The following is a 60948-nucleotide window of genomic DNA, read 5'->3' as shown; positions in this document are numbered from 1 at the left end:
TTCAGCCCAGGACCCCGGCCGGTCTCCTGCCGCTCGCTGCGAGATGGCTGCTGGGGACGGAGTGATGTATGGAACACAGATAAAATGTCAGCAGTTCTAAATGGGTCCGGAGAAGCAGCCGTGGGGGGCGCGTGGGACCTCACCCCCTCCTCCCGAGCCCCGCGGCCGGAGCCCAAATGAGGTTTTGAAGAGGAGCCGGCGGGCGGGGCGGCGGCCGGGCGGGGCGGCGGGCGCTGATGTATGGCGGTTTCATAACTTCCTCGGTATTAAAGGCGGGTTCACGCGGAGGGCAGCGCCATCAATCAGCGGCCTCAATGGGCTGGGATCCTCCGCCAGGCGCGCGACTGCGCGGCCCAGCCAGCGCGGGGGTGCGGGGACCCTGCCGCACTCAGGAAGCTGTGCGGGGCTGCTCGCCCGTGCGGGGCGAGGGGCAAGCTTTGAACGTGAAGTTGATCGCATGCAAATCGCATGCAAATATATGCAAGCGATCTCGGGCTGCCGGGCCCACGCCTCCCGCGTCCTCCCTCCTGGGCGAGGCCTGGGGCGGGTTTGCGTCCGGTTCTGCCTGGCGCCTGGGGTGCCTGGGCTCCCCTTCTGCCTTCAAACTGGTCGTAACGGGGTGAGGGTGGGGTGGTTCTCGACGCTACCCTGCCCAAGAGATGTGACCTGAGGGGACAGGAGGAACTGGGTGGTGGGAGAAGCCGCTGAGAGGTTCATGTGGCCTGCGATTCGGGCCTGAAGTACTCCCGGACAGGTGAAGGAGTGTGTGCCCAGAATTCTGACATCACCTCCTCCCCTGAAGGCTGGGGAGCCACAGAGCGCAGGTGGTAGACAGGGCTCCCTCCAGCGCTTTAGTTTTTTGTCACGGTGTCTCCTAAATAACAACTCACTAGGTAGCTGAGGAGGACCTTGAATGCCTGCCCGTCCTGCCTCTACCTCTCAAGTGCTGGATTGCAGGTATGTGCCACCATGACCGACCACTCTGCTATTTACCTCCGTCATCGCTGCAGGTAGAACCAGGGCTCCCCTCTGGCACTGTCCCAGCCTTGCAGATTCACTCAGCATGTATTCGGCAAAATGCCTGGCTGCACCCTGAGAGAAGCAAGTGCCAGTGTTCAGAAACACGCAGGTTGGCAGAGCCATGAGCCCTGAACCACCAGCAGACACACTGAACTATGAGTTCCAAGTGTCACCGGCCTCATACAAGTGAAGATAGTGACCCTTCCAATAGGGAAGAATTGGGGTTTGGGACATGGGGCAAATTCCAGGCCAGCGACAAGAGTGGTGTGGCACTGGGGATGAGAAAGGCAAAGGTGAGTACGGCTCAAGCACTTCCGTGGTATCAGGCGTGGGACAGAATCGGCAGTGATTAGCCGCTGTTACTGGCTTTAACACTGCAGAGTACAGAGGTGAGGTGTGGGAGGGATACGGGTAGGGGTTGGAGGACACCAAATGGGACTGGGTCGACTGGGCAGAAAGGGGAAACCGGCTCAGGGAGGCTGCAGAATAAGGCAGGTGAAGTGTGGCAAGTGTGGCCTTCAAGCAAGTGTGGCCTTCAAGTCTTATTTTGTGGCTGCTGACGCGGGGGCGGGGCAGGGGTGGGGGCTGGGGGTGGTCCTATAAAGCCTAGGTGGCAGGTTGGGTCTCACCTTCCTGCGGGCTTTGTGGCCTTAGTCCTGGTTGATCTTCCTCTTCCCAAGTTGCTCAGCTCAAGGGCAAGAGACATTCTCAGTCTGCAAAATCGAAATCTAACGTCCATTTTTCTCACTCCGAGACCTGGGGGTCAGTCCCCCCACCCCAAACACTGTCTGTCTGTTGTCTGTGTGGTCTCCTCAGGGTAACTGCTCTGGACAACTCTAACACCACTCAGACAGATTACCCAACTTCCTAGCCCTGATGTCTCCCACCACCGCAGCAAGTCAAATTACTCAGCACCCCCTCCTCCCAGCTCGGGGCTCTGATGAAATCCGATTAGTGAGAAGACAGCCTCGGTGAGCTGAAGGCTCTCTGATAATTGCTTCCCAAGCAAGCAATGCGCTGGAGCTGCCTGCCCTGGCTGTGTCCTGTGTTCCCGGGCATCCAGCGCCAGGAGCAGAGATCACCCGAGCTGCCACTTGCCTCCAGTTATGTGGGTTTCAATACAAAATGTTGACCTCTGTGGTCTTGGGTTTGAGGGTCAGAGTAAAGCCTTAGCAGATGGAGGCCCATGTTTCAACCTCCTCACCCCTTGGGGAACTCTACATACCCATTTCCCTGAAGGGTAGAGGAAGGCAGGCATGGAGAACAGAGGCAAGGGAATGGCTGGATATGAACTCATCTCCCTGCTTCCCAGGTTCTGGGAGGTGAGTGGGTGGGAATGGGGCCTGGGGGCCTGCAAGCAGCTTCCTGTACATATTCTCCTCCCCACTAGGCAAGCTAGGGAAGGTTAAATCCCTGCAGCAGATGCCTTCAGAGGCTTCTGAGCCAGGACAGGCTGCTGGGGTGCAGGGGCCCTGACCCTCTTCTCTCGTCCCCACCCTCACATCCCCTTCCCGGGTTCCCTTCCATGTACACAATAGGCCTGCCCTTCTCTTCTCTAAAGCAGGACATCTTGTGGATTGGTGTTTGTGTGACATTTATTTCTGAATGTGTGCTCATGTGCCATCACGCAGGTAGAACTCAAAAGACAGCTTGTGGAAGTCAACCCTCTCCTTCCACCATGTGAATTCTGGGGATTGAATTTAGGACTTTAGATCATCAGCTTTGGTGGCAGGCATCTTTACCTTGCTGAGCCACTATGCACTACACTCTTTTTTTAAAGACAGGGTCTGGCTCTATAGCCCAGTTGGTGCCATACATGTGATCCTCCTGCCTCAGTCTCCTGGATGCTGACATTATAGGTGCATGAAATCATACCCAGAAAAAAAAGCATCTCATGTGCCTGTTAATTTTTCCTTATCCCTCCCCCCACATGTGTACACTGGCATGAAATCCAGGACTTTGTGTGAATCTGCAGTTCACCCCTGAGTTATACCTACCCAGCCCTCCTTTCTTCATTGTTTTTTTTTTTTTTTTTTTTGGTTTTTCGAGACAGGGTTTCTCTGTAGCTTTGGTGCCTGTCCTGGAACTAGCTCTTGTAGACCAAGCTGGCCTCGAACTCCCAGAGATCCACCTACCTCTGCCTCCCGAGTGCTGGGATTAAAGGCATGCACCACCACTGCCTGGCTTCCTTTCTTCATTGTTACCGCAAGCCCTTCCCTACTCTGATCTTTCATCCAGTCCCGGACTCCCAGTCATGAACAGAAGCGTGCAGGCTGTGATCTCTGGCAAACTCTCCAGGGATGAGCTGGTTAGGATTATGCCTTTGTGTCTGGCCAGGAGGTTGTGTGCTCAAGCCCAGCATCTGCCTGTTGCCATAGCGACAGTGACTAACCTTCACGGTCCCCTCTGGGCCAGGCCTTACAACACGCCAGTTAACTTATCACAAAAGAGATAGATGTCAAGGAATGTCCCATTTTACAGTTGGGATAACCAAGGCACGGAGAGGTGAAGTAACCTGCCAAAGTCCTCTTAGTAAGCAGAGAGCATCACCACAGATCTAACCCTGGCTCCAGACTATTAGCTTTCATATTAATGCTCATTCATATGTGACCTGACTGGAAGAGAGGGTGTCAGAGCGTGGACACAAGCACCAGAAAGTCCTTTAGAGTTCCCCAGGGAAGTGACCAGGTGACACCTGGTACCCAGTGAGGCCAAAAAACGAGGCCTGCATTGATCAGATAGGTCATCTTAGTTCTGTGCTGCCGAAGGCCCTCTACAGGGGATTTTCTGTTTGGCCTGAAGGTCTTAGGGAGGCAAAGCTAGCTCAGCCAGCGGCCGATAGATGGAGCTCGTAGCCCAACACAGCCCCTGCAGCCTGCTGAAACCCAAAGGAAACAAGAAAGCTAGTTAACCCTTCCGAACCCAGGCGGGCCGAGTAGCTGCAGCTGGGCCTCAGAGGCCACTCCACAGCCCAGCGCGCACCTGCTGGTTCTTCCTTGGCCACAGTCAGTTTCTGCGGTCGTTCCTACTTCACAAGGCCATCGAGCACTGTCAGTCTGTCCCTTGAAGGCTTCTGTAGGGCAAGGCACCTAGGGAAGGGCTATGCTCGTCTTTCTCCTCTGAATCTCTTTCTAATGTCTTTAGCAGAGATCTGAGCCCACAGTTTATGAAAGAGAGAAGGTGTGTGTGTGTGTGTGTGTGTGTGAAGGGGTGTGGGGGGTGTAATGTTAAAATAAAAAGATGCTGCGGATCCCCCGCGGTGACAGGCAGCAGAAACGCTGCAGGTCCCCAAGTGGTGACCTGCAGGTCCAGGGCAGGGAGACACTTGGTGGCGGGCAAGAGACAGAGACATGGACAGGCATGCCATGCAGAGTAAGGCTGGATATTTATTAAGTGGGTTATGGAGGAGAAGGGAAAAGGGGAGAAGAGGAGAGAGAGAGAGAGACAGACAGACAGACAGACAGAAGGGAGAGACAGAAGGGGAGAAGTGGGGAGAGGCAGAAGCTGCCTCTTGGAGAGGGAGATGGAAAAGAGAGGGTACTCAGGCTGGAAGCTGAAGATCAGCCTGTCTCCGCAGACCAGGAGGGAGTGACTGGGTGAGGCGGAGAGGGTTCATTTGCACCTCTGTTTCTCTTTCCCTAGGGACTCAGAGCTTCCAGGGACAGAGGAGTTACTCAGTTCTATGGAAGTTGACATTAGGTGGTGACCGTCTTTTTTATTTTTATTTTTGTCTTTGTTTTTGAGAAAAGGTCTCACTATGTACTTTGGTGTAATGATATTTCATTTGTATTTTAATAAATAAAGCTTGCCTGAAATTCAAAGAGAGTAAAACAGCTGCACTGATCAGCCTTACAGACCAGGCAGTGGTGACACACACCTTTAATCCCAGCACTAAAAAGGAATATAAATCAGGAGGAGACAGCTCTCAGACACAGTCTCATTGTGAGATTCCTGGAGGCAGGATCGCCATTTCAGACTGAGGTAGAGGTAAGAGCTAGTGACTGGATCTTTTGTTTTTCTGACCTTCAGATTGAACCCCAATATCTGTCTCTGGTTTTTATTAACTGTGCTACACTCTGGGCTAGCCTGGAACTCAGAGCGATGCTGGCATTAAAGGCAAGAGCAATCACACCAGGCAGGTGGGGACGTTTTGGACATTTTGTAGGATCTCTGTTTTCCAGCTACTCACTTTGTCATTGTTGTTTTGCCTGAGGCCAATTTGGGGTTCTGAGGGACAGTAAAGACCAACAAATGGACTGGGGCATGGGGTGGGGGTGGTGGCCCAGAACAGAGTCAGACAGATGAGGTCTACAAATCAGGCCAGCGTGGTCTACACAGTGAATTCCAAGACAGCAAAGATGAGACCCTGTTTCAAAACAACACAGTTCCCTGAAACAGGGACAAAACCCAACTGGAAGAGCTGACAAGACAAACAGTGTTGGGGAGAGGGCTTCCTGAGGAGGGTGGGGGCTGTAATTGGTTCCGTCCATCCTTCCACCAACCCCTTTCCCTTCCTTTTTGGGCAAGATTTCACTTAGCTCAGGCTAGCCTCAGATATTTAGCAGAGGATAACTTTGAACTTCTGATACTTCTGCCTCCCTCATATGGAAACCGCCAAGGGTGAGGCAGTAGGAAGAAGCTCAGGTGGAGTGGGTCACCCTTGGGGATGGATCAGTGGTAGGATCAGGAGCCCACTGGGACTGCCCACTGGGACTGCCCACTGGGACTGCCCACTGGGATGCCCTGGTGGACCTGTGTCTCTGGGCTGGCCAGGTGGGCTGGGTCAGCAGGAGTCACCTTGGGTGGGCACACTTTGGAAGCACAAAGAAGGGTTCTCTCTCCAGGGTCTCACTGGCTTTCAACACATGTCTTTCTGTTTCGGTCACTCAAGTGGTCGGATTACAGGTATGTGCCACCACACCAGCCATACTAGCTTCCAATTTTGCCTCTTTGAAAACTGGACATCCATCTTTCCACCATCATGGAAACTGGTCTGAGGACCTTGGTTTGCTGATCTTTCCATTCTCTGAGGCTTCTGTCAGAAGTTTCTCTGTAGAACCAGGCCAGGCTCAGACTGAACTACAGAGGGCTTTCCTGGCTCTCCAGTGTACAGACTGCAGGTTCCATATGCCTGTGAGCAAATTTCCACAATGCATCTCCTCACAGAGACAGAAGAATGCTTTTGGTGCTGCGTCTATGGAGAACTCCAATCCAGGATACAGGCTGGCAGCTGTTAAGGGAGCCAGGTCAAAATGGTGAAGTTGTGGATTTGGACACTAATGGTAATGGGGATGTTCGTTGTCAGAGTGGGGGATGACAGAAATGCCTCCTTGGATGTTATGCACACAGTAACGACCCACGGAAGGCTGCGGAGGTGAGGTGTCATAACTTGGGGCAGCAGGGGGTGCTGGGAAGGGTCTCTGGTGGGTGAGGGATTAGGCATGGCTGGAGAGTCCAGATTGTTGCGAATGAAGTGACCTTTAACTTCCAAGACATCTTGGATTTAAATCGTACTATTAAACTACAATCCCCAGCGACCTGTGGAACTCACTTATCGAGTTTTCCGGTGATTTGGGCATTTCCGGCGGAAGCGGACGCTGCTGGCCATTCTTCTAATTTAAATGCTGTTGACTACGACTTCCAGTGTCCTTTGCGCCGGGACGAAGAAAGGAAGCGGAAGCTGCATGGGGAGCTGCCGCAGGTGAGGAAGTAGGGGGCTGGATCTCAGCGCAGGGCGGAGGGGCTCGGGGGCTCGGGAGGGGTGGTTGAGCTGCGGCGCCGAGGTCTAAGGGGACCCCTATAAGCCCTGCTGCGCTGTTAATTTTGGTTTAAATCCCGTGGATTCCTGGAGAGCCTATAAGGAGCAGGGGTTAACTAGTGGCTTGGGTTCTTGTTTTTATTTTAGGTTTATTTATTTATATAACTTATACATTTGGGTGTTCTATTTGCATGTACATCTACACACAGAAGAGGGCATTGGATCCTATAGGATTCGGTTAGACTGTTGTGAGCCGCTTTATGGGTGCTGGGAATTGAACTCAAGACCTTTGGAAGAGCTACCAGTGTTCTTAACGGCTGAGCCATCTCTCTAGCCCACTGTGGCTTGGATTTTATTAAACTTCTTGGAGTTAATATCAGATAAACTGGATATGAGTATGAAGTTTATCCTCGACCACATATATCTCAGGGTTGCCAGTTGCTTTTAAATGTAATTTGAAATGGGTGACACGTCTTGAGCATCTGGGCTTTGACTTTTTGAGAAAAAAATTACATGCAGTTCAAACTGTCCACACCCTTGTTACGGGAGGATACTCTCGATCTGATCTTTCTGTCTCTGCTTCCTGAGTGCTGGACCTACAGGGATGTGGCTTCAAACCTTGCTTATGCTGGGGGATTGAACCCCAAGGCTTCGTGTATGTTAGGTGAGCCCTCCACTGACTTGCAGCGTCAGCCCACTGAGCGGATGGTGACTGGGTAGAACTGCTAGGCTTCCTGTTAGCGCTCCGGGAGTGTTTTGTCTGGGATAGGAAAGCTCCGGTTATGTATGTCAGCTTGCTTGTCCATCTTTTTAGTTCATGATTTACCCACAGCCTGTCTTACTTTTTATTCAATTTGGATTTCTTCCGGCAAGAGACTGACACGTAGGAACTCATGCATATCTAAAAGACAAACAGGGTAACAGCTGGTGGTAGGAGATGGAATATAAAGAGCCTAAATGACTTGTACAAGAGAACCTTCTGAGATGGCTCAGCTGGTAGGGCGCTTGCTGTCACACCTGATGACCTGAGTTCGATCCTCAGACCCTTGACTGTAGAAGTAAACCAGCTCTCCAAAGCTGTCTCTGACCACATGTGTGCTGTGGATGCCTGCTCTGCCCAGTAAATAATAAATAAATAAACAAATAAATAAAGTTAAGGGAGAGAACAGCCAGGGCTAGAATTCAAGTTAGCTGACTTAGGCTGTGATAGGACCAGGCTTTGAAAACTGAACAGTGAGAATGAGGTCTTGTCACTTTGTGTTTGCCCATCCATGCTGTCTTCAGCACCTGAGTGCTGCTTTTTCTAATACTGGTTCTACATAGGGAAGTGCAAAGCAAGGTCCCCGAAAGCACAGTTCACGTCACCATTTTCAACTTTCCAGAATGTCCTGGATGCCTTTCTGCACAACTCAGTTCCAGACTTCAGGCCTGGTTGATGGTGACGCACGCAGGTTCTCAGCCCTTAGGAGCTGGAGGCAGGGAGACTCACAGTGTGAGGTTAGTCTGGTCTCCATCTTGAGTTTCAAGACAGTCAAGGCCATTTCCCAAAACTTATAAGGTAAAATTAAAGTAAAGCCGGGCGGTGGCTCACGCCTTTAATCCAGCACTCAGGAAGCAGGGGCAGGTGGGTCTCTGTGAGTTTGGGCCAGCCTGGTGTACAGAGCGAGTTTCAGAGCAGCCAGGATAGTTTACACAGAGAAACCCTGTCTTGAAAAACAACAAACAAAAAATGAACAAGAAGAAGATGGGCTCATGGTGCAGCTTAGGGATCGAGTACCTGCCCAGCCTATTCATAGGCCGGGCTCGTTCTCCCACACTGGGTTTGTGGGGTGGTGAGAGGAGCCCATCGGGAACAGCTCATTGGGGATTGGGGCAGCTCAGTGGTAAAGTGTTTGCTTGGCTCCAGGGCTCCACTCTTAACATGGGAGAAGCAAAAATGCATTGTTGGAAGGTAGCTTTAAACAAGATAGACAGAGTGGAAGTGGGTAGAGCCGGACTGGGGCTACTGAATACCTGAGATCCAGAACCTTTTAGGTATGGCAAGGAATTGAATAGAGCCAGGCTCCTGGTCTCCCGTACTCTGGCTGGGGTGGCCAACGGCTCTCAACCTTCACCAGGGCATCTGAATTGCTTGTGTGTGGTATGCCAGGCAGTTCATGGCTGTGATGGATACCTGAGAAGAACAGCACAAGAGAGCAAATGGTAGATTTTCGCTCACAATGCAGAGGCTCCATTCTCTGGCTGTTTGGCCTCTCTCTCATGGCTCCAGGTCTGTGCTGAGGTGGGCATCATGGGGGAAAGGTAGGTGTAGGGCAAATGTGCTCATTTTATGTCAGCCAGGAAGGGGGGGCAGGAGGGAGGGAGAGAGACAGGATAGACCCTCCAGAGACAACCCCCCCCAGGTCCTGCTTCCTCCATTAGATTAGCTTCCTCGTTTACTCAGCTGTCTCAATAGTGCCATTGGCTGGGGACCAAACCTTCATCATTTTATAATCCTAGCTGGTAGACTGGGGCCGCGCTCTGAGAATGTCTCCGCACTCTGAGAATGTCTCCGTGCACTGAGGGAGTGGTTTGAGCTGAAGAAAAGTTTGAACTGGATATGGGTCACCTTCTTGACTGCTGGCTGATGTCCTGGCTAACTCAGTCATAATTGGTTGGGTTTCTAAAAATGACCTGTGCAGTTTTGGGTTGGGGTGGGAGAAGCATTTTGAAAGTGAGTGAAATGGCCAGGTACAAGCATTGGTTGTGCGTAGAAGTGAGGACAGGGTTGTAGTTTAGAAGGCTGCTGCATTTCTTTCTCTCTTCCCGTTCATACAACTTTATGAAGTGGGTGTTATTATCCTTAACATTCAGATGTGAAAACCGGAGGTTCTGGCCGTGGCTGCATGGCTTCGAAGAGTCTGTTCAGAGTCTGGTAATCATCCTGTTCACCTCTGAGGATTCTGGAGTGTGGGAAAGAAGCTGGGCTGCCGTTAGGGGCTTGTAGAATTAGTGGGGTGGCTGATCAAACCGTCTAAGGCAAGATGGTGTGGGTGGTTAAGAGCGTAGCTTTGCGTCAGACAGTGTGGGTTCAAATCCCAACTCCATTACCGGGTAACTGCATGGCCCTCAGCAACCTGCTGGGTCTTGTTAAGCCTCAGTCTCCTGGCTTGCAACATGGGAGCAATATTACCCACCTCATGGGGTTGTTATGAAGATCAATGGGGCGTACCTGGTGGAGAGCAATTGCTTACCACCTGGAAGCTGCTGTAATTAGCCCTCCCAAGTCTCTGGGCTGTGACCATGCACCTGCATCTCATTCGTCAGTGCAACATTTCCAGGACATGCTCATCCTGGACGGACTGGCTTGTTACAGATGTCATTGGAGAGAAAGGATGCCAGGAGATGTGTCCTGACAGTGTAGCTGGGCCTGGTTCAGGCTCTAATCCCAACGCCTAAGAAATGGAGGTGAGCCAGCGAAATGGCTCAGGAGGTAAAGGTGCCTGTCACCAAGCCTCTGAGTTCAGTCCCTGGGATCCACATGGTGGACAGTGACAACAGGCTTCTGTGAATTGTCTTCCATAGATGTGTTACAACTCATGTATCCTAAACACATGAATAAAAATATAGTTTTATATGTTTGCCAGAACCGGGCAGTGGTGGTGCATGTCTTTAATCCCAGTACTCAGGAGGCAGGGGCAGGCAGATCTCTGTGATTTTGAGGCCAACCTGATCTACAGAGTGAGTTCCAGGACAACCAGGGCTACACAGAGAAACCCTTTCTCTAAAAAATAAGACTAAAGCCAAATAAGCAAACAAAAAAAGAAGTGGAGGCAGGAGGATCAGGAGTTTATGACCTTTATCAGCTACGTAGCAAGTTTGAGACTAATCTGGGTTACATGTGACCCTATCTCAATAAATAATAAGGAAAAGGCCAGAGATTTGACCTTGTGGTTAAGAGCACATATTGCTTTTGCAGAGAACCAGTCTAGTGCCCAGTACCCACCTAAGCGCACAGCTTTCTGTAACCCCAGTTCCAGGAGATCCAGTGCTGCCTCTGGCTTCCTTGACCACCACACATATGTGGCATGCATTTATACATACACACACACACACACACATGAAGATAAATTTTTTTCTTCTCTGGGGGTTGGTGGTTGATTTTTTTTTTTTTCTGAGACAGTTTCTCTGTGTAGCTTTGACTGTCCTGGAACTCGCTCTGTAGACCAGGCTGGCCTCAGACTCAGAGATCCACTTGTCTCTGCCTCCTGAGTGTTGGGATTAAAGGTGTATGGTTGGCGCTCTCTCTCTCTCTCTCTCTCTCTCTCTCTCTCTCTCTCTCTCTCTCTCTCTCCTCCCTCCCTCCCTCCCTCCCTCCCTCCCTCTCTCCCTCTCCCCCTCTCTTTAGACAGTCTACATAGCACTAGCTATGTAGACAAGGCTGGCCTCAAACTCACAGAGATGTGCTAGGATTGTAGGCATTAACACCATGCTTGGAACAAAAAAAAATTTTATTTAAAGAAAAGAAATGTACCTAAGCCCCTAAAAAGAGAGAGAAGAAATCTATTAAGTAGCCGTGCCTGTTTTTTTGTGGGCTGAGTTCCTTATTCTTATTCCAGAGGCTGAGGCAACAGGGTCACAAGTTCAGGGCCAACCTAGACTACAGCTTGAGTAACTTAGTGAGATGTATCACTCACCATCTAAATGAAAAAGGGTTTAGGATTGTAGATTAGTGGTAAAGTGCTTGCCTAGCACGGCAAGAACTCAGGTTTAACCCTTGGGAGAGAGGCAGAAAGGAGAAATGGAGAAAGAAACGTGCTGTGTTCAGCATGGCCCGAGAGCTGGTGGCTCAGGCCTCATCTGATGAAAGGTTTGAGATGGGGTGCTATTATGGCATTACCAACTTGACAGGGTTGGGATCGCTTTAAAGATGAATCTCTGGGCATGGCTGAAGGGTTTCTAACTAGATTAACTGAGGTGAGAGGACCTAAGCTTAGAGTGTGGTACCATTCCATGGGGCCGTGGGCTGTTCTAACCTTTCTGTTGCTGGGATAAAACACCATTACCAAAAGCCAGTAGGGGAAGAAAGGGTTTAACTTGGTGTTTCACATTATCAAAGGAGATCAGAACAGGAACTCAGTGTAGGAACCCAGAGGCAGGAACTGAAGCAGGAACTACGGAGGGGTGATCCTTACTGGGTTGTTCCTGTGGCTTGCCCAGTCTGCTTGCTTCCTTCCTTTTTTTTTTTTTTAAGATTTATTTATTTATTATGTATACAACATTCCTTTCATGTATGCCTGCATGCCAGAAGAGGGCACCAGATCTCATTATAGATGTCTGTGAGCCACCATGTGGTTGCTGGGAATTGAACTCAGGACCTCTGAGCCATCTCTCCAGCCCTCTTTCTTTCTTTTATATGTACACTGTACCATAGATACATGTTCAGGATTTCTTTTTTTCAAAGATGAATTTTTTTTATTTACTTATTTTTATTTTGTGTACGATGGTGTTTTGCCTGCATGTGTGAGGGTGTTAGATCCTGGAGTCTCAGCCAGTTGTGAGCTGCCATGTGTGTGCTGGGAATTGAACTTGGGTCCTCTAGAAGAGCAGTCTAGAAGAGCAGCTCTTAAGCGCTGAGCCATCTCTCCAGCCCATTCATCTGCGCGCTCTCTCTCTCTTCTTTGGTTTTTCCAGACAGGGTTTCTCTGTGGCTTTGGAGCCTGTCCCAGAACTAGCTCTGTAGACCAGGCTGCCTCCTGCCTCTGCCTCCTGGAGTGCTGGGATTAAAAGCACACACCACCACCACCTGGCTCGGTCTGCTTGCTTATAGCTTTTGGGATCAACAGCCCAGAGGTGGCACTGCCTGTAGTGAGCTGTGCCCTCCCACATCAGTCATCAATTAAGAAAATGCACCACAGGCTTGCCCACAGGTCGGTCTGGTGGGGCATTTTCTCAAACTGAGGATCCATCTTCAGCATGACTTTATTTTTTTATTTTTTTTAAATATTTATTTATTTATTTATTTATTTATTTATTTATTTATTATGTATACAATATTCTGTCTGTGTGTACGCCTGCAGGTCAGGAGAGGGCACCAGACCTCATTACAGATGGTTGTGAGCCACCATGTGGTTGCTGGGAATTGAACTCAGGACCTTTGGAAGAGCAAGCAGTGCTCTTAACCTCTGAGCCATCTCTCCAGCCCCCAGCATGACTTTAACTTGTATCAAGCTGACATAAGAACAAACCAGCATAACATAAAAAGGAGAGTTCTAGCCAGGTGTGGTAACAGGACACCTTTAGTCACAGGTAGAATCGCCTTTAGTCACAGGTAGAATCGGGAGGAACTCTGAGTTCAGGGCCAGCCTGGTCAGCGCATCAAGAGGGAGAGAGAGAGAGAGAGAGAGAGAGAGAGAGAGAGAGAGAGAGAGAGATCTAGTTGGATATAGGGATTCATCACTTTCTGAGTTTTGACTATGACTGCAGTGTGATCAACCACTTTATGCTCTTTCAGCCACGACAGACTGTTTTTCTTCCTTCCTTCCTTCCTTCCTTCCTTCCTTCCTTCCTTCCTTCCTTCCTTCCTTCTTTCTTTCTTTTCCGAAACAGGGTTTCTCTGTAGCTTTGGAGCCTGTCCTGGAACTCCCTTTGTAGACCAGGCTGGCCTCGAACTCACAGAGATCCGAACTCACAGAGATCCGCCTTCCTCTGCCTCCCGAGTGCTATTATGTATACAGTGTTCTGTCTGTGTGTATGCCTGCAGGCCAGAAGAGGGCACCAAACCTCATTGCAGATGGTTGTGAGCCACCATGTGGTTGCTGGGAATTGAACTCAGGACCTTTGGAAGAGCAAGCAATGCTCTTAACCGTTGAGCCATCTCTCCAGCCCCTGACTGTACTTTCTAAGAGCTGAAATGAACCCTCCCTTCCTTCAGTGGCTATTGCAGCTACTTTGTTGCAGTGAGACAAGTAACTAGTGTAGGATGCTTGTTGTATCAGAAAAAGGGAGGACTTTGGAAGCGGGAGCAGAGGTCCCTTCATTCCCAGGAACCTGAGTGAGCTTGTAGTAACTGACAGAGCTTCCAAGGGTCTCTTCTGAGCCAGGAAACGACAGTGAGAACCGCTAGCTAGTACAGATGCTAATACTGGGGTGAGCCTGAAGGAAACTCTGTCCACTTCTTTTCCAGGTAACAGTGGCATGGCTGTGTCCCCGACTTTCCTGCCCGGGCCTACCCATGAAGCTGCAGGTGCTTTGATGGAGCTCCTGCCTTGCGCTCCAAGCTTGGCTGAGGGCTTCTTGGAGGAGGAGCTTCAGCTTAATGCCGAGCTTCACCAGCTGCAGTTTCCAGAGCCCGTGGGTGTCATTTATAACCCAGTGGATTATGCTTGGGAGCCGCACCGCAACTACGTGACCCGCTACTGCCAAGGTCCCAAGGAAGTGCTCTTCCTGGGCATGAACCCAGGGCCGTTTGGCATGGCCCAGACTGGGGTAAAGGCCTGTCTTCCTCTGGTGGGTGGTTCAGAGGTGGATGTTTGCCTGGGCCTGTTGTAGAGGAAGGAACCTAGAATTGGCTGGGAGGTGGGTGGGCCACCCACTCCATCCCCTGCAGAGCATATATCGGCTCCTGTGGTCTCAAGCACTCCCCTTGCTTCTCTGTTCATAGTTAACCAAGCACATTAATGGCAGTCCCATTTCCCCTGTGAGCACTCCACTAATTGCCTCTGAGAACTCTTCCTTCCGCCATCCCGCCCTGTACCTTACCTTGCCGGATCTCCCTTGTCCATAGAGTGGTTGGAGTCAGGAGAGAGGCTAGGGCTGCTGGATCCTCCCAGAACACTGACTGTGGGCAGGGGAGGGAGGGATATGATAGGAGCTGTTGGCCATCCTGGTGGCAGCCCCTGGGTCTCTGAAAGGTTCCTAACAGCATCAGGCGCAGGCCAGCCTGCTTCTCCTTAGGGATCTGGGTGAGTGACTGTTTCAGTAGGGGTGCATTACAGGTGGAGGAGGTAAAGAAGCTCCAGGGCAGAAGGCTCAATCGCTTTTATTGACCCCAGCCAAGTGATGAAAGGTGATCAATGATGATCGATGGGAATGACAGCCTGGGGCCTGGGCTGGGAGGGCACCCAGAGACCAGTACTCAGCCTGGCTTGTCTCCTTCACCCCGGCCAACTTTCTGTTTCAGGAGCTCTGTCTGTCGCCAGTATTCGAATCATGCCTCCTGTCGGGCAAATGTCCCAGTGTTCTGCCTGTATGTGGTCCTAGTACCAGGAGAAAGTAGAGGCACATGGGTTTTGCTGGTCACAGTTCACAGTGGGGAAAAACTGGAGGAGACATGGACAGGGGCAAACCACAGGGCCGGGAGTCCCTCACAGACGTGATGGTGAAGGTGGGTGAGATCATCATGACAGCCTGACCATCTCCAGCTGGAATCACCTTGTGTCTCTCTCCTTCCCCCACAGGTACCTTTTGGGGAAGTGAATGTGGTCCGGGACTGGTTGGGCATTGGGGGCTCTGTGCTGACCCCTCCCCAAGAGCACCCTAAGCGACCAGTGTTGGGACTGGAGTGCACACAGTCAGAGGTGAGCGGAGCCCGATTCTGGGGCCTTTTCCGGGCCCTCTGTGGACAGCCCCAAGTCTTCTTCCGGCATTGCTTTGTCCACAATCTGTGTCCTCTGCTCTTCTTGGCTCCCAGTGGACGAAACCTCACCCCCGCTGATCTGCCGGCCAAGCAGCGGGAGCAGCTACTGGCGATCTGCGAAGCAGCCCTGCGCCGGCAGGTGCAGCGTCTAGGGGTGCGGCTGGTAGTGGGAGTGGGGCGGCTGGCAGAACAGCGGGCGCGAAGAGCTCTAGCAGGACTGGCTCCAGAGGTGCAGGTGGAGGGGCTCCTGCATCCCTCTCCGCGAAGCCCACAGGCCAACAAGGGCTGGGAGGCGGCAGCCAGGGAAAGACTCCAAGAGTTGGGGCTCCTACCTCTGCTAACGAGCGAGTGCTCGGCCAGGCCTAGCACACCTTAGAGATCACGTTGCACGCAGGCTTTGCCGGGCTCCCTGTTGGAGGAGCACTCTGGACTTTTGTCTAACCCTGAGCGCAGGGTGGGCAGCTCTCCTCCCTTGAGCCTCACCCTTTCGTCTCCAGTGGCTTGTTCTGTTCAGTGTCCACAGAGGGGGCCACTACACTTGCCGGCCACATCAGTGTCCACAGAGGGGGGCCTCTGCACTGCCTGCCACACCATTTCCTTGGGGACCTCTGTATGCAGAGGGTCCTAGATGGGGATGTCTGGAGTCATATTAGAAGTTTTGGAGGAAAGATAATTTTAATCTTTCCTGTTTTGTTTTTATTGGCATTGTTTTTGGCACTGCCTCATACACACTAGGAAAGCTCATACTGATCTACCTCAGACTTTTTGACACTAATTGTACGTATTAGTGGGGTTCAGTGTGATGTTTCCACACATGCATTAAGTGTGATCGATTGAGTCTGACCTCTCTTAATCTGTCCTCTCCACAGCTCCCCCTCCCCAACCAGAGGGCGATCTTTCTGGGGTCCCTACTCATCCTTACAGAACACTTGCCTCTAGCTGGCTGCTCTCCTCTCCTCCCAGGGACCAGGACAGACATCACGTTGAGAATGAGCTTCTGAGCCAGGTGTCCTGACATACCCTTGTAATCCCAGCACTCAGAGACAGGAGGGTCAGGTTAGGCTCTATCTCAGAAACATACCCTTGTAATCCCAGCACTCAGAGACAAACAAACAAATAATAAAAAGTGAATGTCTTCAGGGAGACCGAGGTTAGATCCTAGGGACACTTATATGTGGCAGACTAGGAAAGATCTAGATCTTCATTCCCCTTTCCCCTTTGAAGCCTGTTAACTTTTTTTTTTTTTTTTTTTTTTTAACCTCTCTCAATTGGGCAGTGGTGGCACATACCTTTAAACCCAGCACTTGGAAGGCAGAGGCAAGCAGATCTGAGTTCAGAGCCAGTCTGGTCTACACAGTGAGTTTCAGGACAGCTTACTACTGTCTTAAAAAATTAAAACTCCTGTTTTGTTTTTGTTATTGTTATTGTTTTGTTTTGTTATTGTTGTTTATTTGTTTTTAAAATTTGAAGCAAGGTTTCATTGTGTTGGCCTGAAACTCATTGTGTAGACAAGATCCAGCCTTGACCGCATAAGAAATCTTCCACCTCTGCCCCGGAGTGCTGGTTTAAAAGGATGGGCCACCATATCCTGTTCCCTTCTGAATTTTGAGACACGGTCTCACTGTGTCGTAGTGGCTGTCCTGGCACTTTCTCTAAAGACCGACATGGCAACAAACTTGCGGTGATCTTCTGCCTAAATGCTGGGATTATAGGCATGTGCCACCCTGCCTAACCTGCTTATAAACAACTTTTCTAAGTCTCAAGATTCTCTGTAAAGTGGGGTTTCTGCCTCCTGCCCCTGGTGTGAGGTGTGAGGACTGAGGGAACACTGTAGAGTGCTTTATGAAGGGCAGACCTGTGGTGCCCACCACACACTCTTCCCGCTTGCCTCTCTCTGAGCTGGGGTACCATTGCACTATGAGGGCATTCCCTGTCCGCCCTGAAGACCTTTCCTTACTGGGGAAGGACCAATGTTAGGAAAATTGCAACCTGTGACTTTTCAGATTAAGCATTAAAGACCCCTAAGCCTTCTCACGTTGGTTCTCTTTCCCTTCTGCGCTTCATTGGCGGGAGAATGTTGGTTTTAGGACACCCCTCCCTCTTCCTCTGTTCACTGCTGGCAGAAACTTCTCAGGGAGCTTGGGGAGGGGATATGAGACTTCTAGCCAACCTAGCCAACCTGCAGGGGTTCATCAGGTACTTGGGGCACTTTTGGGGCTGATGGGGAGGCTGATGTCTCCTCTGTCTCTTAAGTGGTTGGTTGGGTGATGTGTGGTAAGGGCTAGAGAGTAAGCTACAGTGGGAACGTGGACCACCTTAATGGGAGGCATGTGGTCTCCTTATTTCCTGGGACTCAAGTCATCTCCAGCATTCTAAAAATTAGTAAGATTTTAATCAGCTGTCTCAGTTCCTGAGAGGGAACTTTGAGGTTTCCTCAATAATAGAAATGTCAGGGAGCAGGTTCAGATAGCTCAGAGGCTTTTCCAGAAGTCCTGAGTTCAATTCCCAGCAACCACATGGTAGCTCACAACCATCTGTAATGAGATCTGGTGCCCTCTTCTGGCCTGCAGGCATAATGCAGGCAGAACACTGTATACATAAATAATAAAATAAATTTTTAAAAAAACCAATAGAAATGTCAGTATTATTCATGTCGGAACCTCAGAGCACAGCAGGGTTTGTTGAACTTTGCTGCAGGATAGAGACCAGCCCCCTAGAAAGACCAGCTTTATGTTTTGATGGTTGGAACTTTGAAGGGTGATCTCAGCCTGAATGTCAGGGTGGGACAAGGCTAGAGATTGAGTTCAGCTGAGTGGCCCATGATCTCAACCAATTATCCCTATGTAGTGAACAGAACTTTGTACACTAGTTTCTGCCAAGCTTGCTGGTTGGTGAACACACATATGTCTGTTTCTTTTTGGGTAGTTTGTGCTGGTTTGTATATTTAGTCATATTCTCTGTGTGTCTTTTGGGAGTTCAGGGTTTTTTGGATGTACAGTGTTCACTGCTCTATCACTGAGCTATATCCCTAGCCCTTGATTTGTATTTGTGATAAAATATAATAAATAAATACAGTGTTTTTATTTCCTGAGTTTTGTTTTGCAATTTACTAAAGCTGAAGGGTTTCCGGGAAGACTTGTGTCTATAGCTAGTTGGGCAGAAGTGTGACTGCTGTCTGAAGTGACAGCAGTCACGTTGGGGGAACCTCCCTAAGCTGGCGACTCTGCAGACTCCAGATCATCGTCAGAGCTACCTTGCAGCATCTCGTCATCACATGGGTAGTCTCTTGTCTCTGTAGCTCCTGCTAATGGTGGACGATTGTGGTGGCATCGTGAAAGCTGCAAAGGAAGCTGCTGCACGCTTGCGTGTTTGGCTGAGGTGGGGAGGAGACGCTCTGGTGGTCTTAAAGACTGGAAGAGTGAGAGCTCTTCAAGGGATTAAAGAAGGGGTGGTCAGGTGAGAGAAAAAGTGAGGATAGTCAGATGCAAGGAACACACGTGCAGAAACACCGGATAGAAGCCCACGTGTGGAGAAGCCCAGTCAGGCAAACATTTTGCTCACATTTGAGAACTCCCAACCCATAGATACTTGCACAGTTTATTCATGTTTGGTGTGTGGCAGAAGAATCCTTGCCTAATGGCAGCTGGTAAACCAAGAGGTAGGCACTGGAGTCCCAGTATCCCCTCTAAGGACATGGACAGTAACCTCACTTCCTCCCATTGGGCTCACCTCTTTAGGCTCTGCCACCTCCCTGTGGGACAGTAGGCTGGTGGCCAAGTCTAAGAGGCATGGTTTCTGGGGAACGTTGAAGATCCAAAGTTCAGCAAAGGAAGTGAAGGTGATGCTGTAGTAGGGATGTTGCAGGGAGAGAGGGTCCGCTTGTTCATCCCTGCCGCCGGGCTAGCTTAGCCCCCAAAATCACCACATACAGAACTGTATTCATTAAAACACTGCTTGGCCCATTAGCTTTAGTTTCTTATTGGCTAATTCTTACATCTTAATTTAACCCATTTCTATTAATCTGTGTAACACCATGTGACTGCGGCTTACTGGCAAGATTCTAACTAGCAACTGCCTCAGTCAGAGGATATATGGCTTCTCTCACTCTGCCCTTCTTCCCAGCATTCAGTTCTGTCTTCTCCGCCTACCTAAGTTCTGCCCTATTAGGCCCAAAGCAATTTCTTTATTCATTAACCAATAAAAGCAACACATGAACAGAAGAACCTCCTGCACCAGTAGGGAGGTCTGACAGATGAAGGGGTTAAGATGTAGTGAGGATCTGCAGGCCTAGGGGAAGCCTGGCCTGGCATACTGGCAGGTAGAGACGAGTATGGCGCCTGCAAGGTCTTCCTACGCAGGGTCACTGCATGCTCTGACTTGTCAGGGTTAGGGTGGGGTCCCGCTGAGGTTGCCATAACAAAAACAACACAGTCTGGATGGCTTAAACAAAGGTTTATTTTCTCATCGTTGTGGTCACGGTGTTAGCAGCTCAGGCTGCACTGAGGCCTTTCTTCACGTAGCAGCTGATGTATCCTTCCGTAGCTTTCTGCCATGTGTGGCTCCGTTGCCCTCTTCCTGGAAGGAGAGCCGTCATTGGATTATTGCTTCACCCTCAGGACTTCATTTAACCTTTCTTTAATGCTTCTTCATTTATTTAAAGGATTTATCTCCAAATATTAGGGCTTTAGCATATGGATTTGTGGGGCATAATTCAGTTCATAGCAGCAAAGTCATTTTATCTCTCACCAAGGTTAACTACAAGTAAGAAAGTACACTCAGGAGAGCCCTCCTCCCCTTGCTTGGAACCTGGTCTGGGTGCTTATCTGGCTGTTCAGACTTAGTTCCACTGGACTGACTTATCAATTAAATCAGAAGAGGTTTTCTAGTGCAGATAAGAGTATCCTTAGGGGAAGGAGTCTCATTGCTGTGTGGAGAGATCACTGGGGCTTGCTGGTCAGTTAGTCCAGCTGAATAGCGAGCTGTTTTCACTGAGAGACAGTGATAGAGGTAGAAACAGGTCTACACAGGCGTACACACACACATGCTCTCACAGGTCTACACAGGTGTGCATACACATGCTCTCACAGGTCTACACAGGTGTGCACACACACATGCTCTCACAGGTCTACACAGGTGTGCACACACATGCTCTCACAGGTCTACACAGGTGTGCACACACATGCTCTCACAGGTCTACACAGGTGTGCACACATGCTCTCACAGGTCTACACAGGTGTGCACACACACATGCTCTCACAGGTCTACACAGGTGTGCATACACATGCTCTCACAGGTCTACACAGGTGTGCACACACATGCTCTCACAGGTCTACACAGGTGTGCACACACACATGCTCTCACAGGTCTACACAGGTGTGCACACACATGCTCTCACAGGTCTACACAGGTGTGCACACACATGCTCTCACAGGTCTACACAGGTGTGCACACACATGCTCTCACAGGTCTACACAGGTGTGCACACACATGCTCTCACAGGTCTACACAGGTGTGCACACACATGCTCTCACAGGTCTACACAGGTGTGCACACATACACTTACTATATACATTCACACATGCACATGAACACTCACACCCAACACCACACACACACACACGTTTGTGCCAAAGTGGAGAGGGCAACTGAGGAAGACACCTGTTGTGAGTCTCTGGTCACTATAGGCATGAGCATACATAAAGGAATGTTCATGTACACACATACACAAACACAAACATATAAAGCCTGTTATGAGGAGTGAAGTCTAAAATCAAATTAGGAGTTTTCCAGATGGTTCACTGGGTAAAGGCACTTTCCATACAATCCTGGCAATCTGGATCAGATCCCTAGAGCTCACGTAGAAGTGTAAGGAAAAAAATCAACTCCACAAAGTTGTCTGCTGACAGACACACACTCAATATATACACATCCGTCAGACACAAACAGTGATTTTTTTTTTTTTTTTGAGACTGGGTTTCTTTGTGTAGCCTTGGCTGTCCTGGAACTCACTTTGTAGACCAGGTTGGCCTTGAACTCAGAGATTCACCTGCTTCTGCTTGCCTAGCACTGGAATCCCATGCCTGGCCTTAAATTTTTAAAAACCACTGGGGGGCTGGAGACATGGCTCGGTGCCTAAGAGCATTTGTTTTTGCAGAAGACCTGGTTTCTATTCCAGTACCCACATGGCAGCCTACAATTGCTTATAACTCCAGTTCCAGGGGATTCAAAGCTCTTTTGATCTGTGGGCACCAGACATACATACATGAACATATAAGCATTCAAACACATAAAATAAATGAATCTATAAAATAAAAACAATATATGGAATTTAGGGTCATCTAGAATTTTGTGGTCTGATATAACAATCAGTAACCTTGTGCAGTTTATTGATTGATTAATACATCTCCTGTGGCCCAGGCTTGACTTGATGTTGCTATGTTGATGAGAGTCTGCCCTTTGAATGCTGGGATAGCAGGTGTGCACTTCCACACCTGGTGATATATAGAGCTGGAAATCGAACCTAGGATTTGTGCTTATGGGCAGGCAACTTACCAGATGAGCTGCGTCTCCTGCCCTGTGTGTGAAGCCATTTTCGATGACTGAGAATTAAGTAACACTTCCTTCAGTTCAGTTCACTAGCCATACTTGAGGTGCTCCTCCACACATGGCTGGTGGCACTAACAGGGTGGCACAGATAGAGAACTGTGTTACTGCAGAAGTCCTCTTGGGTAGCTCTGACACAGAGGTCAGTGACTGGCAACCCTGTTGTGAATTAGAATTAACCATGGAGGTTCAGAAAAACTCAAGCCCCTCTGCTTTACTTCAAGAGATTGTGATTTGAGAGACCCCAGGAGCCTCCTGCTCTGTGTGCTTCCCTTACACAAGCCAGGTTAGTTATCCGAGTCACTGCCAGGGCCCCGAGGGCCAGGAGGAGAGCTCATATCCCTCTCCTTTGTATGAGGAACACACTAGTGAGCACGAGCCTGGTACGGGAGGATCCATATATCCACCCATGACCATGAGTTTATCTATCGCCATTGCTTTTGTCCTGTGACGGTGTTTAGGTTCTGATTTAGAGAAGTGATGGAGGCTTAGAAGTTCTTACTCTAACACACACACACGTGCACACACGTGCACACACACGCACACACGCATGCATGCGTGCCAGCATGCACCCCATAAAGAGCAAAGCTGTGCTTGGTTGGGATGGTGATGCTTCTGAGGTTGAGGGGTAGAGTCGTCTGGGAAAGAATTCTCTTGCCTCCCTCCCTCCCTTTCCCAAACAGAGCCGCTCTCACACGCTTCTCACCTCAGTGACTGCTCGCTGTGTGCCATTGTCTGTGCAGAGAGTGTTTATGTCCAGTGCTAGGAATGCAAGCATATGCTTTATAGGGTAGATCAAGCTGAAAGCATGTTATGAACAGGGTGTTCACACGGCATCTGGACATCCCTAAGATGGACGCGTACTGGTGGGACAGGTCAGATACTGTCAGCCCCAACTGCCATGGGCTAGGACACAGGTGAGGGGAGAGACCCGAGGAATCAGGCAGGAGCCAAAGGTCAGTGTATCACTGTGTAAGACGGGAGTCGAGTTTGCTTTCTATATAAGCACGCCTTGATCAAGTAGCTTCTGGGTGGAAAGCTGCAGGACTCTGTCGGGGCTGTTATGGTACTAGAGCAAAGGTATCTGGATGGGCTGGCTGCAGGCTGTTGAAAAGAAGACACTCGGCGTGATCTCTCTCCACTACTGTTGAAGAGAAGACACCCGGCGTGATCTCTCTCCACTACTGTTGAAGAGAAGACACCCGGCGTGATCTCTCTCCACTACTGTTGAAGAGAAGACACCCGGCGTGATCTCTCTCCACTACTGTTGAAGAGAAGACACCCGGCGTGATCTCTCTCCACTACTTCCTCCCCCCCCCCACATCCTTTATAAAAGCAAGACTAGAGATGCATCCTGGCCATAGCGGAGGTCAAGAGCTAGTGGTAGAATGGGAAAAAAAGACTAGAGATTACAGCCGGGCAATAGTGGCACACATCTTTAATTCCAGCACTCAGAAGGTAGAGGCAGGTGGATCCCTGTGAGTTCTGGGCCAGCCTGGTCTACAGAGTGAGTTCCAGGACAGGCATCAAAGCTACACAGGGGCACCCTGTCTTGAAAACAAAAACAAAACAAAACAAAACAACAACAACAACAAAATAGAGATTAGAGATTGTGGCCTATCCCAGACCAACTCTCAATTCTTCTAATATTCCTATTTAGGATGTCAGCTCCCCTCACCCCCAATTCCCCAGAGAAGTAAATAACTTCAACTGGAGCATGAGACATCGAGGTTAGACACATAGGTAAACTGCCCAGTTATTGTCATCAGGTGATGCAGAAATAAATTGCTTTGGGGCAGCTGAACTGCTTTCTTTTTCAGAAGCCTCAGTGGCAGCCCGGCCTGGACCCATGCTTAGCAGTCAAGGTTGAATTATCATGTCTGTGGGGACACTTTCTTGCCTTTGGTTGGGCCCTCACAATGCAAGTAGGCCAACTGCAATAGAATACACACATTCTGCCCATTCTTCTGTCCCCAAAGTCAGCGCAGAGATCCTTAGGCTGATGTCATTCTCTGGGCCCTGCTTGCAGAGGGGATGGCGGAAAGCCCAGAATGGGCCAAGCCAGGTTGCTGTCTCCGTTTTCATTAATTGAAGTAGTGTGACCCTGATCATCTTTGGTTAGGAGTGTGTGGAGGACGTGCCTCTGCAGGACACGCTGTCCTTCTGTCTGCGTGGAGGTGCTGGCTCCTTCTCTAGCTTCCTACTGCATTGAGGTGGGAAATCTCACCTTCCACAAATGCCCAGCCTCCCCCCTTGGGGTGTCTTCTCGGAAGACCCTCTTGGTGTCTGTCTACCCTACTTGTAATTTGAACTCGTTTGTTTGTTCGGTTTAAGGAACTTCCTTACCAGTTGCCTCTTGAAGCCTTGCTTGCTGTGGTTTTGGAAAAGGACCTACCACTGAACAAAAGGCTTTGCTTTCCAATCCTAGAAAGGCACGGCAAATGTGTGGCAAATGTGGCTTTGGCATCTCCTTGTGCCCATGCTTGGCAGTGTCACTTTGTGAGTGCCATTATTCCTGGAGAAGTCAGGTGGTGTGTTCCCTTGAAGTATGACCTTCCAGTGTGTTGACATGCATTTGTGTACGTCTGGGATCCAGGGGACCTTTTCTGTCTGCTATTCTTAATCTTCCAGGTGGACACTCAGGGTTATGAGTGTAGCCCAGTTTTTGCTGTCGCAGTGTCTTTGTGTGTCGGCAGATTTTTTTTTTTTTTTTTTTGGTGTGTGTGTGTGTAGCCTTTGACTTTTCCATCTTCATAGACCGGTGTCTTTCTAAGTGTCCTCTGGCTGGGTTCTGAAAGGAGGGAGAGAAGCGTGTGGTGGTGGTGGTGGTGGTGGGGATTGGGCAGGAGGGGGTGCGCGGCAATCTGTGACTCGGGAAACAGACGTGTGGCACGTGCAGGGCGGAGGCGGGGGCACTCTGGCCCCCAGCTCCTCCGCAATCCAATTAAATAACATTTAAATGCATAACCAGCCCGCGCACCGATGAGGCTGGAGATTGGAGCGGGCGCGGCGGCGGGCCGCGCGGGCGGCGTTTTGTGGAGCTCAGCGATTCTGGCGGCAATTTCCCCGCGCGGCGCGGCTTTTACGAGCCCGCTCCCGGCGCCCGCCCGCTCCGCTGAGCCCGCCGCCGCCTCCGCCCGCCTCCGCCCGCTCCGCCCGCCCGCGCGGGCCCGGCAGCGTGTGGTCCTGCTGCCCGCGCCGCCCGCGCCGCCCGCGCCTCCCGCGCCTCCCGCTCCTCTTCCGAGCCACTGCTGGTCCCTTCCTCTAGCGTCCTCTGTCAGCCTGGCCCTCTGGGCAGGGCCTGCTGGCTGCATTCACCTCTGACGTGGACCCCCTTTTAGCCCAGGCTATTCCAGCCTCTCACTGGGTCACCGTCTCCGCACAACTTGTGTTCCATTCTGCCTCAGTTTTTCCTCTCTGAAGCCTCCTTGTCCTTTGCCCTGAGTCCTTTCCCTTTTCTTCTTAAAGCCTGCCTCTTAGCACCAGAGTAAGAGACCTGAAGAAGAAGAGGTGGGTGGTAGGGGAACAAATGCATAATTGGAAAATAGCTTCGTCTCTGCATCCTTTCGTCACGGAAAGGACTGGTCTGTCCGTTCAGGGGCTTCAGACAGCTCGTGTCCGGAAGTCCTGAGGGAGAGAGAGAGAGAGAGAGAGAGAGAGAGAGAGAGAGAGAGAGAGAGAGAGAGAGAGAGAGAGAGAGAGAGAGAGAGAGAGAGGTGAGTCCTTTTGCCATGGGATGGAAAGGGGCCACTTGCTGAAGAACCAGAGCAGCCCCACCCTAAACTCCCTGAACTTCTGAAGACAGTGTTCCAGGAAGATAGAAAGCAAGACAGGGCATTTCATGTTTTGTGTGAAACCCGACTCCACTGCTTCCTCTTCCTTTTCCCTCCCTGATTATCTGTGTTCTGGCCCCAGCATAAGGAGTCTGGTGTTTACCAGATGCTGTAGGCCGGTGCAGTTAGGGAAGACCTTTCCTGCAGAGAAACAGCAAGGGCGGAGCCCTCCGGTGAGCATGTCCTGCACGATGGAGGAGCCAGGAAAACAGGGAAGGGAATGAATGGTGGCTTCTAAAGCGGTTACAGGAAGCTAATCGCGATCGATCGTGTAGGGACTAACGAGTCACAGCAAAGCTTCCACTCCACTCGGATAAATGGGAGCCACTGGAGAGTCAGTGCTGCTATGCTGGGAATGCGGTGGGAAGCAAGGACAGAAGCAAGGTGTGCAAGAGTGCACTGCAGGGGCAGGGCAGCTGCAGTGGTGGTGGGAAGGGCTTGCAGAGTCAGCTGGGGTGGGGCAGTGTAGATCAGGTGGAGAGTGGAGGCAAGCCAAGGATAGATTAAGAGGGTTTGTTTGTGTCACATGGGTGACCAGAGCATGGAACTTACTGTCACCTGGAATACGGAGGAACTGGCTTCAGAGGACATGCTTTGGGTACATTAGGTGTGAGATGCTTGCTAAATATCCAAGTAGAGGAGGCTCGTGGGTCTTAGTTTCCTGTGAAGACCAGGCTGGAGGTAGAGATTTAGGTGTCCCCAGTGATGCGGGATGAGGTCCTCCAGAGGGTGGAAGCAGATGGCAAGGGTCCAGGCACTTTGCTACAGAATAAAAAGGATCTGGGCAAGAGATGCGAACTCAGGACTCTTGATCTGGTTGTTCTTCATCCTGAGCAACCCTCATGGGCCTGATCTGCATGGTTCTGGCTACTTGCAGGCTCTGCTTCTCCTAGGAACTCCACAATCAGCCGCAATGGCTGCCCTGTGCCACTCTTGACCAGGACCTGCAGGGATTTATGAAGCTCAGCATTCAGGCCCAGAAAAACACCGGAAATCAATAGGGTTTGAAATCCTGACTCATCTTTACTGCTTTGCCAATAGGGAAACTGAGGCCTTGAGAAACAGCTTGCCCAGGGACTTCTGCCAGCAAGTCCCCAGGGGTCCTGGAGCAGAGCTGTTCTTTATGTTCCGGTTCTGCCACAGGCAGCACAGACTTCCTGAGCACAGGACTGTGTCCATCCACGAGAGGGAGACTCGAGACAGTTCTCACTCTCCAGAAATGTTCACAGAGGTGTCATCTGCTCTTTCTTTTATTCTTGGTGGCTTCCCAGTATGGGCTCTCCTCTCTACCCATAGGTCCTTGCTGTGCTCCAAAACTCACTCTGTCCCTGTCTTTCAGAACCCGTCCCAAGGTCCTCTTGGATTGCTGAGCCAGTCAGGTGACTCAGACCCTGAATCCACAGACCAGTAGGTATAGGTAGCTTTTCAGCCCTATTATCAAGTGTAATGTGGCTCCACCCGAAGAATTTCAGCTGAAGCCTCTTTTGCTCTTCTGTGCTGCTGACTGCTGCAAACCCACAGCTGGAGAGTGGGGAATTAGTGCAAACACAGGTTCAGTTCTCTCTCCATGTGTGTGCTGTGTGTGTGTGTAAGCTGTGGATGAGAATTTCATCAGGACACAGGTGTGTTTGGAGGGGAGCTTCTGGGAAGGGTTCTGGGCCTTTGTCTGTGGCCTGCCTTGCCGGTTTGTAGTTGTTGGGGAGGTTTATGAGCTTTCTGCCTCAACTTCAGATTTTGCTCAGGAGCTCCCCATAAGAACCAGTTATGATAGTTCTTGTTTCTTTGAGACAAGATGCCTGTCTAGTCTAACTGACCTAGTACACACGGTGTCACCTAGGCTGGGCTCAGACTTCTGGCAAACCAGAGGCTGCTCTTTAGAATGAAGGAGTTTCATTGGTCCATGATGGCACATGCCCAGGACTGTACTTTCCTCCAGGACCCCATCAACTGCTCAGGTATCTTTCAACTCAGCATTTAAGGCCCTGGAGAGGGTGCTGCTGCTCCCATGTTCGGTGCCAGAGGGCTTTTCATGCCTGACAGTCTTTCTAAGAGCCAGCTTAACTTTAGTAGTGTGTATAGCATGCACACAGGTGCAGGCTGCCAAACAAGGGCAGCATCTTTCTATGTGGGAAGGAGCTGGGCTTGCAAGTCTGGCTTTTCCCTGACAAGGACTCACTTCCTTTCCCCTTCCTGTCTCTGCACCTGACCTCACTTTCTTCCCGGTACAATTTCTTCCTGTAGGCTAGAAGTTGTGCCAACCAGGAGGGCAGACTTTGTTCCTGTGGAAGGTGTGGGATGTTATCTTCCTTTCATTTGTTTTGGCTGCACTGATCCTCATGCTGATCTGAGCAGCCAGAAGCAGCAGCACTGGGCAGAAGGTAGAAAAACTGGCTAACAGGGACTTAGTTCCCGTGGGGCATTCGGGAGCTGGTGTAGGGGCTTGGGGGCAGGAAGCCCACCGGGAGGACTGGCACCTTCCTTCCCGGATTTGGCTTCTCTGTTCTGGAAGGGCTTTGTGGGTCTTCTCCTTTTCTCTCAGATCCTAAGCCCAGCTGCCTTCCAGTTCCGCAGCAGATGTGCCCTGCCTCACATGTCAGGAAAATCTAGAACATGTATCGTAATGAGACCCTTGCTCTCGATCACATCTTTTTCTGATTTGATTTTTAGCTTTGAGAGAGGTTCTCTCTTCGATGCTGGGATTAAAGGTGTGCACATTGAGAAGTCTTTAAAATAAAGATTTATTTTTATTTTTAATTATGTGTATGAATGTATTTGCATGTAGGTGTATGTATGTGAGTGAAGGTACCCACAGAGGCCAGAAGAGGCTGTTGGATCCCCTGAAGTGGGAATTTTGTCCATCATGGACATGCTGGGAGCAGTCATGTCCTCTGCAAGAACAGAGATCACCTTTAGCTGCTGAGTCTTCTTCCCTCCCTCCCTCCCTCCTTCCCTCCCTCCCTCCCTCCTTCCCTCCCTCCTTTTTCCTTTTGAGACAGGGTTTCTCTGTGTAATAGCCCTGACTGCCCTGGAACTTACTCTGGAGGCTAGTCTCAAGCTCACAGAGATCCTCCTGCTTCTGACTCCTAGTGCTGGGGTTAAAGGTATGTGCCACCATGCCTAGCTCCATTGTCCTTTTTAAATTTTTTTGGAAAAATATTTATTTTATTTTATATGTTTGCATGTTTTGCCTGAATATCTATACCACGTGTGTGCCTAGTGCTCGTGGAGGCCAGAGGAGGGCATCAAATCCTCTAAAACTGGAGTTATGGCCGGGCGGTGATGGCGCACGCCTTTAATCCCAGCACTCGGGAGGCAGAGGCAGGCGGATCTCTGTGAGTTCGAGTCCAGCCTGGTCTACAAGAGCTAGTTCCAGGACAGGAACCAAAAGCTACGGAGAAACCCTGTCTCGAAAAGTCCAAAAAAAAAAAAAAAAAACCAAAAAAAAAAAACCCAAAATAAACTGGAGTTATGGATGGGTGTGAGTCGCCATGTTGGTCCTTCTGCAGAGGACCTGGAATTGGATCCAGGTCCTCTGCAGAAGCAGTAAGTGCTCTGAACAACCTCTCGAGCCCTGTTTTGTCTGCGTTTTCCCCTTTAACTTGGTTTGTGGGATAGAGAGATGTCTAAGTGGTTTAGAGCACTTGCCACTCTCATAGAGGGTTCATAATCATCTGTAGCTCCAGTTTTTAGGGATCAGAACCCTCTTCTGACACACGTGTGCATGTGTGTGCACACATGTGTGCATGTGCCAGGGATCTAACTTAGCACCGTTATCATTATGTTTGTGGGTGTGCACACATGTGTATATGTGCCAGGGATCTAATTTAGCACCTTTACTCACTGAGCATCTTGCTGATCGTGTCTGATCAATGCTTTTGATGCCTGGTGAGGAAGTGGTGCTGGAAAGGAACTGACAAGCCTTCTTGCCAGGGGACACTTTTTGCTATTTGGAACAGAGTCTCGTGTAGCCTGGGCTATCCTGGAACTTATTACGTGTCCAGGGACAACTTCTAACTCCTGATCCTCCAGGTTCCATTTCCAAAATGCTAAGTATGATTGCTGATGGACACCCCATGTCTGGCCAGGGAGATCTTTCCAGCTGATGTTTGGTTCGCTTTACTTTTAGGCTTGGCCTCCAAGGACTGAGTCCTGGGTTCCTCTTCAGTAGCTGTACACACTTGGCTTTTCTTCCCAGGAACGTTTCTCATCCTACTTCTTTATTTGTTCCGGTTCTGTCATGAGTGGGTCATCTCTGATCCTGTGGTGTGGAAAGTGGGGAGATAGAAGTCCTGAGGATACTGCAGCTGCTGTGTGATTTCTTTTGGGCTGTCGTCTTCCAGTTCATCCAAGTGAAGGGGCTCCAGATTGTAAGCAGACGCACCAGATTCTGCTGGGAAAGCCTGGAAAGTGAGCAGAAAGCCAGTCTGAGATTTGTGAGGTGTCATGATAGCAAGGAGAAAGGAAGACTGGACAATAGGAAGAGGATCAAGGGAAGAGGCGTGGTGGGGCAGGGGCATGGAGTCTTCTGATCTCACGATAGCAGGCCCTGGACAGGGCTGCTTCAGGAAACAGTCAGTATCCACAACATTCTGGAATATATGCTGGCGGTAATGAGTAAGGGAGTGCTGTCTGCTTCCCAAGGTTGTTTGAGACTGGGAAGCCAGTCTTCTCTCGGTTTGTGGTAACTGCTGCCTACATTACTGGGGGTGCACCAGAAGGAGGCTGTTATCTGGCTTCTGCTCCACCTTGGGACTCCTCCTCCCATTATCTGGTAACCAGAGTCCAGGTGCCCCATGCTCCTTACTGTTCTGCCCTGCAGCAGGGATATGTACACGAAGATGGTGGTGGTGGGAAGGAGACTGAGGGAAGCCAAGTTGAAAGTGAGAGCTGGGAGGAGGCTGTGGAGTAGAGGCAGCTTGAAATTGCGATCTGGTGGAAGCCTTGCTGCTCTGCCTTGCCAGTTCCCTCCTTTGTCTTAAGCCTGTTCTCTGGGCTCTTGCTTCTCCCTTCTGCTTCCATTGCTCTCAGTAGACCTGCAACCCCTGGCTCCTCCCCACTCTGCCTCCCTGGTTGCAATTCCAGGCTCCTCTGTTGGCTTCCCCATCCCTTTTCCATCTCTACCTTCCTGTCTGTTTCTATTCCAAGGGAGTTGTTGCTGTTCATCTCTTCCTGGGCTTTCCCTTATGTACTTCTAGCAGCCCCCCTGCTGTAAGTCTGCCGTCTTTTCTGTTCCTGTCCACTCCTATCTTCCTCTTATGTTTCTGTCTCCTTATCAACCCTTCTACCTATCTACACATCCTTCCTCATGCACCCCTCTCCTTACTTTTGCCTTTGGTAGCAGCACCCCATTGTTGGACACACTGTTGGATGGAGGGGGCTGTTGGCTAGATTCAGGGTCCACGCTTACCTTTACTTGCTCACCTGATGAGGTCATAGTGACAGTAGAACCTATTTTTTGTTTTGTTTTGTTTTTCGAGACAGGGTTTCTCTGTGGCTTTGGAGCCTGTCCTGGAACTAGCTCTGTAGACCAGGCTGGTCTCAAACTCACGAAGATCCGCCTGCCTCTGCCTCCCGAGTGCTGGGATTAAAGGTGTGGCTAGTAGAACCTATTTTTAATGAGCACTCACTAGAGCAGCGTCCAATCTCATGTAGTTTTCTCAGTAACTCTGGAAAAGAAGTATTGTTGTATCATTTTGTAGATGAGAAGAGCAGGTCTAAAGAAGCTAAATAGCTTGCTGAAGGCTTTTCAGGAAATCACATTGGGCAGGCGAATGCAGGCTGCCCTCCTATAGAGCTCTTAACCATAGCCCTGGGAAAGGCTGTGTTCAATCTCCCAGTGAGATTGAGAATCTCAGCCAGAATCAGAGTCTCTGTCTCCTCTCTGTCTGTCTGTCTGTCTGTCTGTCTGTCTGTCTGTCTGTCTCTCTCTCTGTGTATGCACACACATATATGAATGGATGGCCTGTGTGGAGGCTGGAGGTTGACTTTTGGTATCTTCCCACTTTGATCTTCACCTTATTTTTGAGACAGTTCCTTATGGAGCCTGCAGTGTCTCAGCTAGACTGGCCAGAGAGCCCTGGATTTTCCTAGCTCCACCTTCTGGCACTGGCATTACAGCACTGGGGTTACAGCCATGCCTGGGTTTTATGTAGGTGCTGGAGAGCCAAATGCTTTCTCGTGCCTGCATAATAAGCTGTTTTCTCAGCCCTCTCCTCGTGGACCTATTGTCTGTCCCCCATGAGGAGGGAGCTCAGAAACATCCTTGGCACCTCCAGTCTTCCAAGAGTCTTGGGACCCCTTTTCCTTTTGCACATCCCTAGGTTGGCCCTAAGACTTTGTTCAGTAACGCCAGGCACACATTGTCCACTGTATCTCAGTCAGTCACACTAATCCTGCTGCTTACCGATGATGAGACAAAGGCACAAGGAAGTGGAGCAACTTGACTGGCGTCACACAGTAATTGGCTGAGAAAGGCTCTGGGTCCAGGACCATGAGAACAGGTCCTAATGCAGAGTAGTGGCACCCGCTGTGACTAGCCAGATACTGTAAGCTGTTCTTGTGGTCTACACAAGCCCTTGGCTACAGCCTGCTTCTGCCAGCACTGCCTGCTGTGGTGTCTTCTGTGCCACCAGCACTGAAGTCTGTTTGGACTGCTGGCCCTAATGGGTACCTGAAGGGATTTATAGACAGCTATCCCCCGGGAGCAGGGACAAGTGTTTTCCTCTCCAGCCCCACTGTGCAGCCTCCCAGCCCAACATCTTCCTCGTTCCGGCCCATTGCAGCAGCTGATTTAACTCTGTGGCTGGGGGATTTAGCTGTCGCCCTGGTTCCTACTATAAATTCCTGGGCAAATAACGAAGTTGTGCATCAAAGCTGCCCAGGAGTGAGGGGAAGCAGATGGCTATGTAGCCATTGGGTGGGGCAGGTGGGGAAGGCTCCTGGCCACAAGACCAGGCCACACAGTGTTCATCTGGAGGGCTTACTGGCCCTAAATGTCTCCATCTTTCGGGTGCAGGCTCTGGCAGAGTCTGATCTGGAGTTTGTTCACCTGACACCCTGCCCCCTCAAGGACAAAACCTAGGGTCTGGTTCTGTCTTCCGGTTTGGCTTTGCTTAGTCTCTAGAAGTGGCCTCAACTCCCTGGCTCAGTGGGAAGGGGTGAAAAGCTTAGGATGTAGGGACCAGTGTTATAGACCAGAAAAGGGCAGATGAACTCCAGAGGGTAAGGCATTTCCTGAGAGTACAGGAGAGACAAAGGGTAGCTATAATTGGGATCCCCAAACTCTCCACACTTTGAACCATACTCAGAAAGGCAATGTGGCCTCTGTGGGTCTGCCTGGATCTGGGAGTGAGGTGTCATTGTATGGGGTCACATTCTGTCATGTCTGCTAGTTTTTCTGATGCTTCTGACACCTCTTGACTTTTGCAGTGGCTCCTCCTTGTGGGTCCTCCTCACTTCTGCTTTTCTCCCTCCATACTCTTCCCTGGGAGGACCAGTTGGCGATGGGATCCTGCTGGAGCCCTGGTTCTGCCCCCTAGAAGCCCCCTCATCCACAGCCTGGCCCTGGTGTCCATGCTATTCTCTTCCTCATCCATCTTTCCTGCCCCCTCCCCGCCTCCGCCTAGGAAATTACAGACACTGAATCAGCAGCCCTAACCAGTGTTCTGCTGACAAGGGACTTTCTGCCTCTGAGGGCTCCTGGGTGAGACCAGGGTCCCTCCTGGGGCCTGCAGACATGGAGTGGGGGGAAGGAAGGAAAGGAGGAAGGAGGGAAACTGGTGGATGGAGAGGGAGAGATGAAGGACAGAAGGCAAGAGGGCAGGAGGGACCTTGGAGAGACTAAAGGAGAGTTGGAGAGGGAACTGGGAAGACATGGTTGCAGTGGTGCACGCCTTTAATCCCAGCAGAGGAGGCAGAGGCAGGCGGATCTGTGAGTGTCTGGTCTACAGAGCGAGTTTTAGAACAGCCAGAGCTACACAGTCAGACCCTGTCTAGGAAGGGAGGGAGAAATGGCGGGAGGGAGGGAGGGAGGGAGGGAGGGAGGGAGGGAGGGAGGGAGGGAGGAAGGGAAGAAGGGAGGAAGGGAAGAAGGGAGGAAGGAAGGAAGGAACTGAGAGATGCCTCCCTGGTAAGAGCACTGGCTGCTCTTCCACAGGAAGAGGTCAATGCACAGCACCCACAGGCAGCTCACAACTGTCTGCAACCCCAGTTCCAGGGCTCTGACACCCTCACACAGACATGCATGAAGGCAAAACAACAATGGGCATAAAATTAAAATAAATAATTTAAAAAAAAGTAACTCCTAACCCTATTGACAGGAAAGTAAAGGATAATTAATTTGTTTGAAAAAGAAAAAGCTGGGAATGGTGCTGTACATCTTATATTCCAGCACTTGGGAGGCAGAGGCAGGTGAATCTCTGTGAGTCTGAGGCCAGCCTGGACTATAGAGTGAGTTTCAGGACAGCCAGGGCTACACAGAGAAACCCTGTCTGCGCACACACACAAAGAGATGACACATGAACGCTAGGAGACAAATGCAGGAAGGGAAGAGAGGCGAGGATGAGGATGGAGAAGGGCGGAGGAAGAAAGAATGGAGGTTGTGCTAGCTTGTCAGACCAATGTGTGAGCTCTTCACTCCCACCCCTGTGCTTGCCCCAACCACCCTTGTGCCCAGCAGGTACCTTGGAGGCCCAGGTTCACTGGGCCTGGATTGAGGGGTGCAGGCTGGGACCTAATGGCCCTGGGCCTGGGGCTCTCCCTTGTACCTCCCACTCTCCCTCTCATGCGGTGGTTTGCACTTCATCTTGTTTGCGGGGCGGCTGGGCCTGCTCTCGGGGTTTAATGATCTGTGCCATTATTTATAGCTTTGCGCGCCGAGAAACACACTGAATTTATCGCTTGCTTCTATAAATAACCCTGGCAAACGGGTGCCCAGGGATGAGGGAGGGAGAGGGAGGAAGAAGCAAAGAAAGGAGAGGTAGGGGGTAGGGCAGGGGAGGTCTCTGTGGCCACTGTCCCTAAAATGGGGTGATATGCATGCACAAGGACAGCAGACACTGGAGAGAGCGTGGGTATGTGTTTAAGAGCAAGTTAATATGAGCAGGATGCTTTGTGCCTCTGTGGGGGGAGGCAGATGCCTATGGGTTTCTAAAGATGCTCGCCCGCTCGTAAGGTGACTGTTACTGTTTGTGTTTGTTTCTCGTGCCATGTTGGTGACAGTGAGGCTGAAACAACACAAATGAGCCCCAAGAAATGGCTCATTTGTACATCATTGTGTGCGAGAGGCAGGGGCAGGGAAGGAGAGTCTGACTCCTCTCTCTATAGCTGGGGTGACAGACTGTGAGACTCTTCTTTTTCTGGGTGTTCAAAGTCATAGGTGGGAAGAAATGAGGTCGGAGTGCAGGTTAAGCCAGTAAGAGGGAGGAAGCTCCCAGTGTCCTATGGGGCTGGGACCAGGGTCACCCTTCACAGGAACCTGAAGGACCACAACATTTGGGCCTGAGGGATGAAGAGGTGCGGGTAGGGATGAGTAGAATGGTGAACTTGGCACCAGCATTCCTCCTGCTGGTGCTGGTCGTGAAGTGAGCCATGCTGTATTCTGTCCAGTCTACCCAAGCACAGCAAAATACCCTATGCAAAGACCTCCAGCGGCAGAGGCCTTCTGGTTGCCTGTCCACAGCTGCCTTTGGTCCCTGTAGTAGATTCTTCCTCAGTCCCCTTCTGAAGCCTGCCTAGGATCAGCCTTAGGGATGGAGAGCCCTGGCAGCTTCTCCTGACCACAGTCCCTGCTCAGGAAAAACTGCAACCATTAGCTCAGGAAGTGTTCTGCATTGCTAATGAGTACATTTGCATATGTAATGAAGACCCTTCACAGGTGTTGGGAAGTCCCCCCTCCTTTTCTCCCTTTCTTCTCTCCTTTTCTCCCTTTCTTCTCTCCTGCCAGCTGCCACTTTGACCTGTGGCTCTGGGTTTGAGGAGGGGGTTCCTTATCTGGTGTGGAGGTAAGTGAGTGACAGGGGTTCCCTTACCTCGATCAGAAACAGTCAAGGTGAAAATCCATTGTGTTAGTGTATGCAGACAGGTCCAGGGACATGCAACATGCCTGTGCACACTCACAGAAATAAAGTACAAGGTCATCGTGTCCGACTCTGCCTCATGCACTGCGGCACATTAGGTAATGTGTCCCATCCGTGTAAGCATTCAGAACACGTCCTGGGCTGCACCCATACCATATGTACAGCTGCCAGCACACACTTCTTCACACACACTGGCTGGCGTGGCCTGGCATGCACATGGGCAGCTGGGGATTACACCTGCATTGGCATTTTCTCCACTCAGCGCTTCTGTTCTTTCCTTCTCCCTTGTGGAGGCGTCAGCACCTACCTAATCTGGCTGGAAAACTGTCTCCTTCTCATTCTGACTAGGAAAGCACGCAAGAGGCATTGTCCTTTAAAGGGAGAAAGAGGAGCCCAATCAATGATGTGGAAGGCAGGAGAAAATGCTAGACTGGGGAGGTGGCCTCAGATGAAGAACTGGGGGAGATGTCTGGGGAGACAGGGCAGAGCCAGGGGCACTAGAATCTGTACAAGGTCATTCTCAGGTTATCCCCAACAGCCCTCAACTCTCCTGCTTCAGCCCAGCCAATCCCCAGCTCAGAGGCTTCGGCTCACCCTCCTATTGGCCCTGCCCCATCACGTGATCCTTCCCATCTCTGACAGCTGCCCCTGATGATGGATACTGCTGCTTAACTGTACCTGTTGGGGGACAAGGATTGCACAGCTCCTAATTACCTCCTTCTAGAACGAGGGCTGGGGGCTGGGCAGTCGGAGGCAATTTTCCCTCTGGGGCCAGGGCTGCCGTCCTGAGCCCTGAGCCCCAGACAGGTGTTCCCCCAGTGCCCCTGGTGATGGGGTTACGGGAGCATTGGTCAGAGGTGTGAAAAGAGGGGAGCGCTTCTGGAAGGCCGCTAGAATGAAAGCTTGTCAAAGCCACAGCGCAGTGGCCTGGCACACCAGCACAGGGCCTCCCACAGAGGGCAAGATCAAGGACGAGTCACAGAACACAAAAAGTGGAAGTGAGGAACTAGAAGGAGGTGGATCTCAGTGGGTGGCCCGCAGGCCTCAGCTGCGGAAGTAGTCTGAGTTAAAGCAGGAGGGCGTGAGGAAAAGCCCGGGATTATTGCTTGGAGCGGAGGAGAAGCGGGTGACAGTGACTGGCACTTTGAGAAGTGTGTCGTGCTGGGGCAGGAGCTCCGGTCTGACTTGGCTTGGGAAAGGAGGAAGGAAGCTCCTGCTGACCCTTCCCCAGGGGCACCAAGGGCCTAAGGGTCAGAAGAATGCATTCAACAACTCCTCAGCGACCAGAGCTTGAGGGGCAAGCCTACAGAAATGGAAGCTATGGGACCTCCGCAAGGTTTGCTGAATCTGAGCTGCTCTGAGCCCCCAAGTGAGGTCACGTGTGCCAAGAATGGAGGCTGAAGAAGGGCGAGCACCGAGCTGGTGGCCGCACCAGGACCCAGCCTGTCTCTGTTCTCTGGGTGGCAGAGGCTAGGATGAGGTTGCCATGATAATTGCTAACCACTGTTAAGTGCTACATCTCAGTGATGATAACCCTACCAGGACTCACTATTTGCAATCACCTATCTTTGGCGGTCTTGGGTGAGGGAGGAAGGGTAAGGCACCTAAGCACCTTGGCATCCAGGGCTCCCAAAAAGAACAAAGGAAAAGAGCTGTCTGGTGGTAGCATGGTGGTGTCCTAATCACCATAGTACTGTCTGTGGTGGTATGGTGATATCCTAATGACCCCAGTACTGTCTGTGGTGATATGGTGATATCCTAGTCACCACAGTACTGTCTGGTGGAGGTATGGTGATATCCTAGTCACCACAGCACTGTCTGGTGGAGGTATGGTGATATCCTAATCACCACAGTACTGTCTGGTGGTGGTATGGTAGTATTATTATAACCACAGTACTGGCAATCAGCTGAAAGGAAGAAAGATTCATTTTGGCTCCTGGTTTCTACTGTCATGGTGAGGAAACCATGGTGATAGGAGTGCTTGGCTGAGGGGCTTCACGTCATAGCAGACTAGGAAGCTGCCCCTTGTGACCCACGTCAGTCAACTAGGCCCACTTTCTCTGTGTATGTTTATATTCACACGTGTGCAGGTGCATATCTGCTTGTACATGAGTGCACCTGCATATGGAGGTGAGAGGTCACCCTCAGGTGTTATTCCCCAGGAGCTTTGTGTTCAGAGCTTGCTGATTAGCCTAGGTCAGCTGACTGTAGCTATAAGCATCCTTCTCTCTCCATGTTTCCATTGTTGAGGTGATAAGTGTCTACTACCACCCTTGACTGTCCTGGAACTCACTTTGTAGACCAGGCTGGCCCAGGTTGGCTTTGAACTCACAGAGATCTGCCTGCCTCTGCCTCCGGAGTGCTGGGATTAAAAGCGTGCACCACCACCGCCCAGCCTACACTTGACTTTTTACTTAGATTATGGGAATTGAATTTCAGTCCTCATGCTTCTGTGGCAAGCACTTCACTAACTGAGTCATCTTGGCGTCCCTCTCCCCTTCAACCCTCCCCCAAGGTCCCCAGGCTCCCAATTTATTCAGGAGATCTTGTCTTTTTCTACTTCCCATGTAGATTAGATCTATGTACGTCTCTCTTAGTGTCCTCATTGTTGTCTAAGTTCTCTGGGATTGTGATTTGTGGGCTGCTTTTCTTTGCTTTATGTTTAAAAACCACTTATGAGTGAGTACATGTGATAATTGTCTTTCTGTGTCTGGATTACCTCACTCAATATGATGTTTTCTAGTTCCATCCATTTGCCTGCAAAATTCAAGATGTCTTTATTTTCTGCTGTGTAGTACTCCATTGTGCAAATGTACCACATTTTTTTTTTTTATTCATTCTTTGATCGAGGGGCATTTAAGTTGTTTCCAGGTTCTGGCTGTGACAAACAAAGCTGCTATGAACATAGTTGAGCACATGTCCTTGTGGCACGATTGAGCATCCTTTGGATATATACCCAAAAGTGGTATTGCTGGGTCTTGAGGAAGGTTGTTTCCTAATTTTCTGAGAAATCGCCACACTGACATCCAAAGGGGTTGTACCAGCTTGCATTCCCACCAGCAATGCAGGAATGTTCCCTTTTCCACACAACCTCTCCAGCATAAGTTGTCATCAGTGTTTTTGATCTTGACCATTCTTACAGATGTAAGATGGAATCTCAGAGTTGTTTCGATTTGCATTTCTCTGATGACTAAGGATGCTGAACATTTCCTTAAGTGTCTTTCAGCCATTTTAGATTCCTCTGTTGAGAGTTCTCTGTTTAGGTCTGTACTCCATTTTTTTTATGGGATTATTTGTTCTTTTGGTGACTAATTTCTTGAGTTCTTTGTATAGGCTCACTTTCTAAAGGTGCCAAAGCCTCCCAGAATGACACCACTAGCTGTCATTTAATCATGTGGCTATGAGGGATGTTGCAGATTCAAATCATGCCAGCGGGTTTCCCCTGACTTCAATGAGGAGTGCAGTGACCACGAGGGAATGGGCAGGAGGCCCCTAGTGCCCCCCGTGAGGAGTGCAGTGACCACGAGGGAATGGGCAGGAGGCCCCTAGTGCCCCCCGTGAGGAGTGCAGTGACCACGAGGGAATGGGCAGGAGGCCCCTAGTGCCCCCATTGATTCCTCTTCTGGATAATTCTCCAGCTCTACTTACATCTTTCTAGGGTGTCATTTTTCAGAGTTTATACGAGTCCCCATCAGCTGGCCTGCCCTCTTTAGCAATATCCCTCTGCCCCTCCAAGCACCCTGATTCCTCACTACACTTTTGGAGCTCATTAAGATGCAGGATGGTCCGTCTCCAGCCCATGCCCTGGCACTAGTGGCATTGGACTTGGGGACATTGCAGGGTGCAGGCATGGCCACTCTTGTTTCTGGTCGTGTGTCCATCTGCAGAAGTATCTGCAAAAATAAACTGGAGTATGGCATTAGTGGCTTTAGATTTGGGGAAATTGCAGGGTGCAGGCATGGCCACTCTTGTTTCTGGCTGCAGAAATAGACTGGAGTTAGAGAAGGAAGCTGAGGGAGACCCTGGATACTCAGGATGCCCGGGGAATGTGACTGCGTTCTTGCCCAGCCAGGCAGTTAGGAGGATGAGGATGAAAGAGGAAGGGAGGTGATGATCCACCATCTCCCCACCACAGCAGGCTGGGAAGTTTTATGAAAGCAGGCTTCCCTAGGCTGAGCACCAGCTTATGTAGGAGTGTGTCTGTGGGAGCACACACTCACCTCCAAAGACAGTATTGTACCTAAATTCTTGTTGCTTCAAGTTTTCTCACAGGCGGTCTGTCCTGTGTGCTGCTTCCAGGGCAAAGTCTCTAGTCCTTTTGCATGAGACCTCATTTCAGTCCAGATGGAAGCCTCAGTAACACCCCAGTGCTGATGGAGAAGTGTTCAGACTTCCAGTAGGAATTCACAGCACTCTCTGGTCCCGTCCCAGCTTGCCTCCAGCCTTCTTTCACAGCCTTCAATGAGGACTTGTGATTTACGTTTGTTTGCACTGCCCCTGACTGAGTGCCGGAGTCACAGCGCCACTTGGGGACAGGGCAGAGGACAGCCTTTGGTGTCATTTCTCAGGCTAGCTCCACTTTTTAACAAGTATATATATATTTTTAATTTTATGTGCGGGTGTTTTATCTGTATACCATGTAGTACGTACAGAGACCAGAAGAGGGCACAGGATCCTCTGAAACGTGAACTACAAATGGTTATAAGTTGTCCTGTGGTTGCTAGGAATGAAGCCTGGTCCTGTGGAAGAGCAAGTGCTCCTAACGGCTGAGCCATCTCTCTAGCCCCTCTCCAACCTGTTTTTACTTGGTTAATTTAATTTAATTTAATTTAATTTAATTTAATTTAATTATTTGAAGCAGAGTCTCACTATGTGGCCCTGGCTGTCCTGGAACTCATTATGTAGACCATGCTGGCTTCAAACTCACAGAGGTCCACCTGCCTCTGCCTCTTAAAGGTGTGCACCACCATGCCTGGCTCTCTCCATTCCTATTTATGAGCTGGGGTCTTGCCACCTCACTCCTTCTTGAGTGCTGGGGTTACAGAAGCGTGTCCCTGTACTTGGCTCAGGAGGTGACTTAGGATAACCTTAAATTTCTGTTCTGCTTTTATTTCCCAAGCATCAGGATTACACGTGTCCCATCACCGCCCCTGGTTTACACTGGGCTTCACGCGTCACAGGTAAAAACCTTACTGATTTACTGACCAGGCTACATCTCCAACCCTCAGAGGTTGTTCTGACCATTTTTGCTTAAAGTAACTTCTTCCTTAGGAGTTGGTGCTTTGCATTTGGAGAGGGCGAATCTCCCTACAAGTTGATGTGGATGGACCTCTCTTCTTGGGGTTCCTGTTAATTTTCATTTACTTGACCTAACATGGTGCCTGGCATCTGTGTGTGTAGATGGCAGAGAGCCTAGCTCCAGAGAACAGCATCCTGATGAAGTGGTTCAAGTCCCTGTCCTGGCTCTTCTTCGCTGTGTGACCTGAGCAAGCTTGAGTTTCTCCTCTCAGTTTTGGAGTTGTACCACGAGGTACTTGGGCTTCCCTACTCTGAGATTTTGTGTGTCTGTGGTGACAAGATTGGAGACAGGCTCAGCTGTAGACTGGTACAAAGACAGCCACTTCCTAGAGTGGAGGGAGGGTAGGTGGTAACCCATGGACAGCACTGAATTGAGCTGGAAACGCTCTGGATCCAGAGAAAGCAGGTGAGCATGACAGTCTAGGCAGATCCACACGATAGCAGTCACTTTTATTGCTTATACTTCCAGTCTATTTATATTAAAATGATATTAGTGTTACAGACTGTTATGATTTTGTAAAAATGCTGCAAGAGCTGAGCGGTGGTGGTGCACGCCTTTAATCCCAGCCCTCGGGAGGCAGAGGCAGGCGGATCTCTGTGAGTTCGAGGCCAGCCTGGTCTAGAAGAGCTAGTTCCAGGACAGGAACCAAAAAAGCTACAGAGAAACCCTGTCTCAAAAATCAAAAAAAAAAAAAAATGCTGCAAGATCCCTGGCGGCAGTAAGCATCAGAAATGCTGTAGGTCCCCAAATGGTGGTAGCGGGCCATGTGGCGGCAGGCAGCAGGCCCTGGGAGCAGCTAGTCCCAGGCACAGACAGCCGCAGGTCCCCAAGTGGTGGCTGGTCCCAGGCAGGGAGACACATGGAGGGAGGGCTGGTCCCAGCTAGCCTGGCAGTGTGAGCAGGCAGTGGGTAGGAGGCATATGGACAGACACATTGTACAGAATAGAATTGGATATTTATGACTTAGAGGAGAGGGGAGAGGAGAAGGAGAAGAGGAGAGGGGGGGGAGCAGAGAAGTGGGGAGAGAGGCAGAAGCGAAGCTGCCTCTCTGAGAGGAAGACAGAAAAGAGAGAGCTCAGGCTGGGAGCTGAAGAACAGCCTGCCTCAGCGGATGGGGAGGGAGTGGGTGTGGCTTGTACAAACAGTCATAACACAGACTGCTTTTGGAATTTGGAGGTTTAGTAGATGGGAACTAAAACAGGCTTGGTGGCACATATTTTTCATTCCAGCACTTGGGAAGCAGAGGCAGGTAGATCTTTGTGAGTTCGAGGTCAGCCTGGTCTATACAATGAGTTCCAGGATAACCAGAACTATGTAGAGAGACTCTGTCTCAAAAATCAAACAAACAGGGCTGGAGAGATGGCTCAGCGGTTAAGAGCATTCCCTGCTCTTCCAAAGGTCCTGAGTTCAATTCCCAGCAACCACATGGTGGCTCACAACCATCTGTAATGAGGTCTGGCACCCTCTTCTGGCCTTCAGGCATACATGCAGAAATAATATTGTATACATAATAAATAAATAAATATTTTAAAAAATCAAACAAACAATGAAACAGGGGCCCCAGTATTTGTGAAGTTGTGTCTGGTCCCCTCCCTCTTATTCCCTGCTTTCCAGCTCAGCTCTATTTCTCTTCCCCGCGACCACTGCTGCGGAGAACGGACAGTTACCTCCCCTAGAACCAGCCCAATGTCCCCACGGGGAAGCCTGGACTGCAGAAGCTGGGCAAATTTCCAGTGGGCGCCCCTGGTGAGGTCTCCTCTGTTACTGTTGCTACCTCGGGGACCAGAATTTCCCATCACCCTGAGTTCCCATATTCCTGCTCCCTGGCTCACAGCCAACATATCCTGCCTTCCATCCCTGACCCTGACCTCTGGGGCCCCTTACAGCCTGAGAACAGCCCCCTTGCTTTATCACCCTTCCCTGAGAACACAGGCTAGGATTCTAAGAGACCAGAAAAATCCTTCCAAAGTGTGAGGAAGGAGGAGGGCTCCCAAGTGAACGAGACCCCTATCCTATATTTCCATTTCTGGCTGGTCCTCATTTTCCCACATCACTCCTGGGAGAGGACTGGGTAGAAACTCCAGAGAGCACCTCAAACTTCTGAGCTTCACAGAGGGACAGGAGTCCTTCCTTGCAGGGAGCCGAAGAGGAGTACATTCAAGGCCCTCTAGAGTCCTGTGTTTCCTAAGGATCTTGGATATATCCAGACCCAGGAGCAGCTGCCTCTCATCCCTGTTCTAGAAAGAGGAGGGGAAAGGCCATGGGAAAACCCTGGAAAGAAAGCATTGAGAGTGGTGGCTTCCTCCTCAGAGCAGTCAGATAAAATTCACCTTTGGAGAAGATAGGCAAAGCATCCCAGGGGGTGAAGTTGAGGACAGGAGGGTCTGTGTTGCTGGGGGCTGTCATTGCTCTTACTAAGAGCTGGCAAGATCCCAGAAAGGAAAATGCTAGGACTGCAAATGCGAATATCAGAGTATCTCATCTTAAGTAGGCCTGAGCCCTGGAGAGGGAACTGAGTCCCACGCTTTCTCCCTCCCTCTCTCTCCCTCCCTCTCTCTCCCTCCCTCTCTCTTTCCCCCTCCCTTTCTCTCTCTCTCTCTCTCTCTCTCTCTCTCTCTCTCTCTCTCTCTCTCTCTCTCCCTCCCTCCCTCCTTCTCTCCCTCCCCTCCCCCTCCCTCCCTTCTTTCTTTTCTATTTTTTTTTTGGTTTTGGTTTTTCGAGACAGGGTTTCACTGTAAAGTCCTGGCTGTCCTGGAACTCACTCTGTAGACCAGGCCACCCACAAACTCAGAGATTCACCTGCCTCTGCCTCCTGAATGTTGAGATTAAAGGTGTGCACTGCCACCCCCTGTCAAACACACATTTCTTATTTTATGGGTGGGGTGCTGATCTTTGCTTACAGGAGACCCAGGAGGGAAAGATCTGGGCAGTCACACACTGTTGTCTGTTCCCCATGGCAGGCTGGGCCTGGCTTTCTTCTGCCCCCATTTTCCCAGCCACCCTCCATATAACTTGAAAAATACATGTGTTCTCCACTCTCAGCAAATCCATGTTTATTCCCAACCCTCTTCCTCCTGAATGGTTACATGTGAACTCTGACCTCAGTAATCCACTTTGGGGAGGATACAGACAACATGAGAGGACTTTTAAACTCCCAACAGCTTGCAAACAGCCTGTGCTAAATTGCCCCTTCACAGAAAAATTAAAGCAATATCTGTTTTATGGCATGTTTTCTTGGGCTGTAGCTAGGGTAGAGCATCACTCAGGACCGAGAGGAATGGCAGAACCTGATATACTGTTCTCAGAGGCCATCTGTTCCACTCCTTGGCACCCCACTGCTGGTCAGAGTAGACGAGGCCAAAGAACCTACTCTGGGAACTCTTTCCTGAGGCCTTGCTTCTCTCCCAAGGAGTCCCTGGAGAGCCCATGTCCTTTCTGGGACCCACCTTCTGGAGCCTCAGAAGTGGGAATTCTGAGACCACCCTGCCAGGGTCTAAACGTGGGGTCTGTGACACCCCAGCGTTTTCTGACAGGCCCCTGAGGTAGAGGAAGAGGACCCTCAGCTTAGCTTCAGGCTGTCTCACTCTTTGTTCATGTTATTCTCTTCAGATAGCCAAATCATTTCTTTCACTTGTCTATCTTTTGTGACAGGGTTCCATGTAGCCCAGGCTAGCCTGGAATTTGATATATAGTCAAGGATGACCTTGAATTTCTGGTTCTCGTACCTCCACTTCCTGAGTGCTGGGGATCTAGGCATGAGTCATGGCACCTAGCTTATATGGCGATGGGGATTGAACCCAGGGCATCATGCTTTCTAGGGAAGCACTTTTGCAATGAGGCTGCAACGCTCCAGCTCCTTGATCCACCTTTGCTGTGGGATTCAGAGTGAGTTATTTTGTTTTTCTTTCCTTTCTATTTACTTATTTATTTCCAGGGAGGTCTTTTTGAAAACAGGATCTAAAGTACTCACCCTAATAGAATGGTTATGGCACGAAGCCACTGTGTGCTTGTTATGGTTTTAATATGAAGTGGGCCCCACAGGCTTGCATGTGAAACAGGTTGGTCCCCAGCTAGGGGTATTGATTTAGGAAGTGGTAGAAATATTAAGAGCTGGGTCATACCTCTGAGGGTATCATGTACCTTTCTCTCTTTTCCTGGCTGCTGTAAGGGGAGCAGCTCTACCCCTTACACCATCCCATTTATGGTGATCTGCATCACTGGACATGGCATTGCCCAGCGTAACGGGAAGGTCTCAAACTGTGAGCAGAGATGTGACCCTTTAAGGTGTTCCTCAGGCACTGTAGCAGTGACAGGAGACCCAACAGCACCCCATTGCTCCACTAAGGGCGTGTCTTAGGGAAGGGTCAAAGGAAATCTGGGTTCTGATTCTGACCCAAGTCTCTTCTCTCTGGGCTATAGTTTCTCTATGTGTAAGACATGAAGCTGGTATTCTGTGAACTTCAGAGGAGAAAGCCTGGGCAAATGGGCACATGACAATGATGACAACCACGGTATGTGACCCGTAGGGTGTACTAAGAGCACACGGCAACGGTAACAGCCACCCCTAGGATGTGCTGGGTCCTAAGAACTGTGCACTAACCACAGATTCGACCGCATGGTGACATAGCATTATTTCTGTGAGGAAGCTAAGGCATAGAGAGGCTAAGTGACTGAACCTGTAAGTGGCAAAGGCAGAATCAGAACCTTGGCAACCCCTGTCTAGGGCTTGGCTCTCAGTTACTCATACAAGGCCTGGATTCAGGTCTCCTAACCAGGGTCAGGAACTTGGCCCTGCTGTGTGTGGGACAGTGTTCCTTTTCCCTGTTTCAGCCACCTGCTCAGCCAGGACAGTGAGCCTCTAGCTTTCCGGAGCCCCCAGGGTCTGCTGAGCTCAGGCTGGGGGACAGAGCATTCCACAACACATATTTGAAAAGAGGCCTTAGGGCAGCATGGGTTCCTTATGATTCCTTGCTGTGTAGTCCAGCCTGGTCTTGAACTAGAGATCCTCCTGCTCCAGCTTCCTGAGTTCTGGGATTGCACCCAGCTCTAGAACATGACTTCTTGGAGGAGGCCGTGTCACGCTGAGAGGAGCTTGTAGCTTTGTGAAGAGGGACCCTAAGGCGTGCTGAGGGTTCTCGGCCAGGGCATTGCATGTATATTGTATGTAAATATATCTATCTATATCTATCTATCTGTCTATCTATCATCTATCTATCTATCTATCTATCTATCTATCTATCTATCTATCTATCTATCTATCTATCATCATCTATCTAATGCTGTGTGAGCTCTCTTCCCCAGGCTGAGGATGTAGTTCGATGATAGAACATTTCCCTAGCATCAAGGAGGCCTTCGGTTCAACTCCTAGAACTGAAAGAAGAAAAGCTTGCTCTTTAGTCAGGGCTGTAGGTGCATCTCTGATCCCAGCACTTGGAGTGCTAGGCAGGAGGATTACAGGTTTGATCCTGGCCTGTGTTACACAGTGTGACTTGTTCTCCAAAAGAGAAAGTCCAAACTTCGTTCCTCCTCTCATTCGGGGCCAGCAGCTTGAGTGGAGCCTGTAGATCCCTACAGAACCTCTCAGCGACGGCTCTCACCCCACCCCAGGCCACAGTTCCTCTTCCAGCCTGGGTATTACTGCCTCTTCTTTAGGCTGCTCATATTCGCGTTGGATTTGGCTTCTTCCTCAGAAGACAATTTATGGCGACATGGCGGAGACTCTGTTTTAATGAAGTTGCAAAAGTAGGTTAATGGGCTGTGGGTGTTTTTCATCGCCTCCCACTGCCCCACGTCTACCCCTGGGCAGATGAGCAATGCATCTCCCAATGAGAAGCTAAGTCGGCTGCGGATCCATCCTGGCCTCACAGGCTCACTCATCTGCCTTTGGCCTCAGTCTGCTCTACCACTAGGTAAATGCTCTGAATGTCTAGCCTGAGTCCCTCCCACTGTAGCCAGGGCTCAGAAGATGCCCAGATGAATTTTCCTCTCCTGCCTTGAGGGAGGGGCAGGTCATAAGTTGAATGGTAAGGCCAGGTGCTGTCCCTGCCTCTCAGGTCATCTCTGCTCCTTCTGGCCCTGTGCCTACTATCTAGCCACTCACCATGATGCATAGGAGCAGGAGGCTCTGTCTCTGCCCAAAGTCTCCAGGGCATCCTTGCTCACCTCTGAATGACCTTAGCTTGCTGTTCAAACTTTCCCTACCTTTCTACCCAATCCGTGTTCTGTATATTCATATCAGGAAGACTGATGGGATTAAGCTGTGGAAAACTTACCTTTTTGCTTGCCTGGAATATAATGAAGGCCTGTCATCCCTGAGAGTTTGGAGTCAACTGGGAGAAGGCTCTAGATCTTCCCTGTGGACTCTCCCTGTCTCATCAGTACCCACGGCCGGGATCTTAGGGAGAGGTGGAAGCTCAGAGCTTGCTTGGGAATACATACCCAGGAGTTCCTTGCTGGGAACCACACCCCTCTGCCCAGTAGGAAGTCTGCTCTGTGGTCACTCAGGGAAGCAAAGGTCCATCTCCATCCAGGACCCTCACTACCACAGTTTGGACTTGGACCCCAGGGCAGTGTAGAACAGGACCTCATTCCCCCTTAAACACCTCTGTTCTCCTTTTCATACTTCCCAGCTCGCTCTCTTCTATCATATAAACCTTTGCCCTGGAGATCTCAAACTGCCTGGAACTCTGCACAGGCTGCTGCAGGTGGCCTTCCATACTGTCTTCTCATCCTCTCCAGCCTAGACAGGACTCCACTAAGTGATACTGTAGGTGAGGCAGAGTATGTGCACAGGGCACCCCTGGGCTAGTAGTACAGGACTTCAGTTGGGTCTGGTGGAGATCCAGCCGGTGCCAATATGCCAGAGTCCAAGGAGTTCAGTGGAAATCAGCTGGGTCTGGTTGTGTCTGGAGGTCTGTGACAATGTAGCATCTCTTTCCCTGATTCCAGTGTCTGGATATCGGTGGCAATGTAGCATCTCTTTCCCTGATTCCAGTGTCTGGAGGTCTGTGACAATGTAGCATCTCTTTCCCTGATTCCAGTGTCTGGAGATCAGTGGCAATGTAGCATCTCTTTCCCTAGTTTCAGCTGAGGGGCTCCTTCACTTGAGAGGTTAGACAGGACTCAAGAGTAAGGCAAGTCAGTTGTCTCCTGGATATAGAAGGATATATGCAGTCCCTGATGGAGAAGGGCCAGAACCTCCGTGGCCACGCATGCACACATGTTGGGGTGTGGGTTTATAGGGTAGAGAGCAGTAGCAAAGACAAGGGTTAAGGGGAGCAGAACAGTGGAGGAGACATGGAACCACACATCCCATGTCTGGTGAGAGAAAAGAGACTCACATCTAGGAATAGCTTAAGCAACAGGAGAATAGAAACAAGGATTTTAATTTAGGAGGGCTGCATGGAGGAAGACAGCTGATCTCAAGCTGAGAAGGAAAGGTGTCAGCAAAGGGCATTTCCGAGACAGAGGCCGGCACATGGAGCTGAGTCAGGAGACTTTGGAACTGTTGACTATTGCTTTGAGGGCTCGTTTCCCTGTGTTTGTACAGTGGGGATAGATGCATAGAATATTCCTGATTTTATTCAAAAAGTTCTCTCTCTTTCTCTCCTGAGTGTGGGGTGTGTGTATATGTGTGTGCATGTCTGTGCATGTGTGTGTATGTGTGTGTGTGTGTTCCTGCTCTACAGGAGGCTGCTTGGACCTGAGGTTTAATAGCTATAAACACCGTCAGCCCCTCCCTGTGTGTGACAAAGTTAGGATGGCTGTCCAGTTCGAGCTTCACTACCATCCAGTCCTTTCAGCAGGCCTCAGTTTCCCTACATCAGTCTTACATGTAAAATCAGTCTTAAATTGTAAAATTTAAAGTCTTGTGACTGTGTGTAGGAGCTCATGAGTCCTAGGAGTCATGGAGGAGTCCTAGGGAAGGGTGAGGGCTCCTTGGTGGGAGAAACAGGGGCTTTAACATCAATGTGGGTCTCAGTCTTTCTCTGCTGGGACCCCTGGCAAAAGAATAGGCATGCACCCCTCCCACAGCCTGTGGACCAAAACTACATTTCCTTCCCTTTCCCAACCCACTCAGGACGGAGGTGGGCAGAAGGGGGGTGAGAGCCCCCTCCCAAGTGGCTTCGAGCTGGAGCACAGCAATTACGCAGGAGGATTTATGTCCCTCTGCCTTTAATCGGAAACTCCGTGTCAAGAAGAAAAATCTGCACTGTCCTCTGGCCCAGCTTCCTGCTTTATCATTATTATTGCAGGAAGGTTGATTTGGAAACTTAAAGAAAAGTGGGGTTGGAGGTGGGAACTAACCAGGAAAGGGAGGTGTGGGCATAATGGTGGCCTTCCTTCTGTTGGCTGTGGCATATTTGTCTCTATTTCCAGACCCTCATTGCCAACAGATGAAGCTGTGGGCCGTGGTTTAGACTTCAATATCAAGGCAGTCTGGTGCAGGGCCTGACTGCCTGCAACCTCCTTGTCCCTTTCCCCTGGTCACCTCTGGCCTCCACCCTAAGCTTCCTAGCTCTCTCTTACTGCTGCAGATCCTTCTCAGGAGACCTCAGACTTTCTGAGGTGACAGACCTTCCTCATGGACCTAGCCAAGCAAACAGGACTTTGCTGCAGCTGTTTCTTCTGGCCAGGCAGTGTGATGGACTGTGGTCTCTTGAAGTGAAATCCCAGAATGTGAGAAAGGACAATGGCTGAGGTAGGAGTTCTGAGGGCAGGCTAGAGTCTAGAAGGACATTAGGAAGGGCCAGGGCTCAGTATCCCAGGAGACAGGACATCGGAGAGGGAGGTGAGCAGTCACAGGAGACTGCTGGCAGCAGGGACTTGCTTAGAGAACCAGAGGCCATGCTATAGGGAAGGAGAAGCCAGGGGCTGCAGGGACTCCAGGTGGGAGTGGAGAAGATGGATTGACCAGAGGAGACAGCGGCTGTTATGAGGAGAAAGCAGGGTGGGGGTGGGGAGAGGGCTGGAGTCTGCAAAGGAAAGGGTACTCAGGAGATGAGAGAGGGAGCAACAGAGACCAGAGAGACAGCAGGCTGATGGCTTGTGGGGTCTTGGACCAGGGATGCTGGAACTAGGGTTGTGGTCTGTATTCCTCCCACTGAGATCTCCTCTGCCTGATCCACCCAGAGCGCCCGTATCCAAAAAAAGAGGGGCTCTTCCCTTAAAGCACCCTCCACTTTGGAAGCTGTCTGTCTGGGTGGCTGGGAGGAGTAAGTCCCAGGAGAGAAGGTCCCCTTCAGCCCCCTGACCTCCAGGTTTTCATTCTGAAAGATGGGAATGGCAACCCCCCCCCCCCCCGTCTTGGAGTCGGTTGTCTGACACTGCTTCCCTGTACACACGTTCAGGGCCTCAGATTTTACCCCAATGAGGTGAGAACAGTAACAGTTACAGGTCAGGGTGTTATAGGATGAGAGATGATTGTATCCAGCTTGTGTGCTCTCCAAATACACGGCACCCATCTCCAGACTGTGCCCCGTGCCTGTACTAAAATTTTTTTAATAATGGGGTGAGTTCTTGGGGTCATGGGCAACTGCCATCCTGATCTTCGTGATAGGAAACATGGCATAGAGTTGCTGAATAACTTGTCTAAGGCCTCACAGTACATCCCAGGAGCAGTCAGGTTTAACACAAGGGGCTTCAGGACCTTCTTCTGGGTCACCTTTCTCCATCCAGCACTGGGATGCAGGGCTAAGTTTGGGGTGCAGGAAGATCGGAAGCTGAGCCACTTCCCATCTTCCTGCAGCTTAGGCTCTACGCCTCCTTCCCAGCTCCGAGAGGTTTTATTGCTGTTTATGAGCAATTCCTGCCCGTATATCACTGGAGATATACGGCCAGCAAATATTAGGAACTAGAGTGGAGGTTTTAAGAGGCACATTTTATTGCTGCTGAAAGTAGGCGTGATAGACAGCCTGTGGAGACCCGCCTTCACTCCTGTCTGGCAGCGGCCGGGTGGTGGCAGCATGGACTGGGGATCGGTTGAGTGTAATGCTGGCACTCAGGTGTCCTAGTGAAGGGTGATACTCAGGGATATACTGTGGCTCTCAGTGAGTCATCAAAGTGGGGCTGGTGGGCAAGGAAGTCAGAGGGCGCATCCTGGCTTGAACAGAACTCTCTTCAAATTCAAGACACTGAATTCCAGAGGATTCCCTTCACAGAAATGCAGATTGAATCAAGACATGCTTGCTGGGGGTGGGAGGTTTTGTGCGTGTAAACACACACACACACACACACACACACACACACACACACACACACACGTGAACCTTTAATTCCAGCAGAGGCAGGTGAATTTTTTGAGCTCGAGGCCAGCCTGGACTAGAGAGCATTCCAGGACAGTCAGAGCTACACTGGGAAACCAGGTCATGAGAAATCAAGTGTAAACAAACAAACAAAAATACAAAAAACAAAACAACAAAAACCTAAAAGGAGAGCTCCTGACAAGGCCCCCAGGGAAAGGCTGCACCTTTATCTTCATTATTTCTGCTGAGGGTTTCTGAGACTGTTATCTCATGTGGAGCCCCCTGGCCAGATGTCTGGGCACTGTGACCGTGCCTGCTTCCAGAAGCAAGCCTGCCCTGTATGAGCTGCATGCTGGGGCACAGCAGAGGGGCAAGAAGGGGCTTCTTGGTTTGCAGCATATGGAGAGAAGATGTCCGGGGGAATCCTCATTCCTGATTTAAGCAGCTCCGACAGCTTTATGTGCCTCCTCGAGTGAGCCCCCAACGTTGGCCGTTTAACTTTTTAGCGTCATTTAACGCTTAGGCTCCAGTGGACAGGCAGGCCCCTTGGCCCCAGAGGCAGATGCACTAAATCAGGACACTCTGAGGCCTCGATAAATAATTTTTACAGGGCACACAGCCCATAGATCACCAATGGGGGAGGGGGAGGCTGTGATATTCAACCAATCGTCATATGTGACTATCCCAGGCTCTGACTCCAGATTGTCCGCTCACAGGCTGGCTTCATAGCCTGAGGATCCCTGGGAATGGTATATGGAGATGGACAGGGCCTGGGAATAAGGTGTGTAGCCAGAGAGCAGCAACAACCTCCTGAGCCTCCATCACAGAGGAACAGGGAGCGTTAAGCAGAGTGCAAGAGAGGAAGAGAATAAACATCCTAAACGTCGCTTTTCATGCCGGACCGTCCTGTTCATCCTTGGAACCTAAGGATTCACAAGAGATGAGCACAGAGCGCACAACTGGAAGGAAGGATCGTGCCAGGCCTGGCGAGGAGGAGGGAGGCACGGAGACCAGGCAGGCTCCTCAAGCTGTTTATGCCTCTAGGGAGAGAAACAGTAGCAGAGACCCAGTTGGGAAAGTGGAAGATGAGGGACAGAAAAATAGAGATGGGAAGATACAGGGAGACTGAGAAGACAGGACAAGAGGGAGGGGACCAGCGGACTTATAGTGGAGGAGGAGGAGGAGGAGGAGGAGGAGGAGGAGGCCTTTCTCTAAAGCCTGGTGCCAAACAGGGAAGAGAGAATGTGAAAGAGCCAGGGTGCCCTGCTGCACCCCTAGGCGCCCTCTGCAGCTCCGAGCTTGCGTGGGCTTCTCTGTTTCACATGCGTGTTGTTCCCTCCGGTGCCCTTGTCCTGTCCCCTCATCTGTAAGATCCTAGGATTTGCTGGGACACTTAATCCATATGGAGCTGATTCATTCCCATCTAAATCATCTCCCCGAGCTTCTCTAAGAGCCCTCTGATGTGCCAGCCACCATTGCTCTCCCTGGGCAGCAGCAGGCTGGGGGCTGCCAGTAAACAAACCTCAGCAGCCATCCATCCATCCTGGCCCTGGCCGTCAGTCCTGCCAAGACCATTCATCTCCCCAGCTTTGCTCCCCCCACCAACTCTCGTCTCCTGTCAGTCCCTCCCTGAGCCCCTCCTCGTCAGGACTTGCCTAGGGTCTCCCCTTCTCTTCCTTGTCCCAGGATCTGTTGAGAGATTAATTTTGGCAACCCTTCTTCCTTGTAGCAGAAGCCTTACATTACTTACGGTCCAGCAAGGTGAGGTTTTCCTGGTTCATTGCTTTCCAGAAGAGAACTGTTCTAGTCTGATTTGCTGTCCTGCGCTGATGCTCTAGGGAAGTTCTCCCTTCAGTCTACCTTGCGGGCTTGGGGTTCACATGTCTGGGTGGGTACGAGGACAAGGTGATGGGATTCTACTCGGGGGAGCCTCTGAGATCTGTAAAATGGCCCTCTATGAGTTAATATGGTGTTTGGGGTACAAACCTAATGACATAGATGGTTTCTCCCCTCTTTCAGTGAGCAAAGTCCTACCCACTTACAGAGGCACAGTGGCTGTTCCGTGTCTGTGATCTGATTTGCTAGTGCCCATGGGTCCATACACAAGGCTGACAGTGCTTGGGAGTTTTTCATTGGAACGAATGACTTGGAAGGCTGGGCTTGAACCTTACAGACAGGCCAGATCCCAGCACCTCAGTTCACCCGCACTTGTAGTAAATACCGAAGAAGGTCCTGTTTCTGTTCTCACTGTCAACCTTCTGTTTTTTCCCTTTTCTTCTTTTGAGACAGGGTCTCACTGTGTTATTCAGGCAGGGCCTTGAACTCCTGAATAACTCATGGTAATTCTCCTGTCTCAGCCATCCCAAGGGCTAGGATTAAAAGTGTGTACCACTGTGTTCACTCTTCTCTTCTTCCCCATTTCTCTTTCTCTCTAGGACCCCAAACGTGCTAAGAAAGGCCTCTACCACTGAGCTCTAGAGCCCCAAATAGCCAGCCTATGCTTGTATATGCTAGTATTGACAGGGACATGTAAAGGACATTACAGAGATGCCCCTCTTGAGCCCAGGCTGCCTAGAACTTACTATGTAGTTTGGGCTGTCCTTGAACTCATGGGCACATCTGCTTCAGTTTCCTGAGTGCTGGGCTTATAGGCATGAGTCAACAACTTGACTGGGATCTCTGACTGGGCATTTGCCATGCCCTAGACCTGAGCAGAGGAGTCGTCCCCTTCTTCCCTAGATGTGGGTCCCCTGAAGAAATATTTTTGAGTACACATAATAGGTGGGGCCTCCAGCTGCTGTCCAGCTGTGAGGGTCCCTTACAGGCCCCTGTTCAGAGAGAAAAGAAGTATAGGGAGAGTTGGGGTGGGTGAGACCTGGTTTTAAAATGATAGAGTATTTCTTAATTCTTAGAGCTCAAGACATATGGGGTATATAAGACCAGGCAAAGTGGGAATTATTGCCCACTGAAGAGGATGTGGGGGAAATATGAAAACATTCAGGCAGGGGACCCTATTCTTTCCACCCCACTCTATACTACCCAATCCATCTATACCAGAGTGAATAAGAGGGTAGTGGGGGGCCTTTAGGACCTGTGTGACCCCAAACCATGCCTTGCTGGGATGGTGCAGGGAGTAGGTTCTGTGAACGCAGCACCAATCACCACTTCTGTGGGACAAGGGTGTGAAGCTGCTCTCATCTCCCCATTTCAGTCCCTGCCTGGTTGCCCACTGCTCTGCTGCTCAAGATTCCCCTAGTCTCCTAATTCTGGGTGGCTCCGGCCTGTGCACCCTCTGAATTCCCATTGTACCATACCCAGGCAGCCTTTCTCTCTACTCAGGCTCTCCCTTGGAAAAGCCCGCTCACCATTGATGATGTCCTTGAGGTCCATCCATAGCTGTTCCTTTGGGACTTTTCATCTGCTGAGTTCCTTGTCCACATGTATAATTCAGGCTATTAGAGGAATCCTCAAGTCTCTGGGTCAGCCAGACAACCCCAGTCAACAAGGACACCAGAGGCTTCCGAGGACCTGCGTGGGACCCACACACCTTCCCCAGAATCCACCTCAGGCTGGACAGATTTCTTATTTTTTTCTTTTTCTTTTGGTTTTTCGAGACAGGGTTTCTTTGTAGCTTTGGAGCCTGTCCTGGAACTCCCTTTGTAGACCAGGCTGGCCTTGAACTCACAGAGATCCGCCTGCCTCTGCCTCCCGAGTGCTGTGATTAAAGGCGTGCGCCACCACCGCCCGGCTGGAACTCACTTTGTAGACCAGCCTGGCCTTGAACTCAGAGATCCGCCTGCCTCTGCCTCTTGAGTGTTAGAATTAAAGGCGTGTACCACCACCCCATCCCAAGGACAGATTTCTTTCTTTCTTTTCTTTCTTTCTTTCTTTCTTTCTTTCTTTCTTTCTTTCTTTCTTTCTTTCTTTCTTTCTTAACAATTATTTAATTTTATGTGCATTGGTGTGAGGGTGTCAGATCCCCGGGAACTAGAATTACAGACAGTTATGAGTTGCCCTGTGGGTGTTGGGAATTGAACCCTGGTCCTCTGGAAGAGCAGCAGCCAGCACTCTTAACTGCTGAGCCATCTCTCCAGCCCTCAAGGACTGACTTCTCTCTCTCTCTCTCTCTCTCTCTCTCTCTCTCTCTCTCTCTCTCTTTCTTAACTTCTGTTAATTCTTTGTGGGTTTCACATCCTGCATCCAGATCCCACTTAGCCCCTGTCCCTTCACATCCACTTCTGCCTGTGCATCTTCCCCCAAAACAAAACTAAATTTAAAAGGAAAACAAAACCCAAACAAAACAAAGAACAAAAACAAAAAGGGACTGTTTTCCTTTTTTCTTTTTTTGATTTTTTTGAAACAGGGTTTTTCTGTGTAACAGCCTTAGCTGTTCAGGAACTAGCTCTTGTAGACCAGGCTGGCCTTGAACTCACAAAGATCCGCCTGTCTCTGCCTCCCAAGTCCTAGGATTAAAGGCAAGTACCACCACTGCCAGGATAAAAGGACTGGTTTCTTAAAGGAAAGAGTTCCAGGAATTCAAGGAACTTCTTGGTTGGTGGCACAATAGGAGCGCATTTCACCCTTTCAAACTCTGAGGTAGCGGAAAGACCAAAGGACCTGGAAATGTTCACTTCTGCCTCTTCGGAACTGAACCCCAGAGAGGGACAATCACTTGCTCCAGAGCCCTGATTCATTCACTGTCAGTCCAATTCTGTTTGGTTTCCTCTGCGACTATCCATGTTTTGGCCAAAAATCTGTCTCCTTGCCTTCCTCCCCAACCCCCCTGTCTGGGAACCATTTTTGGGAAACACCTTCAGCTCCATCTTATGGTGCCAGGAGAACAGAGTTGCAGAACCATTTTGGGGTGCCTGTAGGGGAGGAGGTGTGTTGAGTAAGCAGACTGGAGGGAGCCAAAAGTGCAGCCTCCCCATCAGCACGCTCCAGATGTGCACATGATGGAAAAGCCTTCACAGCCAAGTGCCTTCCTTCTAAAAAGAAATCCCACAACTGGGGAACATCTGGATCAGAACGCTGCCATGAAAGCACAACATCAAACAAGGGTTTCCTAGCGACCCTGCCCACAGGCCCTGGTCCAAGAAAAATTGCAGGTCTTCCTGCTTGAAGTTTTTAAGGGTCACAGAACTATTCGTAAGTAGGTTTGGTATCTGACTGATTCACCGGAGACAGATGTCCCCAAATGAGCTTGCTTGGGTTTGATTTCCCCTGGCGGGAGAGGGTGTGTGACCCAGACTGGTCAGTCGTGCTAGGGCTCTGGAAGCTTGGGATTTAAAGCTGTGTGGTAAGGGGCTCCAGCAGTTCAGGCAGTACTGGGGAGCCGCAGGACAGGTGGGCCTTTTAAAACGTGCCTACATCAAAGGTTTTCGGAGGCTCCCTTCCCCGCTCTGGCGCCTCTGGGGGTGGGTGGAGGGAGGAACGTGGTGAGTTCACCACATAGCTGCTTGTAGGGAGGCTGTGTGTCTGAGAACTTGTAGAGAATGTGCAGGGGGGAGGGCAGCTTCTCCCCAGAGGGGAGGGAGGGCAAGGGATTTTCTCATTTCCCAAATAGCTTCCCCCGGCCAAAGAAAGTGGGGCCATATGCTGTCTCCCTCCCTGTCTGCGCCTGGAGGAGAGCAGGGGGGGGGGGGTCACATTCTTCCAGTGTGGGGGAATGTGGGCAGCTGCTGCTGGGAGCTGGGGAAGCGTGCACCTTCCACAAAGGCGGGGATCTGGGAGTCAGTTGGCTCTTCTAGGTGCCCGCACCCCAACATCTTGCAGGCAAAGTGGTACATCTGACTGGAATCAAATCTGGTTCAGATTAAATCAGTCGACCCGAGCTTGAGTTAACTAATGTGGCTGCTGACTTGGGACTGTAACTGTGGTTTAAGAAGCCAGGGATTCATTTTGGGGGTGGAAAGTGATCTTCAATTGGGCAGAACATGGGGTGCTGTTGATATGTCCCCATCAGCAAGTCAGTTATAAAGATTTTCCTCCCTCTCAGAGGTGTATTCAAGCACCTTCCACCCCTCCACCCCCACCCCACCCCCACCACCATCACACCACCTCCACCCCACCCCACCACCAACCATCACCATCACCACCACCCCACCCCACCCCCACCATCACCTCCACCCCATCACCCCCACCACCATCACCACCCACACCCTCACCATCACCACCACCACCCCCACCACCATCACCACCACCATCATCTCCACTATCACCACTACCTCCACCACCATCACCCCCCACCACCACCACTACCATCAACATCACTACCACCAGCACCACCTCCACCATTACCATCACCACCACCTCCACCATCGCCCCCACCACCATCACCACCCACACCCTCACCATCACCCCCATCACCATCACCACCCACACCCTCACCATCACCACCACCACCCCCACCACCATCACCACCACCATCATCTCCACTATCACCACTACCTCCACCACCATCACCCCCCACCACCACCACTACCATCAACATCACTACCACCAGCACCACCTCCACCATCACCATCACCACCACCTCCACCATCGCCCCCACCACCGCCCCCACCCACCCCCACCATCACCCCCACCACCGTCACCACCCAACCCCCAAAACTATCATGCCTCATTTGGGAATCTTCTCTTGCCAAATAGGCAATCATGTCTGCCTTTTGTTTCTAGCTCTGGGCAATGCTACCCTGCAGCACTGGACCAAGGTCTCTGTTGTACTGGAGAACAGGCAATGACTGCTTAACAACCTAGGGGCTTGGAGGACTCTCTGCCTTCCAGGCTCCCCCGGTGGCATCCAGCTGGCCTCTCCTGGGGTCTTCTGGGCTCGTCCTTCAGCTTCTGAGATTCATTCACCTGTTCCTTCTCCTGGCTGGTTTTATTGTTGTCACTTTAAAGTCTCTCTCTTTCCTTTCCCCCTCCTCTCTCTGTTTTCTCTCTTGTCTCTTGGCCACAAGAGGCCAAGTGCTTGTTGGGCCCACACTGTCCAGATCTGTCTGGCCCTGCGTCGAGGGCAGCACTGACAGATGGACTGGCTATCAGAGTGCTCCATCTTTTGACTATTTCCTGGATTTGTCTCTTGGAGTGGTCCATACTTTGAAAGAGTAGCTTTGGGCCTGTGTTATGGTTCGGTGGGTGAAGGAACTTGTCACCAAACCTGACACCCTTAGTTCAATCCCTGGGACCCCTATGGCATAAATAGAACTAACTCTGCAAATTATCCCCTGCCCCCCACACATGTGCCATGGCATACCCCCACACATGTGCCATAGTATACCTTCACACATGTGCCATGACATACCCCACACACATGTGCCATGGTATACCTCCACACATGTGCCATGACACACCCCACACACATGTGCCATGGTATACCTCCACACATGTGCCATAGTATACCTTCACACATGTACCATGGCATACCCCCACACATGTGCCATGGTATTACTCCACACATGTGCCATGGCATACCCCCACACATGTGCCATGGCATACCCCCCACATGTGCCATGGCATACCCCCCACATGTGCCATGGCATACCCACCCACATGTGCCATGGCATACCCCCACACATGTGCCATGGTATTACTCCACACATGTGCCATGGCATACCCCCCACATGTGCCATGGCATACCCACCCACATGTGCCATGGCATACCCCCACACATGTGCCATGGCATACCCCACACACATGTGCCATGGCATACCCCCACACATGTGCCATGGCATACCCCCACACACATGTGCCATGGCATACACCCACATGTGCCATGGTATACCCCCACACACATGAGCCATGGCATACCCCCACATGTGCCATGGCATACCCCCACACACATGAGCCATGGCATACCCCCACATGTGCCATGGCATATCCCCACACATGTGCCATGGCATACCCCACACATGTGCCATGGCATACCCCCCACATGTGCCATGGCATACCCACCCACATGTGCCATGGCATACCCCCACACATGTGCCATGGCATACCCCCACACACATGTGCCATGGCATACCCCCACACATGTGCCATGGCATACCCCCACACATGTGCCATGGCATACCCCCACACACATGTGCCATGGCATACCCCCACATGTGCCATGGTATACCCCCACACACATGAGCCATGGCATACCCCCACACATGTGCCATGGTATTACTCTACACATGTGCCATGGCATACCCCCACACATGTGCCATGACATACCCACCCACATGTGCCATGGCATACCCCCACACATGTGCCATGGCATACCCCCCATATGTGCCATGGCATACCCCCACACACATGAGCCATGGCATACCCCCACACATGTGCCATGGTATTACTCTACACATGTGCCATGGCATACCCTCACACACATGAGCCATGGCATACCCCCACATGTGCCATGGTATTACTCCACACATGTGCCATGGTATTACTCCACACATGTGCCATGGCATACCGCCCCACATGTGCCATGGCATACCCCCACATGTGCCATGGTATTCCTCCACACATGTGCCATGGCATACCGCCCCACATGTGCCATGGCATACCCCCCCACACAGAAAAATAAGTGTTAATCTTAAATATGGAGTCCTGTGGAGCTCTGTGACTGAGCTCTCAGGGTAGCTTGTCTTATCTGGGTGACTTGGAATTCTGTCCCAGTGAGATAAGGACTCAAGGTCTGGATGATCCTGCAGGCTGGGAGGACCTGTGCTTGAAATCAGAAGACAGTTTGGTGGCTGAGAGGAGGGAAGGAAGGGCAAGGTAGAAAAGAAAAGGGATGTGCAGGTGGAAAGGCTTGGCAGACAGCAAAGAGGAAGAACAACTTTGCCTGCTGGTGAGGACGCAAGTGCTAGCCTCCTGGGCTGGCATCTGGGTGCCCTGGGCAGCTGTGGCCATTCACCCTGCACTGCTGCCTACTCACCTCCCCTTCAGCCTTCCAGCCTCACTGTCCAGCTCTCCTCCATCGCCCATCCCCACGCCTCCTCTACCTGCAACATCACTGAACACTGACTACGGTGTTGCCCTGTATCCTGGAAGGCTCCTCTGGGGGCTTCCACTGCCTTTGAAGTGGATGACCTGAAGATTGGTGAGCTGTATGCTGAGCACAGATTTCTCCACCGTCAATGTGGTGAGGAGGATCTCCACTTTGAGCCCCTTTTTAGGGGTTAAGGTGTTGACACCTCAGTTATCAGAACTCATTTTTTTATCTCAGAGGGTGAGGCTGACAGAATTGCTAAGCATCTCTGAGTTGCTCAGCTCCAGAGACACCAAGGCCTGCACTCCCAGAGCACAACTCTAGGTGGCGCCATTCACACAGAATTTCATGTGTAGACCCCTCACCCCCCAGTAGGGAAATGTGGGTGGTGGGCCATCTTAATGCCTCTTGGAGAACCAGCAATATTCAAGTGAAACAGAGATGGACAAAATGACAGTTTAAGTTAAGTCCTTGTGAGACATAGGCACCGGAAAACGGAGCTGTACCCTGGAGCG

General features: G+C 50.7%; 1 protein-coding gene across 2 annotated transcripts; it reads left to right on the top strand.

The window, feature by feature from the left end:
• The first annotated feature begins 6254 nt into the window (after positions 1–6254).
• Smug1 (single-strand-selective monofunctional uracil-DNA glycosylase 1) lies at positions 6255–18453 on the top strand. 2 transcript variants are annotated; one of them, XM_057792811.1, is made up of 3 exons: positions 6255–6721; positions 13944–14245; positions 15217–18453. In XM_057792811.1, exons 2-3 carry the CDS (start codon positions 13955–13957, stop codon positions 15769–15771), a joined length of 846 nt encoding a protein of 281 aa, XP_057648794.1. In that variant the 5' UTR covers positions 6255–6721; positions 13944–13954; the 3' UTR covers positions 15772–18453. The 2 variants fall into 2 exon arrangements, with proteins under 2 accessions (XP_057648794.1, XP_057648795.1); XM_057792812.1 differs by lacking the exon at positions 6255–6721 and adding an exon at positions 10114–10225.
• The last annotated feature ends 42495 nt before the right edge of the window (positions 18454–60948 follow it).

The sequence above is a fragment of the Chionomys nivalis genome, chromosome 17 (genome assembly GCF_950005125.1).
Source record: "Chionomys nivalis chromosome 17, mChiNiv1.1, whole genome shotgun sequence".
NCBI lineage: Eukaryota > Metazoa > Chordata > Mammalia > Rodentia > Cricetidae > Chionomys > Chionomys nivalis.
This window is presented reverse-complemented; position numbering and strand designations above follow the sequence as displayed.

Excerpts from the sequence above, each read along its gene's own strand:
- Smug1 (XM_057792811.1), top strand. The coding sequence starts at position 13,955 with ATGGCTGTGTCCCCGACTTTCCTGCCCGGGCCTACCCATGAAGCTGCA. Across the intron at positions 14,246-15,216 it reads TTGGCATGGCCCAGACTGGG|GTACCTTTTGGGGAAGTGAA; the intron begins GTAAAGGCCTGT and ends CTTCCCCCACAG.